Below are 50,765 nucleotides of genomic sequence, written 5' to 3'. Positions count from 1 at the left end.
CCTTCAGAGATACAATTATCGTTCTCTGCCAAACTGAAGCACACCCATGTCTCCACCTAGGATAAATTAAGCGTGATACAATTGAGTGATGATCGGGTGTAAGTTTATCTACATTTTTTTTACATCTTATTAATGTATACAAGTCCTGTTGTCTTCAAACAGTTAGTCCATTCTGAGCATGCAGTTTGTTGTTAGGAGCTTTCAGTTCTATCTGAATGGCATTTTGCAGAAAGAAAAATGACACCCTTTAAACATATGTATTCACATTCTCTTGGGGCCAGTGACCGCCCCTGCCAAATTTGACTGCCAGAAGTCGACCCGTTTCCAAACTCATTGTGTGACTAGAATAATCAGGGAGGATTAGCAGAGTTTGCATGCAGCCTTACATTTCTGTGCAATTACTCTGAGGCTCCCTTGGGCACTGAGGTTAGGAGTGCTTCGGAGCAAGAGAGACTTTTCAGATGCAGTGGAATGTGACACAGGATGTTGACCGAGCTCTGAGCTTGAGGTATTTCCCTAAGCAATGTCAAAATTCAAATTATGCTGTGAACGGCTCGCTCTGACAAACGAACAATGCTGCAAACCACATTTTTAAAGCATTCGGGGTGATTGACACTGTTTTGTCACCGGCTTCTTTGTGGAAAGTAATTAAGAGGGGAAAAAAGATGTAAAGAAGTCGTTTAGAGGTGCCTGAGGGGAAAAACAAAGGGGACAACAAAGATACACAGAATATTAAAAAAAAAATCTAGTGTTGCAGATGACAAAAATCTGCACTTTGAGATTTATATCCATTCAAGGTGTATCCTCAGCATGCTAGCTTGTGGAATGAACCATTCTTCTTCAAAACAGCCTGTTTTGTCTGTTATTTTCAACTGATATCTCAGGGAGTCCCTTTGCCTTCGTTTGCATTTCACAAGAATGTTGCGACCTCCATTTTCTTGTCTGATATCTTCGATGTTTTACATCAAATGCCTAAGGTCAAGGACTGCACCAGCACAAAGTGAAAACCTGACATTTTGGCTTTGAAACTTAGCAGGGCCGCAGTTCCCTGGAGCGCCCCAGAGTGACCCCTCAGATTTTGTGTGCCCTCTTTGCTTTGTTATCACATCCTCTGCAAAACTGTGATTCACCATTCACCTAATGCAACTTTTCTCCCACCCCCCCCCCCCCTCCCTCCAGTCCCCCCCCCCACCTCACCCCCTCAACACCCTTCCGCCTGGGGCCACATGATACTTTCCATATCCCAGACATAATTTGTGGCTGGGGCTTTGGAGGCTGACTGTGCGTCTGCTGCTGCCGTGCTGTTTCAGGCGTCGGTCACATCGCTCGCAGCTCCCGAGGCCAGTGGCTCCCCCGGGCTCTGGTGAGGTGCTGTTGTTTTTGGAGCCGCTCCGGAGGCCACTGTCAGGCCTCGTTGTCTCCCCGCGCGTTGCCCCGTGACGGCAAAATGAGCATCGCAGCCGACATGACGCACCCGCCGTCGCTAAGGGAATAGAGTGGTGATCGAGTCGGGGATGCCAGCGGTGGAAGGACACGGAGGAGAATCGTTTTTCACTCACGAGTTCTGTCTTTTGGGGACTTTGCCCGAACCGCTCCATTCTGAAACTGAAAGAAGGAGCAGTGGGTGAAGCTCTAACGTTTTATCATCTGTGCTAACTACACCCACAGTGTAATTGCTGAGCTGACAATGTTTACGTTGATGCAGATTGTGGGTGACGTTCTCCTACCATTGCAAAGCAGAGATGGTTCTAAAGTGGTTCACTCATGCATTCGATTAGGTTATCTTCCATAGTTGCAAACTTTCGCAACCCCCGCGGGAATATGAAGGTGGCCAGTCATTTGAAAGTGCGATCCTCTCTATTCAGTGGCAGGGTCTCTAGCCAATGTACACTAATCTGAAGGCATGTTTCCAATCAAAACGTAGGGGAAGTGTTGAAACAATACAATTGCCCATTCTGTGCCCTGACCTTTCCACAAAGAGATGTGTTAGAGCGGAAACACCCCATGGAAACCCAGGCCATTGGATTTGAATGACATGGAGAGTTGTTAGAAACTCTGACATCTGGTGCTCTGGGGAAGGAATTCAGTGCAACACCAGATGAAAAAAAGTTGGTATTGAATTCTTACCCCAAAAGGACTATGCCTGGATCAATATCTTCCTCTTTTTGGGTTTAGGATTAGGGGTGGATTAGAAGGTTCTGGAAGGATTGCTGGGGGCAGAATGCTCCCAGTGTGAGAAATACTGCTCATGTTGCCCGGGCCTCTGCCTCCCCTCTATCCCCCTACACCACAAAAGAAGAACACCACTTCCTGTCTGCAAGTCAGTTTCCCATACTGCTAAACTAATGCTGACCTTCTGCGCCACCTGACAGCCAAAACGGTGTCTCCCCCAGAAGCCGTTGGTGAGAGTCTTTAAAACAAGTAGGCTGGCTGTTGGGGCCAAGGGGGTGGACTGCTGAGCCAACTCCATGCTCGCGTGTTTTCTCTCTCTCTCTCTCTCTCTCTGCGGCTTGTGCTTGAACCAACAGAGCTAATATTTGCAAACATTGTGACTCACAAAGGCGATAGACGCAATCTTTGGGATCTTGAAAGGTAAAGAGGAGGTTTCGGTGCCAATTAGGGAAGGCGAAGCATTTCAAAGCCCTGCTGCTCAATTCTGACCGCCTTTTTTTTTTTCCTTACCAATCTGCAATTACCAAACACTGGTCTTATCTCTGCATCAGCCCTGCTCTGTTTGCCTTTCAATTTCACGCAATGATGGAAACGCTTCAAGTATCCAAGACTCTTGATGTGGTAAAACTGCCTGGTGCTTTCTCTTAAATCATCTTTTTCTTTTGGTTCGGTTCTTCTTCCGAGCCCTCAAACTGGATAAGTGTGTAGGTTAGACGCACCATCCACACGATGGCCATGGTTCACTGGTTGCTGGGCAACAGAGGAACCCCTGCCACCCCTAACAGTCCTGGCTGTGTGTACAGAGCGACGAAGCTCTTGCAGTCAGTATTTGCCTTTGTCTGCAACTTTCTCGTGGGTCACTACAGTTTACACTTTGTGCATTCAATAGAAGACACTCGAAGATTGTCATTAGGGTAATGTTGGACTCGATGGCATGCAAATAATAAATACTGTTTGGGTTATAGAGGGCCTTTCTTTAAAGTTTCACTGTAATGTTTTTTTTTCTAGTCTTTTTGGATTGAGCATGTATGCGAGAGATAGAAATTCATTGGATATGAAGACCTTTGCAACTTGCAAGCCATTATCAGAACAACATTGTACAGAGTGTACCGTGTAGTAGTGCCTATTTGTATATATGAGAGAGTAAGATGGAAGAGAGATATTCTGAGGATATAAATTCAGGGCACAAAAATGAAAAGATAATGATGAAGAATACTGCTGAGCATGGCATTTTAAGTAGAAATTGTATCCTAACATCCACAGTTTAACCAACTGAGAGGGAATGGAGACATGGGGACAGGCAGGAGAGGGTTCACCCGAGGAGAGCGTGAGGACGGGCTCCAGTAAGTAGTAAAACATTTCCAAATGCTTGCCAGTCCATGCTAGAGTGTAATGAGGTGTAGTTCCTTTGGTTTTGTTTGGAGGAAATGGGAGTGAAGGTAAAGGGAGTCCACCTCTACATGTATCCGCCACAAACGACTATGAGAGCAACAGGGCATAGGCACTTTGAAGGATTCTCTGTGACAAACCCAGGGATAAAGTTTGGTTGGACATACAGTACCAGGAACTTACATATCATCCGTACCTGCCTGGTGTGTTTCCCTTGGGAGTCCATTCACAGGTACCTGTTGAGTCTAAATGAATTTTGAGATCATTTTTGATGCATGTTCGATTCATGGGGTTGAACTAAGGGTCATTTTTCAGTGAAAAGCCACCAGTGCCATTGAAGTGGTACTGTCCCAAAGCTGTCCCACATGAGGAATGACACTCCACTCTCATCTCCCTCTTTTTGTTTCAAACAGTCCCGTCTGTCTGCTCATGTCAGCCCACTCTACCCTCGCATTTCATCGCTTGGCCTCGGCGAGCTCACCACGAACATCGCTGTGGTCTTTTCAGGCACACCGCGCTTGCTGTCTTATTTTCCCAGCCCTCACCAGAGCACAGGGGATCCTCAAGAAGAGTTTCGACCTGTACAACACTGCAGCTGTGCAGGACACGCACTCCACAGCGGCAGCACACCTGGTAACAGCTGCTCTGCGTTTCACATGACGGGGGGGGGAAAAATATTCCGAAACGTGACATAAAAGGCCTCGCAGAATCCAGAATCACTTTTCAGACAGAATGGGAGCCGCAACAAGTGGTTTTCGCTCGCATGTGTGTGAACCAGATGTTCCAATCATGGCGGCTGTGTGCCTACCAAGCACACAAGGAGGAGAGGTTGCCTGAGGGTCAGGCTGTGAGGCACAGAAACACGAGCAGGACCTCGTAAAGGAGGATTGTGGGTAGTGTCCAGGAGCCTGTCTTCACCTGCGTGCTTAACAAAGTGTGGTTCTTGTCCCTTTTTTTGCTGCAACCCTGGGCACAGCTAAGCTGCTGGAATGGCAGTGTTAAAACAGCCTGCTGTTGCATCATTCATTCCTTGTTTTGGGATGTTCAGCATTAGACTGCATTTGAACCCAGGAAAGGGGGAGGTCTGCTGTCTTCATTTCACCTGTGGGATTGTGGGAAGGTGCCTGAAATTCCTGACTGATTTGACGCAGCCCCCTCCACCCTCGCGGTCTGCACGGCAGGTTTCTTGACATGTCCCAGGCTGACACCTACCACTCAGTTTCTCCTAACCGATTGGCCGGGCTGGCTGTCAGTCACGTTCAGGAAACGAACGCGGGGCGAGTTGGCAGGGCTCGGATGCTGGAAAGGGAGTAAGTGGGTCGCAGTGAAACCCTGCTGCTAACCCAATGCCGAGTAAATAAATAGAAACGGTGAAGAAACTGGCACAAAACTGAAGTGACCACAATGTTCTACTCCCATCTGTGTGAGACAGAGAGGGGAAACCAGCCCAGGTCAGGCCTGACAGAAGGTGATGTCAGATAAAGTCCCTTTCGTCCATCACACACACGCATACACACACACACACCACACACTCACAAGCCTTACATCTGTGCAGAAGCTGGAGGTGAAAACCCACAGGTTTATACTGAAGGCACACACACATTTCCTTCCTACCTGAGAAGGATTTTTTTAATACTATCAAATTTTTTGTTATTTTTTCATTTTATTGGAGTATTTCCCTCATTTATTTTTGTAAGGGGACTTCTGTTCTGATGGGCTTATCAAACATGGGTCAGCGAGGGCAGTCTTTGAAGGGAAAAGCAAAAACCTCCTCCCAGTTCTGTATCACACGAAACTCGAGCCAAAGAAAATGACATACGCAACAGAGCAATTGTTCCGCGCAGTGCTTACTCATAGTTTCTTTATGCCATACTGCCTCCTGGTGGTTCAAAGCTATAATGACACACCCAAACAGAATACATTTCCATAACATTATGAAGGGCTAATATGTCAGTGAAAGCAGGCTAATGTAAATAATTTAATGTGACTATTCTCATCTTTTAAAGTGTAGGACCATTGTTCCGATTAGTGTCAACTATACCTGAAGTTCATATTGTGTAATTGTCTAAATCATTGAGGATGAGACATGATGTTAGGGGTCTCCTTTTTTCCTGAGATCAGATATACCAATGAGCCCCTTAATGAGACTGTCTTGTCATAGACATGCACTGAAGGACATTCAGAACTGGAGGTGATACAGGAGCCCATTACACTGAGAGAGTTCAAAATGTGAAAGCGAAGAGACAGAGGCAGAGGTTAACAGATCCAATTAACAAGAAAAAGTTTTCACGGCACTGTAACAACGTTACACAAACTTTGCAAAAATGTTGTGTTTGCTGGACCCTCCCTTTCTTTAACCCCACTGTCTTCCAGTCCACTTGCTGTATGAAGAGATTATACATGCATGTGCTTGGGTATTTTCATGTCTTTAATTCTCAGTTTCAAATCGACGCAAACAAAGCAAATCTAGGAACAACCTTCAAATGCCAGCAACTACTAGCAGGTGCTTTGTATTCTGTATCTACGAGGATGAAGAAAGGGAGAGGGACAGAGAGGGGCGGGGGGGAGAGAGAGAGAGAGAGGAAGGGTGCCCTGGTACCACCAATGCCCCGGTATGCCTGGTGTAGACTCCGTGTTCTGGGAGAGAGCAAACCCAGCGAGCCCTGCTCTCCCCACAGATGTTCCAGTCTCAGCAGTGGTGCGCTCTGGAACATGGAAACAAAACATTATGCAACCCGAGCGGCGCAGAAGTGTGAGCGCGCCCTCGTAAAGGAGGATGATGGGTACTTTCCAGGAGTGCATGTGTGTGTTTGTGTGTGTGTGTGTGTGATTTCAGACAGGATATGACCCTCTCTGTCTGAGCGGATGGGTATGGACCCACCAGATTCCCACTGGGCCAAAATCCCCAGGTTTATTTCTCTCTGGACCACCAGCCGCCCCGAGCTGCGATCTTCATTTGAGCCGTCCGTCTCGTGTTTAGCTAACTGGGGTCCGGTGTGGTTTTGCCACCCTTTTCACAAATAAATGCTAATAGTTTAACTGCTTAATTTAGACCACCTGCAAGTGTGACTCCAGTTCCCAGCACTTTCTGTCAGCATGTTCCAGAGCGTGTCCATTTTTCCTTTGCTTGGGAATTGCCAAGTTTCATGACAAACATTGCTTTAAAATTGGGTCTCACATATGTTGTGTAATCCATTAATAGAACACAACAGCACTGGTAATACAGGACGTCAAGTGAGGTTCCTTGACGGTGGTGTGCAATGGCAGTGCCCCACCTGAAATTGGAGGTTGAAACCCTCAACCTCCTACAGTCCTCACAGCTACTCAACACTGCTGAGTGTCCATCATTATTGTAATTTATATCATTAGTATTAGTGTATGGTACAGGTATTAGCAGTTGCAGGCAGTTGCAGATGCAATTTTGGTAAGCTTAACATATTTATTCAGCTTCTTTTGGGATAGTTATTACATTACATTACATTACATTGTTTGCATTTAGCAGACACTCTTATTCAAAGTGACTTACATAAGTTACAATTTTATCCATTTATACAGCTGGATATTTACTGAGGCAATTCTAGGTTAAGTACCTTGCCCAAAGGTACAACAGCAGTGCCCCAGCAAGGAATTGAACCGGCAACCTTTTGGTTACAAGTCCTGCTCCTTACCTCTATGCTACACTGCTACCCTGTAAAGGGTGAAAAGGCGGTAAAAAGTGTAACACTAGCACCATCACTTGGGGTCTGATGCCAAGTTGAAGAGTTCAGAGTAACCAGGCATGTGACAGACTCACACTATACCATCCTCATATTGTATAGTTCAAAGCTGGATCTTTGAACTTACATGCAAGCCAGCCTGAACCAAATGTGGCTCTAGTGTGGTCTGCTTGATTTTATTGAGACTTACTATTGTGACAGCCCTTTCCAACTATCACAGGTGCTGTAAGCATCATGGATGCAGCACAGTTCTTAAGACACCTGGAGAGAAGGAGGAGCCTTCACTGGTATTAAACTGCCTACCCCTGATATTCAGTTTTTTTAAGTTAAAATTGATAATGTTTTATTTGCATCTTTTCAATGTTTTTATAAATACATGTTCATGGGATCCTGTGTGAACATGCCTTTAACGTATTATCAGTACTTAGCCTAATTCCATCAACTTCATTTCAAATGGATTGTCTGTGTGAGAAATGTTGTATGGGTCTGTGAGAGCAGCCATTGGTTAACGAGCCTCACCTGGGTAGTTAGCCTCTCATTAAATACAGGTCTGTGGCTGATAGTAGTTGGGCTCTTAGTTAAGCCTTTTATTGTGTTTGTGGCTGAGACAATGTGTGGCATCCTGGTTTGTGTCTTTTTTTTTGTTTTGGGGTGTCTGTTTTTGTAAATCTTTTCCTTTTTGCTTGCTGTCCAGCGTATCAGCCTGTAAACACCATTATCTCTGGCCTGGCTACTTATATTACTATAGTAGGAGGTATGCAAGTGTAGGGCTGCAGTGGTGTGCATCAGGCACCCCCCAGGCAAAGTCTGTGGTTTTTAGTGCCATTTTTGGATCTTGTTACAGCCAAGGGAACTATGGGAGTGGGCGAAAACAGACAGCACAATTGCTACATTTTTTTTTTTGGGGGGGGGGGGGGACCTGCATGCATGCATGCATGCATGCATGCTGTGTATTGGTCCACAGCAGAGAAAAGAGGACAGAGTGTGTGTATGTGTGTGTTTGGGGGGGGGTTGGCCGAATGCACTTGATTTGGCCCCGGCTTCGCCTTTAGATCATGCAGGGTGACCTCATCGCACCGGTGAGGTCAGCTTAGGCAGGCTGAAGCGCCATTATGGGGCACACAGAGTTCCTCTGTTCCTCTCGGAGGGGAAAAACCGCACGGGCCACCAGGAAAGCCTCCGCGATGAGGGACACAAGATTTAATGCCCCGGGAAAAGTAAAAATGGTAAACAACACTTCTCTTGGCCCCATCTGCGGCAGCCCCAGAGTCTGTGATTAGCACAACCCTGCTATGGCCAATTAATAGTTCAGCTAACCTGCCAGGATTTTGCTTGATATTTTCCCTTATGCCCATCCCTATGCTATTGGAATACCAGCTCCGGAGGGCCCTCTTTAGGGTTACTGTGCACCACTAGGTTATAAATTACAATAATGACTGATGATCAGCAGTGTTGAGTAGCTGTGAGGGCTGTAGGAGGTTGAGGGTTCAAATCTCAGGTGGGGCACTGCCATTGCACACCACCGTCAAGGAACCTCATTTGACGTCCCACATTACCAGTGCTGTTGTGTTCTATTAAGGGGTTACACAACATATGGCTTGCAGTGTGGCTTGCATTTGTAGCCTCTCATAAAGAAAAAAAAATTCCACAAAACTTTATTTGAGCAGAACTCGGTGCAACAATAATTGTATGCTATAATGCATATAAGTTGTAACTGCTAAATGTCCATATTATTGAGTAAATGAAATATGTTACCTCTTTACCTTTGAAGACCGCACATTAGAGGACAGCACCTGATTATTCCAAAGTGAATAGAGGAGAGCTCACTAGTTTGGAAAACCAAAGCTTTATTGTATATTTATATTAAATGTAGAAATGCAGTGTTAACTACTGAAGTTACAAAGATTATGTAGAAGTATTTTCAGACATTCTGTACACAATTAGCAAATTGGTCCCATCTGCAAGTATAAAAATCCTACTTACCACATCTCCCCATCTGCTGCCACTTACCTGTCAGTCAAAGCCGAAAGCAGGTGGAGGCTGGAATGGAGGAGGGGAACACACAGCTAAGCATAACCACTTCTAGCCTGGTAGGTTTAATAGACCTCCGTATGTGCCAAGTGGAAGATATCTACAGTCAGTTTTAGACATCTAGAAGAAGGAGTGTCACTGGTGGGACCTCAGTACAGTGTGTTCTTTCAATTCCCCGACCCCCCGCCCCCACAGACACCAACGTTCCTGATTTTCGGTTAAAAAGTGAGAGTTTCTGAAAATGACCATGAGGTCATTCTGTACATCCTACTCAAAAAAAAGTGAAGCTGGACGCATTTTCTCAGCACCGTATTGACTTTCAGCTTCACCTTCGCCATGGCAGACTTCACTGGGATTTAATTGCATTTAATAGGCTTGATTCTCTGTGCAATTTATTTTTTTTCTGAGCCCTGGCACAAGAAACACCGTTGGAGGCAAAAATAACCGTCCATTTTAAAGGACCTGCTGAGAGCCATTGCATCCCAGAAATTATAGCACCTTGTCCTGTTAGGAAGTCCAGTTACAGAATGAGGGAAAATAGATCAAGTCAGCACACCATTAAGAAATGCAAGTCTTGGACTGTATGTAGTAGAGTGGTGTGAAGTCAATGGAGAACTGCTGGCCTGGTTGGTTTTCATTGCTGCCAGTTCCCTGGTGGTTAAATTGGGCTCATTAACTAATTAGGTAGATATTTACCTTACTACCCTGTAGACCTATACATACCCAGAAATATGAGCCTGCTTTAGTCAGAAAGGTTGCATGTAAATGAGACTGGACAATGCTTGATTTAATATTAAAGGAGTTGCTTAACATGCACATACAGACTTTCAATTAGATTGCAGAATAAATAGAAAGTGTTGACCTCTCACAGCAAAATGAAGGACTTTCCAATCACTTAGCTCATACACCTCATAGCCATGTGCAATCCCATGATGGAGTGTTTGCCATAAACCTCTACTTCATTTTGGTCTGAGGAGTACTCAGCATTTAAAGTGTAAAATGTGGCTCAAGCTAGATGTGTCCCATTAGAAGCTCCCCTTGCCACTCCACTGGCCAGTGTACATGCTGTAATTATCAGAGGGAGGTATACAGACATATTCAAACCTGCCTTGTGTTAGCTGTTTGTGTATGTGCATCCTGTGTGTCCTTCATTGCAACCATGGAAAGCCTTCGCAGTTCCTCATATTTTGGCTTCTGCTGCCACTTAGATGTTATTGTAGCAAAGGCTGGAAAAAAGGTGAGCATAATGACAGTGGAACAGTTCATTTCCGTGTCAAAGTAATGAGCTTCTAATTCAGGTCTGCTGAGTCGGGTAAAACCTGGGCAAACTCCAGCTGAAGTGCTGGGGGCACATCCATGTATTCAGTGGCTCTTACACACCACAATTTTCAGTGTCATCAACATTTTCTTCTTTTTTTTTTTTTTTTTTGCTATTTTTGTGACTCTTGAGTGCGAACTTGGCTGTGTACCCGGAATGTCCAAAACCATGGTATAATTAGGCCATTTCATTGTGTCACTCGCTTCTCGAAGCACAAGAGCATACCGCTGCAGTTCTGGAGCACACCGCTTAGCAGCCCCAGATGACTCCAGCTAGGTACAGCTGTATCAAAGTCCCAGCGGGCATATGGAGACCTATTTAGCCCTGCTGCTGGATTAGGTCAATTATTATTGCAGAGCTTTACTGGTTTTTTGCGCATTCGGTCAAGATTACAAGCTCTGCGGACACGGTCTTTTAATGCGCTGTCGTTTCCTGACATACTTCACTTTAAGGTAACAAAACGCCGCTATTAGCACCTCGTCGCAGGCGAGATTTATGGGCCGCCGTTTCATGCACGCTTTTACCGTGGGCCGAAAAAGGACCGCCCGTGTTGTCGTCACTGTTCAAACACCGCCGCTGCCGGCGTTGCCCCCGGTGCCAATAATGACGGCTGCCGGAGGGGGGGAAAAAGAGAACGAAAGCCAGCGGTTCATGCTTCTCGTCACTCGCCCCCGCCGCCCGCTTTTTTCCACCTCTCGCCGCCCGCGCCGGCTGCGAGGAGACCTCGGCCCGCACCTGCGGGGGGAAAAACATCTGCGTCCTCCTTGGCTCCACAGCGCGGGTTGACATCACAGCTCCCCACCACCCCCCAGTCACATGACCGGCTTCTCCAGCCACACTGGAAAAGCGGGGACGGAGGCTGCGGGCCTGATTTTATGGCGTTTTAATTGGCTCCCGTGGAAAACGCCCAAGCGCCGTGGCTCACGAGGCCCACCGCTTCCTCAGGAGGCACAAACGGGGCCCTTTTTTCCTCTTTTAAATTAATGATGCAAGTAATCGAGGGCTTCAGGTGCTTCCATACCCGCTGCGAGCTGGAATGACACCTTCCCTTGACATCTTCCATGCATGTGCAGGTGCTGACCATCCAACAAATTAATGTTTCTGACACAAAAGAAGTAGTGAGTACAAACCAGCAAAGAGTCCCCTGCAGGTTTAATGCACCTTTTCCCAGCTTTCCAGTAAAGGAAAATCTGAAAAAGGAGCGGTGTTAAATGAGACACTATAAAAACAGTGGCCTTGTATGTACGGGATACAACAAATAACTGAAAGCTATGGTGTGGGTGCTGCGAAACAAGTGCCATATTACTTCTGTGTTCAGCTAAACTTGTGATTATTTCCCCCTTGATTCATTAACAATTTACCACTCCTGTGTGTCTCACTTTGTCAGGTGTATGCAGAGCAAACCACTGGTGCTTTTGCGCCATCTAGTGGTACTTTTAAAGAACGTAACGTTTGCGTCCACTATAGCTGTATTACATTATATCACATTACATTACATTCATTTAGCAGACGCTCTTACTCAGCGAGACTTCCAGCACAATAGAACATAAATGTATCCATCATCTCTGTAACATACCATCTGTTAGTTACACTTAAACTCTGGGTATATTCTGGCACAAACAACTGATCCGAAAGTAGCTTTAAAAAGTTTGGAAAACTATGATTTAGTGTCAGTGGATGGGATCACCAAAATCCACAACCACAGTAAAAAAAAAAAAAATCAGCCTGAGCTAGACTCCAACATCAGCTTCATTATGATCCTCATGTCTCCAACTGTGTGGTTGGTAGTGACACTTTATTACCCATTTTCACTTTTTTATTAATGGTTCAAGCTAACATTCATAAAATGTTCTTGCATTAGATAAAAGGAATTCTTGTGTTTTATATTGATTAATTATATTTTGTATTAATCATTGCTAAACTAGTGTGATTCATAAGTACACAGCTGCCTGTTCTGACTTCTTAAAGTGAATCAACAAAAAGCTCCTGCAACTTTGACTCTGTCCCAACAGGTTTGAAAGGGAATAAAGCGACATCACATGGTTCTAACTGCACCACTGACCTGCTTATAAACTAGCCCAGCACTAGATATCCCTGTTGCTGAAACAGCAGATGTGTATTCTATTCTGAAAGACAGATGTTGGGACAGAGGTAACATCTCACTGAAATACTCCTAGAGATGGCATTCAGCACAGGTATTATTCTTTGTTGTACTTATCTATGTCAATGGAATTGGCCTGTGTGTATTATCTTTTGTATTATCATGTGCCAAAGTTTGGGTCAGCCAGCCAGATGTCCAGTTTCCATACCCCTTATCCTCCACTCAGTCACACTATGACTCACCAGTTTAACCAATCCTAATTCAGAGTCAATCGAATTTTATGGTAATCTGACTATATTTTACACACCTCAATCATGCGGAAATTTGTTCATGCTAATTTCATCCCGTAGACAAACCACCTTTCTACCCACGTACACCTTCACCCAGACACAAATATGCAAGCGTAATGATAGAAAATTACAATAAAAGTCTTGCCAAATTCTTCTTTGTCGCCTCCTACGTTTATTGAACCCAACAGGCTACCTTTCTTTGCCAGCAGCCCGGCGGTCATGTGACCTGTGGATTTCCTCAGCCACGCCTTTGGTCTCTGTTCCAGAAGAAATGTCCACCCAGCACCCCTCTCACTGACATGGTGCCACTAGATGGCGGAAGTCTGTCAAAAACGGATGCTTTACCCCTTTTCCGTGGCTGAGCTTGTCATTACCCATGTCGAAATACAGTACGTATTATAGGTTTTTAGGCTAAACTGTAAAAGGGTAACGGGGAGAGGAGTAGTACGGGAGTGCTATAAAAGAGGCCACAAACGTTAAGAACTGAACTTATTGAAGGGATGATTGAATATCGTTTACAACCGTATTTTTTGTATTTGTATGTGTGCTTATGCTCTTTTTTGTTAAGTGGACATCGGATCTATTTTTTTTATATATTTTAAATTGATGGTCCCACCTTGATGTAAGAATCAGGCCTGTATCTTCATGAACAACTTACACATTTGCACATACCCACAGTATAACTTAAATTATAAAGTGTTTGTTTAAAAAGCCAAGCCAAAATTTGACTTTGAAAGCGTTAACCTCAGACAGTGCAACTGACAGGCGACGGGCGGCAAGCATCCGCTTCACATCGCGTGCGGTCACATAATTCTGAATTTGAGGGCTTGAATTGAAAATACTTTGGCGAGGACACGGACAACATGCTGCAGAATGATTTAGTCATGCAAATTTTACATTTTTAATGTAAATTTAAATTAATGTTAATGCAATTTAAATTTCCCAATAACACCAATATATCATCAACATTTAGCGTTTGTGTTCCCATTACGATGACTTTGATACCCTTTTTATATTAAATCTGGTCTAATGTGGCCGCTTACTGAGGCATCTCGCTGCCTTAGTGGATGCTCGGTACCTCCCAATAATTTAATGCAGTCGTCGTCGTGTGCAGTCAGCGTAGCGCGGCGGGCTGAGTTGAGGCCATTGCCCCGCAGAGGGTGTTGCCTGGCGCTCAGTTTTGGACTGTGAAGGTGGCTAATTGTTATGCACGCTCAAGATTCTGTCGCTGTGATTGTTTTGTTTAGGCTAAATACTAAACATCCGATTTGTGTCCCTTTTAACCTTTCGGATACGTAAGGCAGCCGTCACCTGGCTTCAGCCTGTAGTACAATGTCCCATCTTTGACACGTTTCCCGCGAGCTCCTCGCAAGAATATCTAGTTTTGTTTTTTTTCCCCCCAAATCAATATAAATGAGGATAACGAATGGGTGTGCAAGTGAAGTATACAAATATGTGTTTAATTTGGGCTTGCATTTTCTCCTCATGACACATCCTAGAACCCAATACAATAAAAGATCATGTAAAATTATTTTTGATTGAAATAGTCAAAGCATTGTCGGTTATGATACGTGCAGATTAGACAGATGCACACGTGCATTGTTAAATTTCACATAAATGTAGAAATATACGATGAACGAATTCCGTGCACTTGTAGATATCGTGAAAATGTGCATTGTGATATAATAATTCTAAAGCCATCCGTTAAATTTGCTTACTTTAATATGCGATTCCCACTCTTAGTTGGTCATTATATCATGTAAACTAGTTAAACGTTATTTATCTTGGTTAAAACTCTTTGCTGTACATCGATTTGATTTAAATTCGTTTAAAGGTAACGTTTTTCATCTGACCGTTCAACTGTTCAAATGGATAAATAGTGTACCTGTCAGTCTCCTCGCGCAACTGATTTTCGTGATGATACGGCAAGCATTAATGCATATCAATAGCGGGGAACCGTCCACTTCCCCAGACACCCAACATCAACGGCCACTTGACATTGTAAGGAAAGAAAGAAAACACCCTGCCTCTTTAAATAAACGTAACGGGAGATCTTCAAAAGGGATGTTTCCTTTGAAATTCTACCAGGTGATCTAGTACCACATCGGTTGTAGCCAAAAGAGGCAGCAACTTGCACCGCCGGGTCACTTACAAACACGTGGATCGGGAACAGCGGACGCAACGCTGAGCCTGCCAGCTCCGCAGTAGTACGTCTGCGACTAATTTCCAGAACAGCACGACCGCATCTGTGTTAGGAGGCCACACATGTTTTAAGATTACAAATGTTCAGTTGCACTCGGGATTAAATTTACTGAATGAGAATAAAGATTAGCCTATACCCAGTGGGAAAATGTGGTGATATGTTTACCATTTAAGGAATTCAAAGATGGCTCTATTTTGCTGTTTTTTTTTATTATTTTAATAAATATTGAAAGTACTTAATTGTTACTTTACTCAATATTTTCCTCAATTAAAACACTGACACGTGTTACATACATGCAATATCCTATATACTTGATTTTCATTTGTAAATGTAAGATTTTCATGTAACAAATACGTTTAAATTGTCTCATTTATGTGCAAACTCTAAAATCACCACCAGTAACACCAGTTACCGTATTGGTTTTATTTTCTTTTCCGCAACCAATATAGGAATGAACTTCGAAGATGACACTTGACCAGATGGGCGTTTTCGTGTAGGCAACGGAACGCACTCAATTAAATTCGTATTGCGTGATGTCAATTAGTTAACTGCATTGAAAGGGGTGCGCACCATTACTCGATTCCAACCTCACCCGAAGGCGGTGAAGCGTCTTTCTTCACAGTCATCCTTCCGTGAAAAAGGCTGGTAATTTATGTTGTAGGGTTGGGCCGTTTAATATTTTTAGGAAATGTCTAGAACGCTTCTAGAACTAGATACGATTGTTTTATGTTGAAAGGAATGCAATATTGCTAGTTGCATTATCTTGTAAGGTTATGGATACAGATTTATTCTAATTCTGATCACATTAAGGATTTTTTGTTTTATATCAATAATAATTATAATAATAGGTTTTATAATTTCATTCAGTAATTATAATAAATGTTAAGTAAATGTCTGAAACTAATACAGATAATTCCGATTAATCGTGCTCACAATTCATTATAATGTGAAATTTCGGATGGTGTTTTGGGGAAAAAACTTGGGCATGAGTACTGTGTCACAGTATTTTATGTTCAGATGCCATTTCGAAAACAGTCTAAAACAGTGCAACCGACATGGAGTAAAAAAACACGAACGAGCACCATACAAAAGAAGGGCAAAAGCAATTCACACATATATATTTCTATTATTTTAGCACCTTCAAACCAGGGAGTGAAATCCGGACAGGTTGTTATAGCTACCCAATCCACAGGGGTCCCGTGTCTATTTAAACCCCTCTGACCCCCCTTCTCCCTTTAAACAACATTATATATCACACACGGCATGCCGATGCTCACCAGTCCTAATGAGCAGTAAAACACTATCTTCTTGCAATTAGCTCATTCCTGTGTGTGTGTGCGTGTGTGTGCTCAGCCTGACTGACACAGAGAAAGAGAGCGCGAGAGAACAGTATCATCAGAATTCCCCCTTTGGCAATACGTGCTGATTGGGTCCCAAGAAGCGAGCTGCTTTAAACTTTTAATATTTGCCTCCCGTGTTCTGCCTTGACTGGTCGTGAAGGGCTGTCTCTCTGAAGCAAACTATCAGACGAGAGGAGAGATTTGGTCTGCATTGAGATTTTTTTTTTCATTGCAAACGTGTGTGTGCGCGCGTGTCTGTGTGCGTGCGTGTGTCTGAGGGGAAAAATGTTTTCCGAAACTTTTTTAAGGATGATCTACCATGGATGTTTCCTGTTTCTTTGTGGGCTTACGCATGTCATGGCAAGTTATCCTATCTGGTGGTAAGTTTTATTTTCATTTATACTTTACAAGGCTAGCATTATTTTGGCTTCAAGGCACACTTGTTTTACCCATAATAATGTTCTCGATTTTGCCCAGCTCAGTTTCATTAGTTATCTGTCTCGTTCTTAATTCTGTTAGCACCGACAGCGCGCACTTAAAACGTGATACCTGATACAGCACAGATATACATGAAGAGGTATCAGATGGCAGAGGCGAGCTGCTTTGATCCTGCTAGAAAACACTAGCTGAATTTAGCGCATAATAGTACAAGCCGAGATGAGCACTTGAAGGTAATTATTGCGCCAGTGAAGTGAAATTCTGTAAGCGGCACAGATAGCACTTCAGCCAATGAGGCTAAAGGCGAAAGAAGCGAGACGCCAGTGAACGTCAGAGACTGCTTGTGCAAAGTGAGAACATAATGCGTTCGTAAACCCGGTAGAAATTACACTGGCTCGCAGTTAAAAAGGTTTTGTTGGTGTTTGATGTTTTTGGGTATGTGTATCCGAAATAAATCAAAATGCGCCGTTGTGCTGTGGTTTGTCTTACGGACTTTTTCCCACTTGACAGGTGCGGAGTGTAGATAGAAGCGCGCAGGTTAGGAAAAGAAGACAAACCCAAACTGAAATTAATTCATTTTTTTTTTCTGTCGGACAATTATGATTAATCTGTATAAAAAGATTTGCTTGGTTTTGACGGATGGGTGCATTACAGTAGAACGTGAAATGCAATGTTGCCAAAGAGGTTTTCTCAAGTTGTTATTGAACAAGGCAGACTTATTGGCCGGTGGCAGGAGGAGGAAGGTTATGTGTTTTATCTTATCTGGCAAATCAAGCTACTGCAGTACATCGGCTTTGGCTCAAGTCTCTCTGGATGCCACCTATACAGCCAACTACAGAGTGACCGCGGAAATCGTCATGAAAATGGTTTCACTGTCACATTGCTCCGTGTGGTTGTAATCATTTCATTACAGGATATCAAAGTTATTTTTGTGCAATATCTAGACATATGATTAAAAAGCGTGAAGCTGCTAACGATACCCCGCAACAAGTATAGGCCTATGTGACCCATTTGGTCCTTAAATACGCAGGCCTGTACGTCCTATGTGCGTTTCGATATTTATTTATGAATTTCATGGGACTCAGACCATCAAAAGGCCATAAGGCCATTAAAATTGTGGGGGTGGGGGTGGGGATTCGAACATAAAAGGATCTCACGGACTTTAAGCCACTTACTTTAAATGGTTACGTATTTCGTGCGCACCTATTTTATGCAGTCATACTCATTTTGATGTGTAAAAGGGTGAAATTTATACAAAATTTGTTTCTTCGTTCTTGTTTATTCGTGCACCTGTTTGAAAGATTTTTGTGTTATGCCTTATCACCGCAATCAATACACTTACGTCGCTAAAGTAAAACAACATGAACCAAGCAAACTGAAATATCCATAAAGGCGGTGTGGCACTACAGACAGTAAGATGTTAACAAGCTCGTTAACAATATGGGCCGGGTTACCTAGTTATAATTAAAAGAAGGCATTTGCCAGTAATCTCCGTCACCTCATTACATATTCCTGCAGAATATAGCGTCAATACATGTTATTTATTCACCCATTTGTTGTTAATTATCCATTTTACTTATGACACTTATTTCCAAATTATCGATCCGTTGAGGGATGTGCGCCAACAGCTCGGGACACCTCGGCTTCCAGTTACTATATCATTATTATTATTACTATTAATTTTTAACGTAGTCTTTCTCTGAAGTAAACTATTAAAAATCGTAAAAATGAAATCAATTGTGTTATTTAAAGACAACTAATGGCTTGTTGAAGATTTTCTTCCGAGGGTCTAAAAAGTGGCTATAATGAAAAGAAATAACTCTGGCAGCGACACAGATCGGCGTGCTTTGTATGGCCTATAAAAGGAGCCAGCGACAGTTTTAAGACGTATACATTATTATTTGTCCTTATAGTCATTCGAAGATGTAGTATTCATCGGAAATATGTTGTCCATAATTATATGAATCGAAATATTTTAATATTTGGGGTCTGGGTGTCACAAAATTCCCATGCATTTCGTTACATTGTGTAGACAACGTATCAATTGTATTTAATTGTATAAATGTATTTTGCTGAAAAAATAAAATAATAATAATAATAATAATAACAATCATAATAATAATAATAACAGATTTATTGGATAAGAAATTGATAGGTAATGTGAAGTTCCCGACTGAAATGCATGTCTTTTTATTTTCAGGGTTACAAAATAATAATAACCCATAATAATAATGTTCTAATGATGATGATTACGACGAATGACGTAACTGTTAAAATAGTTTTATACCACGAAAAGAACGCATCATGTTTTTAAGCGTTTTCTTTCGAATATTACCTCTTTAGAATCTGAATACAAGGATGTAATGAGATAATGTGCAGTGCTTTCGCTGAATTATGTGGACATGGAGATTTTGGGGAATGTTTAAGAATAAAGCTCGTCCCTGAGTCGGCATTGCCTTGCGCTGTGCCATATTTGGATGGTTTACTGACCTGCACCCACTGCGGCGCTGGTAGGGTATTAGTCACAAGGACGCGGGGAGATGCCTCGCTCAAGCAACCTGCAACTTGCACAACCACGTCGCTTAATAACTCCTTGGCTCGATCATCATATGGCTTAGTCACAAAATTAATTTTGTCTATAAGGTGCGTGAGTCTGGGCATTTGCGTTTTTGAAGTGAAAGCCTCGAGATGTTTAATCTCGTGCGGAACATGTCGTCATAGCGGTACCTTAAAATTTTGCCATATAAGTACAGAATGTTTTCTTCCTTGTGGTAATATTAAAACGATTAATGGCTATTATCGTGACTATTTTAAATTGATTTCTTATATAAATATATATATATGGCAGTGTGGAACAAACTGGATTTACAAACTCGATGTACAAAAACATAGTATTTTCTGATATTCATCTTCATCGGTGACAGGACTGAGTTAAGTCAAAGCTGGAGTTGCCCAGATGATGTCATTAAGACCTTTTAAGATTCTTGATCACAGTAATCCTGGAGTCTGATTCAGCGTTCAACAACTAAAGTGGATTGCATTGTTACATCGTATTGCAATTGTCTGGGACAATTTATTCAACATTAGGGTAATTATTTGCAGGATTATATAGTTGTTTAGAGTAATACATTTACTTTTCAAACCAAATTCTCCATCCATATATCTTTACCAGCTTTAGCATTTGGAACAAATTCAATAGCAACTTTGAGGTTCCCAACTGAAGGTACTATTCTATAGCATCAGCTGGCATTCAACTCAAGTTCAGTAGGACCTTGAATGGCCTACCCCAGCAGACATAGGAATTCAATGCAATTACTTTAAGTATGAAGTTATTATTGTTCCTTTTCAGATTTAATGGGCTGATAACAAGGGCATAATTCCATGGCAAATGCTGAATAGCTCTATTCACATAACCCCTGCTTATTGCAAAGCCACCACAGTTTGGATCGATTTGATTATTTCTGATCACAGATTAGAGGCGGACAGAGCTATACAAGGCTAAATGTCCAAGGTATTTAGCAGTTTTATTGACATGACAGAGAGTACAAGTCAAAAGGCAATAAGATACCATATAATCAATTGAGGGTGTTGTTTTGTGACGGACATATGACATGCCATTTAATGGATAAAGCAGATTAAGGTACTATGCAGGCCTGTTGGCTCCTGTGATAGGTTGCAGAGTTTGTAGATTCTGTGGGCTAGGGAGGGTCAGATGTCATAATTACCTATTACCACCTAATAATACAAGCATTTATTAAGCAGAGTGACGAAACCCTGGTGTCATTCTTAAGTCAGTGTGCATGGCGTGGAACTGCTGTGATTAACACAGCACCCATGCCAAACAAAGATCCAGTCGGCAAACTCACCGTGCACATGTTACATCCAGTCATAACTTATTAAAATTAATTCTCCAGGAGGACTTACCAAAGTCTTAATGGTGACATTCTTGTAACAGGGAAAAGTGCACCCATGAACCCTGGTAGACAAAAACACATTGCCACACTGAGTCACAGGAAACTGGAGCAGTGGGGAAAAGCAAGCTGAGAGTAGCCATTCCAACTAATCCACCAAGCCCCTGACACACAGTTTTTCATGCTTATCAACCAGTAAAAGGACATGCCTACTTTTAAAGGTTACTCTGCTCTTCTTTCACTTGCTTGGTGGGCTCCAAGGTAGAGCCCGTTGACTATTTTGTGAGCTTGGATCCCCGAATGCCAAAACATAATGAGATGGCACTCAGTTCTGTAATTCACGAAGAACCCTTGTCTGTGTGAGAGAGAAGACATTTCTTCTGTCATTCTGCCTGACACTGTGCATTCTTTCTTAAATTTTAGTCCTTTGGAGTACACTGTAAGGTAGGCCCTTGAAGCAAAATGTTACAGAATCGAAAGTAAAATTGAGCTTTAGAACAGTGGACAGCTGTGAATCTTACTTTAAATATGTTTTTTTAATAACATTTTTAGAGTATAGTCTTTACTATAAGTGTTCTAACAATATGAAACCATTATTTAATAAGTCAGTTGCCATTGTTTTTAAATTACTCCTACCAACTCCTGTCACCTCAAGCCAGTACCATGTGAGCAGCAAGACAATGGTCCCACCAGGGCTGAAACACGTAACCGCTGTCGGTCATGGGTCTAGTGTCTGACACTTTACTCCACATTATGACCAGCAGATAGGCATACCAGTGTTCACCGTTTTTAGAGCTCAAAGGGTGGAAAGCATTTCACATTCTACGTCTGAACCTAACTACATAATGTTTTCTTTCAATATACCCTTTACCCAGAGTAAGATAGCTACAGTGCATCAATTTCCTCTAATGTCATGTTGTATAGACAGATGTTTACTGAAGCAGATGATAACCTGTTTATGAGCACAGCAGTGCTACCTCTTCTGAGATTCGAACCCGCAGCCTGGCTATGAGTTCAGTTCCCTGACCATTTATGCGGAATCTGTTTAGCTCGCTGATGAGGGGGTCAGGATGTGAAATGATCTGGAGTACACGCTGTTTCATGGTGTCCAGAGAACAGCTGAGGGACAGTGCTCTGTGCAAACAGAACAGTTCTCCACATTGTTTTCACTGCCAGTGCAGTCATCTGAGAGAACGAATCAAGGCCAAACATGTTACACATTCTAGAGCAGTGAAATGAAAAGATGGGATGCAGCCACCTTTGATAGACCCAGAGTAGCACGCCTCAAAGTATATACATTTTGTGTTTCTCTCATTCTTCCCGACCTCACAATCAAGTGCTGCTGTGTCACAATCCTCAGTGGATTTCTGTAGGGACGTCCTGGGATTTTGGAGTCGGTAGTGATCAGAATTAGGCCCAAATCTGTATCAGCTGATATCAAAGCAGTGAACTCTAAGTTGCCTTAAAGGCAAGAAAGAGTGTGTCTAGATTTATCTAGTCTATAATTACTTTCTCTTTGACTTAGAATCTCATTTTGTTTTCCAAGTAATGGGCTGGTTTCTGGTAAAATTCATTTTTTTTTATTAATAGGGCCTTTAAAGTCAGATTGTGTTTCTTTTAGTTGGGTATCTTGCTTTGCAGAAGTCTCTTTGCTGGGGCTGTATCCATAAGTCTACCAAAACAGTGTAGTAAAATAGCCTCTATTGAACGAGACTACTCTGCAGTTGATACGTCGCTGTCGTTTAATGGCTCCGTTTGAATATGCATTGCAAAGCTTCTTGGGTTTTACTGTAGACACGTGTTGATTTTACTATTGACTGGAGTATGAGCAAAGTGTAATGACAGAGGAAAGCTTTGCCTCTTGAGTAACATTTATGTCTGCTGTCATTCCTGCTTGCACCACAGTGGCAGTGTGTTCTGGAAATTGTTACAGATTATTGAAATATGGATCTAAGTGTTATGGACTCAAATTATTGCTGGGCCACTGCTGTTGTACCGTTAAGCAAAGAAATTTACCTCAGTTGCTCCATTAAAAATCTGCAGCTGTTATTGGGTGTTAATGGGTCGGGTGTTACTGGGTGTAAGTGTGTGTGTGTGTGTGTGTGTGTGTGTGAATGATGTCATTCTATTTGCTACTCCCTCAGGAATATCATATTGGCTATGATATGTTGTATTTGTGTGTTATGATTGACTCCTTAAGTACTTCTTGTTGTATTCGAAAATGCAGAGTGTTCGTTGGTTAGAAAGCTACACTCGCTGTGGGTGTGAGCATCACATTGCACGTCTGGCAGATCCAGGAGGAGTGAGAAACCCGTGGGCTTGCCAGAGTGAAAAGGTATCTCCATTTCAGGAGTTGAAAAGATAATTAATATTGTGTCTTCGGCTCCTCAAAACACACTGCGGTTCATCGCATAGCAAGCTTGCCTTTCAACCAAACAGACTTGGCTGCAATCCTTTGACAAGCTGTCATTCTCGAGCGCAAGGTGGAGTGAACATCCACCATAGTTCTAACGTGCAGTACCCCACACGCATTTTGATCCGTCCGGTGAACGAGGGAGGACGTCCGTCCACTTTGGGCGGATTAATCTGTACCAGCTGGTCTGGATCTGTCACGGTCATCTGGTCAGATGGTCACAAACATGGAGAGATGCCAGCTGTTGTCCTGATGCACAGAGGGAAGAAGGTCTTTGTCCCTGACCATGTGTGGGGCACTGGACAATTCATTTGCAAAAGGAGGCCCAGCGTTCGTATGAAGAAAAAATCCTGGTGTGGTGTATCTGTTTAATTTTCAGTTGCATGTTAGCTGTAGCAGTATGAAGCCCATTGTGAGGATGCAGAAACAAAGAGGACCGTCCATCAGCTGCTTTCCCCTGATCGCACTTATAAGTAAGCAGACCAAACTACCGTGAATCAGCCAGATGTGGGCATCAAATGCAGCCAATACCCATGAACAATTTTAGCACGATCAGAGGCTAAAAGGATGAGATTAGAACATTGAGACACTGACAATTGTTGATGCTTTTGCCCTCCAGAACTTGGACTGGCCAACTCTGGCTTTGACTAAGAAAAGTGCACCTTTGAGTTTGATGTGATGTCATTAACAACTTATTGGAAACCAACTCGTTGTGCAGAAGCTCTTGAAACATGACTGAAAGTGCCAGAGCTGTCCGAAGTAGCTGACCCTTTGGACACGAGGGCTTGGAGTGGGCTAATGTATCCTAGCACTGCATGTCTGTTATGCTGCTGCTGGTCTTTTAGAAATACAGAACACACCATTGTCTTTTCACTGGACTAGGGTCATCAAAAACGCTATCGTGTTTGACTTTTTTTCCCACACGTTTTTCTCCTGACGCAGTGTTCTTGTCCTCCTTTGTGTAAATAATCGCAGATATAGCAGGCCTGGGTCCCTTGTTTTCACAAAGAGTTCTTGTCTCATCGGAGAGACCCAGATTAAATCAAGACCTCCACCTACCCACCAGCCATAGCTGACAAGCTGGATGGCAGGATTCCATCTGGTCAAAGCAACCAGCCTCTGGCAACAAAATAAAGCCATCAACTTCTGTGTTTATGATTTGCAATTGGCGGGCGGGTCACTGCACTGATCTAATCTGGCCTTGAGTGCTGCAATAGGATTTACAGCTAGACAAATACAGCGAAAGAGACACCAGTCAATATGTATCCGTATCCTCACCTTTGTAAGTGTGAGAGGTGGTGGTGCTTAATGAGCACCGAGGGATCAGTATATAACACACGGCACCGGCTCACTCCCACTGAATAAACTAGATATGGAAGGCATCGGGAGGTGGTGCACCCAAAAAGACAGTGCTGAGACCCGCTGCCAGCTGAATCGAGTTCAAGTGGGATTAGCGAGTGCTTCCCGTTAAGCCAGCGCCTTTTTAATCAAGCCGTCTTTATAAGACCTTTGTTGCAGCAAGCGAGATGCCATCCCTTTCAGTGCCCGTCAGGTATTAATGGGAACAATGCCGCTGCAGAGCTAAACTGCGGAAAAGGGCTCGGCCGGCATCAGAAGCGCGAGTCAGGCCTGTTCTCGTGCGGGGGGTCGGGCCTCGTGGTGTCGCCGAAACCGCGAGGGGCCTGCGACGGGCCCATGACAGGCCAGGATCGTGGCCATCTCAGCCAGCCCTGCTATGGTGAAGCACCCGTGTGTGAGGAGCGACAGAGAGAAATAAAAGGAGAGATAGCGAGAGGCTGTTTTTTCTTCTCTTTTTTTGGCACCCCACCCCCCCACCTCCTTTACCTTGTGCAAGACAAATACCTGGAGGTGAAAGCTCGCCGCGCATTCCTTCCCCCAAACATGCTCTCTTGATGTCAAAGTCAGCCCCATGGCCCCAGGGCCCACAAGTGAAGTGGTAATTCTGTGGTCCTCTGCATGGGCTTGCTGAAATATGCATTAAACCTGGGCTGGATCCACTTTAAATCAAAGGGGGGGGGGGGTGGAAGAAAATATCTGAGACTGGGAATCAGAGCTGAATCCTCTCCCTCTTTCCTAATTACAAAGGATCAAAAGCCCGGTGGAGTTAGCAGAAGCCGGGCGGTGCACCCGAAGAGAACGGCGCGCCGAGGCGTCGACGCGAGTCTCAAGCGGCGCTCGGCGAAGTCAGGAACTGCGTCGAGCAGACAGACACATGTTCAAATCAGCCCCGGCAATGAGTCACGCGCTGGTATGAAGGCTGTGGGAGTCGAGCGCCTTGCTGGGTCGTCGACGCTACAGGGGAGCTATGCAGAGTCCCTTTGGCACGGGAGAGCGGAATATTGTCAAACGGCTCACCTGCAGCGTCTGCAGATAAAGGGCCATGACATGCCATTCGATTACCTCACATTCCATTTTTAGTGAAAATGGCCTCCGCCCTCATATCTCTGTATGCTTATTTGGGTGTTTGCAATTCAAATATTTCCACAGTGACATACATGGCAGATGATAATTATATGGAAAACTGTGTATATGTAATTGTAGCTTGAAGTCCTTTTGAAGTTTTGTGGAAAAACAGTGTTTGTAAATGTTCCCTGGAATTTGTGGAGTTAGATATGCCAGTGACAGGTATTCAACGGATATATACATTTTTTGTGCATTTGGCCTGATACATTGCCAAGGTTTCATCGCCTCCTAAAGCAAACTCGGATACCTTTTAATTATATGTTAACAATCTCTGAGATTTATGTTAAATAGACGTTGCACTGTTGCATAAGGAACTAAGAAGTCAACCCTTTTCTGCAGAACAGTAGAGGTATAGTACCAGTGGTATCCTTGCTGCACCTGTTCATTTCACTCAACGCGCCCATCGGCTCAGGCTTTCATCCGGTCTTAGCAGTTTCCGCGTTTAGGCACATGCATTGGCGATTCCACAAAGTCGCTCTGCCAATTAATTATCAGATTTATCTTGGCTGCGTCGTTCACCTGGAAGCCGTCCACAGTTAATCAGGTTTGAAGTCACGCTACATCTCTCAGCGGCTCCGTTCCATCCGCACGGGCTGAGGCGAAAATGTTTACAGCCCCAAAAATACCGTTTTAGCGCAGTTAATTTAATACCGATTTTCTGGACGCTCACCATGTTTACACTGTGTAGATGCGAGAGGGTGTTGTAATGCAGACGCTTGCTCTGTTGTGCAAGGTTCCTAGGCACTTCGCGCCTCGGGCTATGCAGTGACCAGAGCCAAAGTGAGGTCAGTCTGTAATAGGAGTTAGCTAGTTTACAAATCTTCCCCCCTTTTTCTTGTGAGAAATCACAGACAGGAATAATTATCTCATTGCGGTTCTCATTCCTGTTCCATCTTGTCCAGCATTTCCTCTGCGGAGCCAGTTTAGCGAAGGTGTTCTCTCTGTCAAAAAATATGGAAACTATTTTTAAGTCAACCAGTCCGTTTACTTGTTTGCTGAAACTAAAGGCTGAATGAACATTTGCAGATAAACATTATTATGCTGAGATACCCAAATTACACAGTTGTCAGTTGAGACACACCAGGTCTAACATGCTGTAAGGATTTAGACTTTCTCAGTTTTGGGAATCCCCTCAGAGAGAGTTTTTGATTCACAGATTTAGTAATAGTGGGGTTGCATTGCATGAACTTCTGCCACTTTAGCCAACATAGCAAAAGGTAAAGGAAGAAAAGACCTCTGGGGAGCTGCTGTATGTATCTTGCAGATCAAGGGCACACGACAGAGGTAAAGACAAATGCCTCCCCATTATATCCATTATTTTTGACATTTGGTGCCATGAGCCTGTAAACAGTTCTGATTCATGTGATTAGTCGATCATATATTAAGTAAAAGAGCCTAGAAGCTGGTTGAGGCTTGCATTGCAGAAGATGGGAAGTTCTGGTATTTCTGACTGAAGAATGAGAGTTGCGGCGTGACTCAGGTTTATAATAAATCACGATTGTTCAATCGTAAAGGTGGCGCCTTTATTTCCTTTCGACAAAGGTTTCCAGGGTTGCACCACAAGGAAAGCCCTGATATTAGCTTTGGACCCTTACGGCCAGTAAGTTATGATTCTGTTGACCTCGACGCCCTGACCCGGCCAACAGAAGTGCAAAAGGTCTTCGTTCCAATCACGTTGTTTTCGGCAGCAAAGATTAGCACCTTTCTGTGTCTAACAGAGGAAACTCCACTGGAGCGCTGTCTCGCTGCTTGGAAATGGCTGCTTAGATGCAATTAAACGGAGCCAAAGGTCACCCTTAAGCATTGCTTGCAGTCAGCGGTGATTATTGCTTAACACAGCCGCGGAGGTCAAGAGACAGTGCACTAATTGAGTTGCGCAAGACTGCTCATACCTGTTCTGGTTCTAGACGACGACCTTGCAGGCACTTAAAGGAAAAATGTGTCCCCATATTCCTGTCACCACGGTGCATTCCCATGCAGGCCCTGAAATTACAGGGCAGTAGCAGCACTTTGAGTGCTGCAGTTGTACGCTAGTGTGATTGAACGGTCTAACGCTCCGTATTTAAGCTGCAGTCTTCATGGAGGTCAAGGTTTGAGTCCCCCCACTACCATGTTTGGGGCAGCAGTGCAGCATAGTGGTTAAGGAGCAGGGCTCATAACTTAAAGGTTGCCGGTTCAATTCCCCACTGGGGCCCTGTTGCTGTACCTTCAGGCAAGGTACTTAACCCACAAGTACCTCAGTAAATATCCAGCTGTATAATGGATAACATTGTGAAAAACACTAACCAATGTAATAAGAGCATCAGCTAAATGCCAGTAATGTAGTGTAATGCACCATCTGTACTACTGGTCAGGTAGGAAAGCGGCAAAGGATTTCCGAATCTTCCATGCAAAGTGGGCATCTCGTGTTTTCTGCATCATTTGGAAGCTTGGTGAAAGCAATTAGATCATCGTGACCGATTACCTCACAGGTTCAAACCACTTAGGGCCCAAGTCAAACAAAGGCCTCCGCTTTCTGCTAAGGGATCAGGCAAAGTGATGTATGGGTGAAATCCGGTCGTCGTCTCATCTCTCCTGCAGTAATTTGTTTTGATAGCGGCTGTCAATAACAGAAAGGGTGTTAACATATCAGAGAGCTAAAAGGATGATAGGTGAGGTCTATGTACACACGCTGAATCTGCTCATTGACACTCTCTGACACAAAGGAGCGGATGTTGCTTCCCCCCGCTGGTATTCGGCATTGGAACAGTCAGCCTTCTTCACTGATTGGACGGAACTGTAGCACTAATCCACCGCGCAGTGAATGGGTTTCCAAACTCGCACACACTCGCTTGCTGATAGACCAGATTATTTGTTCTCTTTAAGGCCCAGTGTATTGTACTGTTTATTCTTTCATACTGCAGCTAATTTTAGTGCAGTGTCTTGAGCAGTAATACCTATTCATGCTGTGAAAATTTGAATGGCCAGATATTTTTTTGTGTCAGTCAAAATCAGTTATACCAAAGATTTGAAAGGCCTGATTTAATTGAACTGAAAACCAAGTGTTTTGCCAGCCTGTACTGCACAACAGAAGCCACTTAAAGCAAACCAATTACAGTGTTGCAAAGCATGTGGAGCCATCCTTTCTCCCGCCATTTGCGCTCCTCTATCTCATTAGGTCCAAATGGACAGGATTTTACAGGCCTGCCTGGTAGACAGGTACAAAGCATTTGATACCGCTCTGGTGGGCCCTCTTGTCTTTTCACAGCATTATGGTGACAACAAGCATTGCTCTGGTCCAACTGTTGATACTATGAAAGTGTTGACAAGGGCAACACTGATACAATATTAAGAATCAGGGCTTGTAACTCAAAGGTTGATGGTTAGATTCCCTGCTGGGGCACTGTTAAACTTGAATTGCCTGGATAAATATCTAGCTGTATCAATGAGTAGCATGTAAAACTGAAAATTATGCAGGTTGCTCTGGATAACAGCATCTGCTAAGCAATGTAAAAAGTAATGTGGTGCAAAGTGTTGCAATGAAGGGGATGTGCAGGACTGTCCACTAACATACTACTAAATGTGCATTGACTAGCTGACCCCAAGGAACAACACACAGTCTCACTGCATGTGAGAAAGCCAGTGTTCGGTGCCCTGCGTAAACTAATCATGAAGTATTCTAACATTCTTACTTTGTAATTATTTACTGGAAGAATGGGGTTTCCCATGCTAGAAGCCACTGCATTAAATTGCTCCCGTTTAATTTATATCCATTAATTCTACAGTTGATCCTACATTTAATCCTTGGGCCAGGAAACAAAATATGAGCTGATGTGTTAAAAGAGGGCAAGATTACCTGCTGGATATATTTGGTTTTGAATCCAAAGTACACATAGTACTATAACTGCATTGATAATCATCTCCCAGCAATTATTCTGTGGTCACATTGAACTCCCTTCATATTTTAGAGCTGCATCCAGCAGTTTGTCCCCTAAGTCAACTACACAGTCAACAGCGGAAAGAGGAAATGTGTCAGACTGAAGCCACTGTCTTGCCAAGTTCAAGACTGCTAAATTAATGTTTTACTGTTGAATCCCTCCAGTATATATATAAAATAATGAAATCTTTTAATAGTTTTCACACTGAATAGCTCCCTGGCTGGCACACATTGTAAATACTGCTTTATATCCCGGTCTTCCAGACTGTTTATCAGGGTGTACAAGGCTCAACTGTATTTATTTACATGCTAGGCTTGTTGTGCCCTGCTAGCGCATGTATTACTTCAGATTTATTTATTTTCCCATGGAAATTTTCAGCATAATTTGTACACAGACAATTCACTGAATCTCCAGAGGGTTTCGAGGGACATCCTGTAATTTTTACCCTGTTCTGGCATCCTGGTGAATGAAGTCTACCACAGACTGATGGTGCTTTTTGTTTTTTTGTTTTTTCATTTGTTTCTCAAGGGGGGTACTTGGACATTCACAGACAGATGACCACAAATGCCCTCTTGGTAACTACCCTACATTAACTTTCAGTGGAACACGTCTGAGAGAACTCGGAAAAAAACAGACCAAATGCCCTGAAAATATTGAATCTGAATGCCTCCAGAATGGCTTATTATATCTATCATTCAGATTGTCTGCTTGAAATCTGCTTATTGCCACTTCCACTGAAATGCTATACTAGAATTCAGGGGGTGACACTTTTAATCCATTCCTTTCCCATCCTATCATGTGGTAATTGTGTCATGGAATGATATCATTTAAGCAGGCAGATGCCGAGCAAATTACCACTCATTATTTGGCAATTAGCATTTGATTATTCTTACGTTACAGTTAGGCTGCGTAATCAACAGAGTGACAGAAGTCTTTTTGCAATCCTTTTTCAGACGCTGCAAGTGGGAATATGTTGAGAAACACTGCCGCTTATGATATCCCTGTAAGTGGTCAGCCAGAATTGAAGCTAAATTGAAAACCCTATAAAGTCACAATACCAGAAGTAGGTTAGAAGAGGTTCATAGTGGAAAAGCAGCCTTAGCATTGTTGCTAGATATGTATAATGGGAGAAGTGGTAATGAGGGTAAATTTAAGATCAGACAATAGTCATACCAAAAATGCTGATGAGTAACCCACAGAGATTTTGTTAGCATGCATTTTATGGCACCTCAAGATGCACACAAAGCTAACTGCTGTGAGAAAGCTCAGCCTATGAGGACAGCTGAGTTTTTGATATTTTATACAGAGCATGTGTATTCAACATGGGAGCATGTAATCTTTAATATTTACTTAAAATAATACAGTTAATTAAGGACTCTAATTTACCGTTGGCTTGCACCCATCCGTAATAAATCAGCTAACATGATGTCTGAGGGTTGAATTATTACACTTTCTTTGAAAGGACGGATAAAAGTCTCAGCAACCAAGTCTTTCAGAAAGTAATTGACCATTGAATGGTTTATTAAATCAAACATGCCAGTCATTCCATCCATTATAAAAGTCATGGTATTGATTATTTATTTGGCTGATTTCCCTATATAGTATTTTACTCCCAAGAGTTTTGATGTGGATGGCATGTCAGAAGACAAATGACAGCTTGAATTATGTCAAATGTGTCACTCATCTGTGAGTCTGAGAAACAATATACAATAATATGTGCATCTTGAAATATTCAGAATATAACAAGACAGATTTTGAGATCAATATCTTGTATTAGCTTAGCGTACCTTTGTATTACTTTTTCATTAAGGAAGGCGTCCGGTCCTGTAATTACTGAAGTCATTCTCTCTCTGAAAGCTGTCATTTGGGGATGCTCACAGCTGTGGAATGCAGTGCATGGCAACATAAGTACCATGAACCCTTCCTTGTGTTTGCACTAGGAAATGCTGTCATTTCGTGACCAAATTCAACAGTAGGTCTGCATCAACGGTATCCAAGACCACAGTTGGCGCTCCGACCGCAGCCGTTTTGATTCTGCAACCGTTGATCCTCTTTCATAAACTTCCACCTCTTTATTACCCTGAGATTTACCACACGAGGCTCATAAAACTCCTCTTTCAGCGCAAGACAAATAGTTGGGTATTTTTAAACAAAGAGCGCACTGTAAGCGCAAGCTTTCTGGAGGGGAACATGTAGCGAACAGGGTGGTTACTAAGGATAGCTGTTTTGACATCACTGTGTACAGTAGGCAAGCACATATTAAGCTGTGGCACAGTATGTGTAGACAGGATTTCACCCCAAAGCAAATATATATTTTCATTCCTTGTGAATGTATCAGTTTTTCTGTTTTCTATAAACAGTTTTATGTAAATGTTTCATGAAAGGGTAGCAAAAGCAGATTTTACATGGAAGCGAAATGTTCTTTGAATGGCAAAGCATAGTATTGCATACGAAGTCACTCAGGTAACATTTGCTGCTATTTATGCCATATATGTAATGTAAAAAGGTTAACTAGCATGTTGAATCAGATCAAAAAGAATCAACAGCCATTATGCAGAACATACCACTGAATGCAAAATGACATTGTCCCTGTAGTTTGTATCACACAATGTCCTCAGCTTAATTTTGTTATTGGTCTTAAGGCCTTCATAGTGAAACACTTCAAATGGATCAGAGTCAATATTTTGGCATCTTTTATGTTATGTAAGGCTGCGCCCACACACGAGAGTGACTACCATACTTGAGTACTACTAGTGAAAGTTATATAATCTCTTGTTTAGCATCTTATTTAGCTGTGCTACAAAAGCCAGATGGCAGCTCATCACTCTCCAGTGAAAAAAGACTGCAGCCTAGTTTTGCTTTATGTTGGTCAATGAAGAGTCGGTTTGAAACCATTGAACAATCTAGCAAAAACAATGTCCATCTCCATGTTGCTGGACGTTGTGTTGAACTGTGAACTCAGGCAGCCCTCTGTCCATGTATACATCTGTTGAAGTGAAGCTGTGTGACAGATAGCAACCTTACTCCAGCATTAAGGAAGCATGTGTTTGTGAACCCAGAGAAGGAGCTATTGTATGTTTCAACCTGGTAGTTGAAGCAGGGTGAAAGGTATGTGAATGCAGTGTTTGTCAGGGTGTTTTATTATGTGTAACATACTTACTCCTGTGCCATTAATCCACATGACACAAAGTGTACCTTCAAGAATTGAAAGGCACATAATTATTCTTGGCAAGTCATAGAAATGGCATTCTTATCAATCTCTGTGAATGCACATGTATGCATATTGACATTTTGCCAAAACGCATTCTTTGCCACAAAAACCACAAAATACTACTTGGCCAAAAAAAAAAAAAACTATGAATTATTCCCCTAAATATCTAACTGATCTTGGCCTGTACTGATTTCATAACCTACATGAATAAATACAGAAATCACGCATCAGTGTGTTGCTTGAGCTTTTGATGAGTACGATCACAACTTCATACCACTGTGAATTGAATGGGAAAAAATGCAGTTGATCAGGTAATGCTGTAATTACATGTAATTTTTGCTGGCATAATTTGAAAGCCCTCTGCTGTGATGTCTTTAGGCACCTGATCAAAGGTAGCATGGGACATGGCATTGAACAAAAAGCAGACATCCTGCGAAATGTAAGGAAGCATGGGTGCATGTTCACAACGATGCAACGCATTCATGGAAGCCTTAAAGGAGACTGGATAGGGTGATTTTTATGCATGTGCTTTCTGTTCTCAGAACTGTGTGTTCAGGTCTGTGTATTGAGATGCTGCTTATTGCAGTTTTCAAAGAAACTGAAGATTTTTGCTGTAATGGTTATATTGAGATTGTTTCAGAAGACCCTCAGAGAATTAGCCAGTAAATTAAGCTTGAATCTTAGAGCTTTTTTGATGAGTCGTGTAGTGGAGAGAGCATACTGTATACTAGCTGTAACTTGGAACAATATGTCTCCAGATTTTGCTGAAGAGAACGTCAGTTCAAGGGCTGTAGATCTAAACTGATAGGAGTGGGATAGAAACAGCTTTAGCTCTAACATTGCCATGAACCAACCTTACAGTGAAGATCCACAGCATAAGCAATGTACGTTTGCTTTCCTTGAACAATCGAAAAAGCACAGTAAGATTAAGATGCAGGCACACAAAGGAGGGATTTCATGGGTTTGCCCCTGGAGGTGTCCCAGCACATCAGATGCTTGAAGGACTGGGTCATAAAACATGTGACTCCACTGAAGCTTGCCCGCGCGAGATTGCGTTGCCAATCGAGGTTCCCCATCTCATCTCCGTAAGCCAAGGGCTTGTTTAGCATGCGGACATTAAAGGTCTCACAGCATCCTGTAATTACAAGGAATGGTTCCAAGGTGTGAAGGCAGGTCTATAAATGGCTCTAGGCTCACCGGGTGCCTTTCATCTTGAAACCAGCCCCAGCTTTTCAGCTCGAAGTGGGATTGCGTATTAAATCCGTCCTCAGAGGCCAGACGGCCCCCCAGAAGAGATAGACGCGGTGCTTTGATTGCAGCACCTGACGCTCGTGTCTGCCCCCCCCCACCATTTCAGGTCCCTGGCAGTGGGTCACCAGTACTCCTCGCTGGGCACCCAACCCATCCTCTGCGGCTCCATCCCCGGCCTGGTGCCCAAGCAGCTGCGCTTCTGCCGCAACTACGTGGAGATCATGCCCAGCGTGGCCGAGGGCGTCAAGATAGGCATCCAGGAGTGCCAGCACCAGTTCCGCGGCCGGCGCTGGAACTGCACCACCATCAACGACAACCTGGCCATCTTCGGACCCGTGCTGGACAAGGGTAAGAGCAGAGCCCCCGTGGCGCCGAGCAGAAAAGCCTGCAGCACATGCCGCATGCATACACTTAACGGATTGGTCACTGGTTGTATTTCATTCGCTCTTGACCAGTAATGCATCATGAACGGGGGTATTCATAATGCACAGCTCCATGAGTACCGCGAGCCTCTTTGAATCCCAATGAAACTTCATGATTGATCCTGTCTGATAAGGTCACATCTGTTGTGTATATTCAGCTGCTCCTATTATTAAGGAGAGCCATTCTAGTACACCCCATTCTATTCCTATGCTTATTTCTTTACTTTTTTTTTTTGCTAAAAATGTGCTATTTTGACCCCGGAGAGACACTAAAACTATTCAGGACTCCAGCTGATACCATCTTTGGAGGCACACATGCCAAGACAATTGATGTCACAGGCTAGCAATGTGAACAACCTGGTGTTAATACGCATGGCATTCCCCTTACTAAACAAAACAGGTGTTGGTTTGCACAGACGCACAGGGTTGAGGCAGTCGTTCTTTTGTGCACTTTCAAATGTTTACCTGACTCCAGCAAGTGAGATGGGGTTCAATATCAATCAAAGGTCGAAATGTGTTCAATTAACGTGTCAAAACTTTGCTAACGAGAGCAGAAGTGAAAATATACTGACTTGGATTCACCTCAAAGTGTGAATGAGAGGCAACATTATCGTTGGCTCTGTTTACTGTTTGCTCTTGACAACACAGGTGTTTCTCCTGTTTTGTCTTCACTTGTTTTTTTTTTTTTTTTTTTGATTTTTTTTTCAACTGAAGCCAGTTCTTGGAGAGCTATAATCATTTCCTGGCTGTCAGGTCGAGCAATGATTGGTTGCAGTGATGCAACATTTAACCCTCTCAGCATCTCGGCTGCAGACTGAAAAAGCTGTTTGTTGGCACATTTTACGCTGAATTCTTATGTGTCACTGTGTGGAGAAAAACAGTGTCATTTTATCAGCAGTGTCATTTTAAGAGGACAAACCTAGGTGCTCTTTAGGGGGGAAGTATGTAGGTGAAAGAGCCATCAGTACTCCCCAAGCCTGAAGCCGAACAGATGGAACACTAACAATGCAATCCGCATATAATGAATTGTCTCAATATTAGTGTTATGCTGTATCAGACAAATCAGCAGTTCAATTCTGTAATAAGTGCAAACTATCACATACCCTCCAGACAAAGAAGACAGACCTTACTTGATCAGTAGATCTTCATTTTAATTGAATAGGGACTTGTGGAGCTGCAAACAATGCATTTCGCTTTGTGCCTTGTTAGGTTGTGAACAAGGTTTTGTTTTCCCTTCTGTAATAAGCATGCACGCATCCCAGATATCGACAAGGTTTAAATAGCTGATCAATGACTGAACATCTGCATTACAGATGGCTTATAGAGCTAAATATCTTAAATATTTGAAAAATGTACTCATCCCCACATTAGAGATGGCTTATGGGGGCATTCCAAATGCTGGTCAACACATCAGAGATACCATTTAGTCAGTGAGAAGCTGTGATGGTGATTAGCTGTAGAGCTGACCAAACATGGATCACCACATTAGACTGGCTGACAAAATATTGATCAGCACATGATTAAAGGAATAGAACAGACACTCCTAAGAGCAACAGAGTCAGGTGAGGGATCTGACCAAAATTTTGTCACTACACTAACTGGTCAACAGGCAGACCCATTCAGAACATTCAGAACAGCAGAAAAAAGGCGATAGGGGTCAAGCTGAAATCCTGGATAGCAGATATTCTGCAGATTTTTTTAGACTGTCCCCAGAGGGGAGGAACAGGAGTAGAAGAAGCAGCAGGAGGACTCATCCATTCATTCATTCATTCATCCTGTCTACATGGCTGTGGCCAACAACTACATAACAGAGGGAGGGATGAAAGTAAGGCCACAAAGATTGATGGGATAACCCCTGTGTCTTTCCCCACACACCCCCCTCCCCAAGCCACATACCCAAACCACCTCATCTATCCGATCCTTCTGCATAGTCCTGCATGGACACCCTACACACCTCCGTGTTCAAATATGCCAGTGTGTCGTGTGTTGGTACTACTACAGGAGTATAAAAGTAGATATTAATACATACTGCGTATAACAGAATAGAGAGCAAAGGCAGTATCGGTGTATAAGACACAATTGTATCATGCTGGCGTCAAAAGGAGGATTTTTTAAAGAGGCATCCAGTCTTCACTTTGCCAGTGTCTCTCTCTGCCAAATCTTGTGAGCTGTTCATAAGCACTATGTATCTAATTACCAATGTCTGGAGCAATGGTACCTTACAAGGCACCCAAAACCATAATATGCTATGTGGGAACAACTTACTCTTCCTGTGGAAGAATCTGTAATGTATAAATACAAAACATAACATAGAAAGGTAATCTGTAACATTCAACTCCAGATCAGTTTGTTCTATAGTGTCTACTTTTGTTAGAAAGCTATTACTTAATATGATGATTTAAAAGCAGATCTGAAGTTTCTGTGACAAAACACAGATTTCATATGGAGCTTTGTCCTTTGGGGAATATCAGTATGCATTCTCATGGTCAGAAATAACCACTGAAAAAAGAAACATTTCTTGTGCAATGAATACATTATACACAGGTATACACTAAACAAAATAATGAAATAATATTTGCTTGAAAAAGGAATATTATTCTTTTTCAGAGAGCATTATTATAGTTATATTAAAGTTATATTTTCATCAGTGCTTATTTAGTGCTCAGTTATTATTGGTTTAGCATTGGGAAATCATATATTCTTCGGATTGAATACAGTAAATAGATTAAGTATGCTCATTTAAGTATTAAGTAAACTTAGTACACTCATCAATTTTAAACGCTTTGTTCTTTTACTGTCATCCAATCTCGCTGTCTTTAGATTATCAATGGTGCACGTCCTCCCTCAAAACATTCGGCGAGCTTACTTTTACAGTCCTAAACATTGTTTTATTATTTTTACCTTACATTCTTCATGGAATTTTAAATCCCAGTTTAAATACAGCAGTCAGAATCTGTCAGTCAGCTATGAAGATGTTTTGATAGATGAGATGATATATGTATACGCATTTGGCGGGGTGTGTTTTCTTTCTCAAAGGGAATTCCCTGCCAGGGCTCCCCCCGTTTGCGGTGAATTCCTGAGAAGTCATTTATACAAGTGTGGCAATAAACACACATCGCGCAGTATTAGAGCAGTTTCAGATGAGGGTTCGGGAGAGGACAGCCGTTACCCGATACGCTAATCAGCACCTTTCTGTGCGGGTGTCAGAATGAAGCGAAACATTTCAGAACACACACACAGTCTGTCACACAATTCAGATCATGTTGTCAAATATTTTTGGAAGGGAGCACAAACCACAGCAAATTTTTCCTAAGCAGAACAGACATACATTTTTGTTCCCATAGCAAAAATGTGCTTGATTCTGCTGATAGCAGCTGCTGTAGGTAATAACTGCACAAAGAAGTTTAACCTAACTTTCCGTTGATGATTTTTGACATTATCATGACTCTGAAATCTACATTATTTTTAACCAACCCATTTCCTTACATTTAATTTTCAAATATTTTTTGCCATTTGAGATGAATTGCAGGCTCCGATTTATATATTAAGAGCCAAGAACAAAAATGAGTATCCACAGTTCAGCCATCTGTATGTCTCACTGTGTTTACAAGGGACAGTTAATGTAGTAGTTGTTCTCTGTGTGAATTCATGGTGACGCTGAACTCATTATGGGAATCTGCACCATCCCTGTGTGTCCTGAAAGCCGAGGGAAAACCTCATTTGAGGCTCTGTCGTTTCCTCTGTCGACAGAGAGGCCCTCTTTGTGAAGGGCGGCGATCAGGTCTCCCGTCACTCGCCGGCGAGTGATGTGTCACCGCTGGAATCAAAGCCCACGCGGGCCTGGCAAACCACGGCGTGCTGCCCTGTGGTTTCTCACCCCAACCACACAGGCTTTCATGTTGCTGAGCCGCTGAGCTCACCGTCGCCCTCCGCATTCGGTGATTCGACAACGACACCTGTTGCCCATTGGGGGACACCCAGTGCTGTTCTCAAGTGATTGGCTGGACATGCCAAATTTTAATATATTAGTCTCTGTAAGAACCACTTGCTTGTAATTTGTAGCTCCCTGGGATTTTTGCAACGCCTCCTGCATACTATTTTACTACTTACTTTTTGCTTGGATTTTCTTGGATTTTAGTCTGAAACCAGACATGAACTACATTAGCATCTGAGACAATAAGTATGGTTTTACAATTATGTGAGTTTTTTTTATAAATTTTGATTTTACAAACAGTAAGACACACTACAGGTACAGATTACAGGCATTTCAAAAACCTTGACTGGCATAAATACAGGATTAAACCTTGCATTCATCCAATTGCTTTGTCAACAAATGTATTGTCAATCTGGATTTGAAATACCATTTGTTGTACATATCAAGAAAGACAGGGTGAATGTTTGGTGAAATATGTTCCCAGTTGTCAGCCAAAATGAATAGTTAAGTGATCCTGACAGTTAAAAAAAGATTCAGTTGAAATTTAAAAAGTAGTTTTACATTAACTTTTTGCCCATTCCACACATAGCTATAATATATGTGTGGTCTGACACGTTCAAAGTGGGCTTGGAAAGAGAAGTATGAATGCTCAAGATGAGCAATGTGGATTAAAATGCAGAGCACACTAGTGTGTTATAAAATTGTAGTATCATAAAATATCATCCTGGGACACATGCATAGCGTACACTGGATGCATTTTAAAAGCTGCAAGGGGCAGATCAGAGAAGGCAAACCATGGCCTCCAGGATGTCCCTGTCCTGTCCGCCCAAATGAGGCCGCAATCCAACAATGGCAGGCCGGTGTAAATACCATTGAGCTCTTGGAGCATGTGGACACCACATCGAAGTTACCCCCCAACAAGTCACCAGACAGGGAGAGGAGGTGGATAGGGTCTGAAGAAGAGGGGGCAGGGGTGGGTTGAATTCTAAACCTGTCAACCGGCCTGAAAAAAGACTAATGTTTACTGCAGTAGGAGGTGGGGTTGGGGGGGGGGGGGGCTTGAGGGGGGAGTTTGGGGGGGGGGGGGGGTTGGCAATAGCTTTTAATAAACTCTTGTGCGATTGTTACATTGATGGAGAAGGCTTGAGCTCAAGTAGGCCGGTAATGATATGGGTTCACAGACCTGCTCCATTGTCGTGTAAATACACTGCGAGTCCCCCATTGCTTCCCCCCCTACCCTAAATAGCTGAGGCTTGAGTAGAAGGAGGAGGGGAGAGGAGGAGAAGGGGGGGGGGGGGGGTCAGCTTTTTGGGTCCCAGCTTTAGTTAATCATTTTGATTGGATTAAGGTCACCGCGGCCCCTGATAATGTGAAGGGTCAAAGCACCCGGATTAAGCCCTTTGTCGGAGAGGGGATGAGTCTGGCTCACAGCCTTTTGATGGGCCTCAGTAGTAGCAGTTTTCATTTAATTTAATTTGATTGATGCTTGTACGTGTCTGTGCGTCCGCATTGTTCCGGCTTGTCTGTTTGTCTGCAGCGAAGACGGGTGTGTGTTTGTTTTCTCATGCCTCTTTTTTTTTATTGTGGGAGGGCTGAAAGGAACTCTCAGGCCGAGAGCTTTTGCGTTCCCCTGTTTGTCCATTACAGCCATTCTGAAGGAGTGGCTGGCGCGCGCGCGTTTCAAGGAACGCGGATGGAGCGGGTCTGATGAAAGTCGGGGGCCGTGTGCCACACGTCAGCAAAGAACAAAGTGCCCACGGCGCAAGCGTTAGGCCCTGTTTCAGCTGGACCACAGTGTCCTCAAGTTAGACTAGCATTTAAAGATGATACTTCTATTGCTCACACGAAATTTGGAGTTTGGCCGTCAGCGGAAGTGAGAAAAGAGTTAGGGTGCAGTTTCTTCAATTTGTCACTGAAAATAAAGGATAAAGAACTTTGTGGGTTATTTAAGTCTGGGACTTTGGTGAAAGAATGTTTTTGGTATGGAAAAATAATTGTTCCTTTATCAGAGCTGAGCCATCACTTTACATGAGAATTGCAATTCAATGATGCAGGTGTGTGAGTGTGATTCTGTGTGAGGTTGCGTGTGGAAGCTGAGACTGAGCGGGTGTCCGAGCCAAAGAAGTGCCAGTAAAATAATGCGAAGGAATGGATTCAGATATCCCTGAATCCGAAATAACGGTCACGCCCCCTGCGCTGGGTCAGCTGTCGGACGGTTGATTGATGTCCCCTTGATTACGCCATTGAGTCTGATTGGTCAGTCGAAGCACAAAAATGAAAAAAATAGAATTCCAGTTCGCTCATGTGATTGGATGATCCTCTGTGTCGTGTTGCTTGCCAGTGCTGCAGGACCCTATCCAGTACATTGGTTTGATTTTGACAAACCTGTTGTCGGATGTGATCTAAAACACAATTTACATCAGAGTCTGTATTATTATTATTTTTTTTTTTTGCAATTCACATCGTTTTTCTGCATTTGGAGACTTGGAGGGTGGGGGTCAAACAAGGCATGCATACGCCAATTTTGAGGATGATCATCTCTGGATAACATTGCTACACAATGACATAAACAATCAAGACAACGTAGGATGTTCTGTTTCCAAAACATCTCAACAGGGAAAATAAAGGAACATGGAAATTTCCATACACTCCGAGATGAATTTTTAAGTGAACATGAAACATGAAAGTCTCGGCGCTCAATCAAGGTCAGGCCTGCGTTCGGAGTCTGCGTCAGACTTTTCGGGCGTTGGAACAAACGGAGCTGACTTTCGCTTACTGTCAGGAGGTAAATGAGGCTGAAAGCGAACGCACTCCCACTGTGTAATTATGGCGTGGAGCGCGCAGAAACGTTGAGTGGAAACTATGCATCACAAAGACATGATGGCGTATTAATCCATATTTTGTCTCAGGTTTTGGCAATGGCAGGTTGTAAAGTTCACTCCCTTTGAATGTATTATATCTCTCTGTCCCTCTCTCTCTTCATCTTGCAAGCAAGCATATCCACTCATATAATTTCCCCAAAAAGTTATTAGATCAGACACACAGGACACATCTTTGAGAAATGCTTCAGTTAACCTGATTCACTTCTTTGTTAGCTGTTAATTGTCTATTGTTCCTCTGATTTTGGCTGGAATATTTTTAATCTTTCTATCAAATATTTATGTTCTAATAAAATTATGTATATTTTCAATCATTTTATTATTCACTTGATATTCCGAGATGAGTTCCTGGTCATTCTCTCAAGTGCAGGACCTGAGCAGTTGTTTCTCCAAACTTCTAGAATAACCTTAATTCAGAATGCTCAAACACAGCTGTGACAGGCATGCGTTTGTTTCTGCAGAAAGTGGCTGCTCTTTTAGGGGCAGAAAGTTGCACACTTGTGCGCTTTGAGACAGGTTATCCTCCCGAGATCGGGGACTGGGAAGGAGTATCAGACAGCATTGTGCGTTGCTCTGTAATCAGCTCTCTTTCAGATCAGCATTCTGAGCACCAGAGCTCCCTCTTTTTCCCCGCCCCTGTCTGTCCATTCCCCAGGCCCGCCCGGGGCTGTGTCTGCGTCAGTGATCATTAATTTACATTAACCAAAGTGTCAAAACACGCGCTGGAGGAATCTGCCCTCGTCGAGAGGGGAGTGTTCGCGCAGGTGTTCTGCGCGGCCCGGCGCAGGTCTCGGAACGCCTTCCAGAATGCTCCGAGAGGGTCGTGGCGTGGTCACATCCAAGCCTGGGACAGATCCGCTCGCAGCAGGGTTTAAAGCTCAGGAGGACTGCCCTTTTATCGTGGTCATTTAACTTCACTCTCGAATATTATCACACTGATTCATCCTGAGTCATCCACCAGGGAGACAGTGACACACACACACACTTGTGTACATGCACGCTCACACACGCAGATGCAGATACACACACAAACACACACACACACACACACACACACACTCTGGCACGCACCCATGTGCACGCACAAGCACATAGCACATAAACCTAAGCAGCCTTGCAGACATGCACTCTTTTTTTCCTTGTCTTTTCGTCTTTGCTAGTGTTGGATTACTCCTTGTGAAATATGAACTGGTTGATCTTTCTACTTATACCATTGTGTGTGTGTGTGTGTGTGTGTGTGTGTGTGTTTGTGGTATCTGTGACTTCCTTGTTAACTGTCACCTTTGCACTATGCTAATTGTTGAATGCTATCAAAAATGGATCACTCTGTGTATTTCTAGAAAAGGCAGCATGTTTTATGAGGCATATTAATGAAAAATTTCAACCTTGTCTAGTTCCCATCAGCCATAAAAAGTACAACTTTGAAACAGATTGAAAACATAAACCTATAAATTTTAATAATATTACCCAAATGTTCAGAATCGCTATTCTAAGTATGGTTTTATTATGGTATGTAGTATGTGTCAGTCTGGCAATCATAATAACACCAATTATTTGTTAAGTAACATGAAATTCAAAACATATCTTAAGTAGCAGCCACATTAATTAATGAAGGGGGAGGGGGAACTCACTTAACTTGCACCTCAGTGGTAATGCCCAACTTAACCAGCCCAGGAAAGGTCAGGGAATTCAGGTTACGACCTCTGACCTTTAGATGAGAAACTGTTACCATTTAGGATGTGATAGGAGGTCCCCCCTTTTCATAAAATGCATGTATCCCCATGCTGGGGGGAGGCTAGCTCACCAGTATATCATTAACTCTCTGCAAGAAAGAAAGGAGGGGTGTAGTAAATGGAGTTGATGGGGGGACCTTAGCTCACACCCTGCTGAGCCCGGCTTGAAGCACAATATCTCCGCAGCCATGAGATTAAGCCGGAGAGAAAGCGCTTTTCACCATTCACACGCCCTCTAGATTGTTTTATTAAACCGTTTGAATAGGGATTTCCCCGTCTGCCGACAAGCAGGGTCCAGCCAATGCATAGTTCTCTGTTGCTATGACTTAACTTGGTCCCCACTAATCACTGGCGAGGGCAAATTTCATATAAAATATCTGGGGCCATTGTGGGCCTAACAGGGCGTGACAGTGGCAGCACAATGGGGGATTCAGGCCCCCAGCAGGTAATATGGACCACTTGCCATAGCGGGGTCCGGCAAAGTGTGTTGGGGCGGGGGGGTGGGGGTGAGGGGGGTGGCCTGTCACAAGCAATCAGTCCACTTAGGCCCAATGGCACATTCCATTCTCAGGTAGGCTTGATCCCCGCCCCTATGTGTCTGGACATATTTCTTCTTTTTTTCCTCCCTCTCTGACTCTCCTCATCCGTTCCCGGCTAATCTTCTTTTCCTTTCTTAACCCCCCACACCCCCTCCACCCCCACACCACCCCCCCTCCCCTTTTCGGCTCCTCCGTCTTTGCAGCATCATTGTCAGCGAGCAGGAGTTAGACCCGCACTTTATTGGCTTCCTGATAATAAAAAGTGGGCGACTCCGCGGTTTTAAATGGAAATTGAATGGGAGCCTTTCACGCCTCAAGCCACCCCAAGACTCAGCCGGGAGAGCGTAAAAGCCATTCCGCTCGACCAAATTAGTGCGTAATGAGAAATACAGGATTAACACGGCCCGGGTTTTGCGGGTGGGGGGGGGGGGGGGGGGGGGGGATAGGAATAATTTATTTTTAATAATTTATTAAACTGCAAAGGGCCACGCCTTCCTCCCAAATGGGGAGGAAGGGAGTGCCAACAGAGGGTTTTTTTCTGCTTCAGGGAATACCGCCAAAAAAAAAAAGACTGGATTGAAGATGCGCAAAAGTGAGACAATCTAAAGGTGCTTATGCACCAGGGCTGGCTGCCACTCGTGAGCCACGCCAGACACCGCCGAGCGCGTGGGCGCGGGCGCCGGTGGCACCGTTTCTTGCATCACCGCCATCATCTTCCTTGGTGCTCCTAACGTCTCTGCTGGTTGAAACCTGCAGCTGGGATCGGAGTCTGCCGAATTCCCTCTCTCCGCTCACTCGCGCTGCGCTGCTGACGAGCTGCAAGACCGTACAAGATCCTGGAACTGTTTTTGAGGGGAACGCACCCTTGAACGCAAAAAAAGTGAAACTCGAAACTCACACAAATTCATGGAGTGTGGTTCACAGGAGCTGAGGATCTCAGAAAATCAGAAAAGCACAGTAATAAATCATGTTTTTGCTGAAAAAAAAAACAGCATCTTAATTGATAAGAGCAAGAGAATTGATTGAATATAGCTTCTGTTTATGAGTAGTTATTCTAGTTCTGTAAATAAATATATATCATTACTTAATTTTCCAGTATGCTCCAGACTGAGAGGAAAACATTGTTGGATCAATGTTTGATCAGTCAATTGAGCAACCTTCGTTTTTAACAAGGCGTGCAAAAATATTCTATGATGAGCAGATACCAAAACTACACACCTACCAATTCCTCTCTGACCCCATTTGCCCTAGCCTGAATATGCCCCTCCACTTTTGCTCTTGAAAGTATGTGGAATGTTTTGTATGTGCACAGTTCTATTAGAAAGGGTAATGACAATGCACTAAGTTATCCTGTTCAGACCATGTACTGAGTGCAATTATTAATTTAGTTCGGGCGAGTAATTCAGTTAATGCCTAATAACTATGTGTGTGCATTACAGCTGCACAAAAGCATCTACAAAAGGAGATCTTTAGATACCTGTCCCAGTATTGATGGTCAAAAGTCTGCTATGGCTATCAGCCTGGGCTTTGCAAAGAGACTAGACCTTAAAAACTCCATCTGAAAAAGGAATTCAGGATGGACGGTGATAGAGTGAAATTACATCACAACTGAACTTTTTTTGTCAAAGCTAATGCTCAGTCGTGCTGACACAATGAGATAAATAGTTTTCCAATCTTGAAAACTACAAATGTTCCATTAATCTTCAGGCATAAATAAAGCTTTCCAAAGCCATTGTTGCAACTCTCTGTGATCGTGACTGCAGTGCGATCATTAACGAAACGCGTGTGTCGTAACTGGCGCTGTTTGTATACACAGCGGTCGGGCTGTCCGTGGTGTGCGCTCCGTGTAGCCTTTGTCTACCAGGCATGTTTATGAAGCCGTTTCCCAACCGAAAGCTTAATTGAACCTCTTAATTACAGCCCTTGGCGGCAGCATTTTACCGTCACTGCTGCGGATGTTCGGGATCCGCAGTGACTCACCGGCCGATGGAGTCTGGCTGACTAAGGCTAACGCGGGGTCTGCCTAACACAACACAGTGAGTCAGGTGGAACCAGAGAAAGAGATTTCAGCAGCAAGACTGAATCTTGCTGTGTAGAAAGCTTCTCTACTGAGCTTCTCCTCCACAGTGCAACCTGAGTGAACCCCTCTCCTCGCTCTCTTCCTCCCAGCCACCCGGGAGTCGGCGTTCGTGCACGCCATCGCCTCGGCTGGGGTGGCGTTCGCCGTGACCCGCTCCTGCGCCGAGGGCTCGGCCACCATCTGCGGCTGTGACACACGGCACAAGGGCCCCCCCGGCGAGGGCTGGAAGTGGGGAGGCTGCAGCGAGGACGTGGAGTTCGGCAGCATGGTGTCCCGGGAGTTCGCCGACGCCCGGGAGAACCGGCCCGACGCCCGCTCCGCCATGAACCGACACAACAACGAGGCCGGGCGAACTGTAAGACCGCTTTAGCCCTACCCTTGCCCCATATGTAACCACAGAATAAACCATCACTATGCTCGTAGACATTATGAGGCCCACACCAGAGTGCCTAGTTGTTCCTCTTTACTTTTGAGTACTACAAATGCATTAATACATTGTGTTTTGTATGTCTGGTCATGTATTGGTATGACATTACTTGTGTCAATGAACAATACATTGAAAAAATATGCTGAGCCATTCTAAGGTGCTAGCATCAGTTATTTTTCAATTATTTATTCATTATTTCAAACTCTATCCCATAGAGATTTTAAATGAAAAAAACTGACTTGAATCATTACCATTAATATATTATTATATATTCAACCTATTGTCAGTGTCATTGACAAAGAAAATTAAAATCACATTTCGGTACACATATCTATAACCATTTCATTAAACACCGTAATTAACAACCATATTTAAAAATAATGTATTCTGTAGTATATGATGTTTCAGTAAAGCACAGGAAGATAAGATTCACAATGTTGAACAAATCAACTGACACAAAAGCCAGACACGTGTGAGTTATGCTGGTTACATGAAATACAGTCCTTTCTAAAAACCCATGTCTCTAACATTCACCGAAATAAAACCCTAAATTGAACTTTACTGCTGCATCTGAACCCTTCTCAAGCTGTGATTCTTGTTATTTAGCTTTTCTGGAAGGGTGTCCGGCCAATACATAAAATTCTTGGAACATAACATTGTTGGAACATCATTGTAACATTATGGGGGTGTAAAGTCTTCATTGGATCCTGACTGGAGTAAAACATTGCTTTTGGCACTCGTGTACCTGAAGCAATAAGAGAAAAAATACAGCAACTGGGAATGTTGTACAAGGTCGTTGAATGCCGTGAATGTAGTTTTAGCATGTTATCTGCCTGAATAATGCCCTAAGGAGCAGATCTATTCTGTTTCGGTACGAAAATATTACAAAATTGCACTTATCATTCAGTAAAAATGTACTGTAGGTTAGTGAGTGCACTTACAGAAAATGACAGGTTGTTTGGTATGAATAAGGTTTCTGTTGTTTATTGTGAAAGCAGTATGAAGGTTTGTACCGCTGGATTGAACCACTGAGTTAGGACATTTAAGATAACTAACCACTTAGTTTGAATCATAAGAAGGACAGTAGCTTTCCTGCAAGAAAAATGTAACTGTACAAGTACTGTAGGCAACAGAACATTAAGTTGTACGCCAGTCCTACTTCCTCAGCATCGCAGAATGTTGTTGATATTATATGATTAGAGCGGAGTTAACATGTTAAAAGATTTAATTACCTGTTAATTGCAAATTCCAAATGCAAGTAAAAGTATTCACAAACAATATTTTTCAAAACAGGTCTGATTAATGAAGAATCCACTGTGAGCATCATATTTACATATTTACAATTAGCAAACTGACAAATTCAGTTTAGACTAAGATTCAGTTCAAGTCAGACAGCAGGTAATTCTGTTTTGAGCCCAATTTTCCCCCAATTTGACTGTCCTCTTTGTGTCCCCCAGTCTATCAATGACCACATGCACCTGAAGTGCAAGTGCCACGGCTTGTCCGGCAGCTGCGAGGTCAAGACCTGCTGGTGGTCGCAGCCTGACTTCCGGGTGATCGGTGACTACCTGAAGGACAAGTACGACAGCGCCTCGGAGATGGTGGTGGAGAAGCACCGGGAGTCCCGGGGCTGGGTGGAGACGTTGCGGCCCAAGTACACCTTCTTCAAGCCCCCGACCGAGCGTGACCTGGTCTACTACGAGAACTCCCCCAACTTCTGCGAGCCCAACCCGGAGACGGGCTCCTTCGGCACGCGGGACCGCGCCTGCAACCTGACGTCCCACGGCATTGATGGCTGCGACCTGCTCTGCTGCGGCCGGGGTCACAACACCCGGACGGAGAAGCGCAAGGAGAAGTGCCACTGCATCTTCCACTGGTGCTGCTACGTCAGCTGCCAGGAGTGCGTGCGCGTCTACGACGTCCACACCTGCAAATAAGGGGGGGCTCCCCATACCCCCCCCCCCACACACACCCTGACGCTCCTCTCCGACCCCCTCTCTGCCCAATCGAACCATTTCAGCTGAGACGAGAAGGAACAGGGCCGCAAGGCTCAAGACCCTTTGCTGACACTTGTCTGGGAGTGAGGAGGAGAAGTGAGCTTCTTTTGTGGCTCTGTTACACACAAAAAAACAACAACCTGTTCAGAATCGAGCAGACTGCTCTGAATTGTCAGCTCCGCGGACGTTACCGGCGTAGATGGTGAGCCCATTCGTTGTCACGACGCACCATAGACGTTCAGCCTTTGTCCCAGGTGATCCCATTGTTGGGCCGTGAAACCCTGCGTGCATGTCACCTCTGTGGAGGACTGACCAAGGCTTCAGCTTGCACAGAGGACACTGTGGCAACCGCTCGCTCTACAACAGGAATCAAGGACTCAGTTCTTTGAAGAGGGCTTTTTTTTTTTTTTTGGAGAGGGGGCAGAGGGTGAATGGGACTACAAGTGAGGGGTCTTGGGCCCCTGAGATCTCGAACAATTGTCACACAAAAAACAAGAATGAAAAACCTTTCAAACAGAGAAGTGTTTTTTGTGACACGTGGCGTCGTGAATTCCAGTGGGGGCACTGCCTCGGGGAGTTGCCTGAGTCATTGTCTCTGAGAAGAAGGGAGAAACACTGCCCAAACCCCATAAATCTTCACATCCTCTATGGGCTTGTCACCTCTTTCAGTACCTTTTAGTGACATTCTAACTACTCTTAGAATCCACCTCTCAGATGGGATGTTTTCCTCATTGGGTGACCTGATGGGGGAAGTCAATAATACGATACATTTGATATCTTTGGATATGCATAGGGAGATACATGAATGCCAGAAAAAGTCAGAGAAGATCCAGACCAAGTATTGTTTCAAAGCCCCAGTGACATCAGCTGGTTGTCACTCTTTCGGAGAATAAGCCTATTTTTGCACTCAATGGCACCTCACAGTCTATGGTAACCAGGACTGGACTGCCTGAGAGGAGTAGTTTAGGCTTAAAATTATAGATGTGCATTCAGAGAGAGAAATAATCTAGTCATGTGACCAGTATAGAATCTACATTATCTATACAATGCCAGTTTTTTTTTTTCTTTATACATATCCATGCATATCTTCAAACACAGTAGATTATTGATTTTGATCGAGGTTCCCTCTTAACTGCTGGTACATTGTCATACACAAAAGTCACAATGTCTTGGCCTCACACCATCAAAAGCGTACGTTTCATTCTACATTTTCAGTACATAAGTGTTATCGAGCATGATGATCGAATGAGTGGTTGTTTTTATATTAAACATAGTGTTAACCAGTTACTAACTTTTGGTAAGAATGCACTTGCACCTGTGTGAATGTATTGTTGTTACTGTTTTTGTTTTTTGTTGTTGTTCTTTTTCATTCTTTAAAATTTCACTCTTATTTTGGTCAACTCCAGATTCAGCTCTGCATCCACTTCACCTGCAGTTTTGGTTTTAACTATGAGAACCACATTGATAAAAGACCAAATTCCCACATTGAATCAGCTAAGATGCTTCTTCCCTGGCTATAATTCCGTTTTTTTCCCCTACACTGAGCCATCATTATATATAACCCATTCAAATTCCACAATTGCAGGATTCACTTTTTCATTGACGCTAAGCTGTTTGGCCATAGAATGATGCTGTTAAAAACTTTCTCCCAAAGACAAGTTAATTTTAATTTAATCTGGATGAAAGATGGAGGGAAAATGCAGCTAGATTTTACAAAAAGAAAAAGATCAGCACTTGATTAGTGGACAGGGAAATTGCTATAATGTCATGTAATAGCATTGCAGTTGTATTGTTAGTATCTGTCAAAGAACAGCCAAGTGCCACATCCAGTCCAGAGCGTAAGTGATGTTATTGCGCTGACAAAAACAGAATAGTGAAGTATTTGAGATTATGGTGAAAATCAGTGCTCTTTCAGATTCATGGAGTTTCAAGTGGTTGTTCACAGCCATTTGTCCTTGTGCCTGACAACTTACAGCACTTTTATAATGTGTTGTACATTTGATACCATTGTTGCTCTGAAGTCTTAAATAATCCCTCTCTAATAATAAAACAACGGTTCCCAGAGATAGAAAATATAAAATGAAATTGATGCTTTTTCTTTTTTTCAGCCATTAAAAAAATCACAGCATTGAAGTCTTTTTTTTTTGCCAGTTCACTGGGTCTATGTAATCTTTTGAATCTGAGCTGGCGTAGTTACAGAAAGGAGTAATAAGCGCCAAATAAAAGGTCTTTGAGTTGAGTTTTCTCAGCTCAGCACATGTAAAACTGCACAAATCCCATTCCTAGCCTGACCAGACACGCATATGAACGCAGTGGTGGAATCACGGACTTTCCCAAAACAGCAGCACGACCAGCAACAAATCAGACTTGTCCCCTTATTGAATGCTGCTATCCAACCATAGCTATAAACTATAAATGACTATATATGTATTTTATGTACTTTCTTTCTGTGAAAGACTGTGTAGACATAGTTGTGAACAAAAATCAATGATGTGAAGTTTTGTACTAATTCAGTTTTCATATATAACTTGTGTATGTTAACCATATAGGTATAATTTAAAAGTATTGC

At 43.3% G+C, this 50,765-nt stretch overlaps 1 protein-coding gene across 1 annotated transcript; it reads left to right on the top strand.

Annotated features, from left to right (window-relative positions):
- Nucleotides 1–16,834: 16,834 nt before the first annotated feature.
- On the top strand, nt 16,835–48,144 carry wnt3a (wingless-type MMTV integration site family, member 3A). Its single transcript, XM_036519015.1, has 4 exons — nt 16,835–16,940; nt 34,292–34,533; nt 45,862–46,127; nt 47,657–48,144. Exons 1-4 carry the CDS (start codon nt 16,846–16,848, stop codon nt 48,134–48,136), a joined length of 1,083 nt encoding a protein of 360 aa, XP_036374908.1. The 5' UTR covers nt 16,835–16,845; the 3' UTR covers nt 48,137–48,144.
- The last annotated feature ends 2,621 nt before the right edge of the window (nt 48,145–50,765 follow it).

Source organism: Megalops cyprinoides, chromosome 24, assembly GCF_013368585.1.
Source record: "Megalops cyprinoides isolate fMegCyp1 chromosome 24, fMegCyp1.pri, whole genome shotgun sequence".
Classification (NCBI taxonomy): Eukaryota; Metazoa; Chordata; class Actinopteri; order Elopiformes; family Megalopidae; genus Megalops; species Megalops cyprinoides.
The sequence above is the reverse complement of the archived record's forward strand: the minus strand, read 5'-3'. Positions and strand labels throughout refer to the sequence as shown.

Coding starts and splice junctions, on each gene's coding strand:
- wnt3a (XM_036519015.1), top strand. CDS start 16,846: ATGTTTTCCGAAACTTTTTTAAGGATGATCTACCATGGATGTTTCCTG. Junction 16,941..34,291: donor GCAAGTTATCCTATCTGGTG/GTAAGTTTTATT, acceptor CCACCATTTCAG/GTCCCTGGCAGTGGGTCACC. Junction 34,534..45,861: donor CGGACCCGTGCTGGACAAGG/GTAAGAGCAGAG, acceptor TCTTCCTCCCAG/CCACCCGGGAGTCGGCGTTC.